Here is a 72,089-nt window from a genome sequence, read left to right as displayed (position 1 = left end):
ACATTTTGTGCCTTCAATTAGTTATTCTCGAGATTTAAGAGGTCGGTAATCATTTGGACATGACTTCAAAACCCCTTGCATTATTAGTATACAAATTTATCGTTTGGAAATTGAAAATTTAAAAGCAATTTTTTCACGAGATTTTTTTCCTTGCAAGATATGGAAATCGGGTATTGAATGATTTTACACGATAATTGTACTATTGGACGTCCTTCACCGATTTTTACCTTACTACAAGTAGATAAGAGGACACATGGTCGGAATCTTTTCCGGCCTTTAACAACACAAACGTTAACCTTCTGTTGTAGCTCATGTGATAGTGGCATGCATCTCTTAGCGAGAGGTCAGGAGTTCGACTCTCGTGGGGTTCAACACAGCACACAAGGTTACCCCTTTACCCCCGAATTCCACCTGAGGGTGCCTTTCGCACATCGCGTTGCGGGAGCAGTGGGGAGGGGGTTTTACCTCTCATGCCCTCGGATTGGGCCGGGTTTCTTCTTAGGCAGCAGTTGGGGCAGGCTATGCAACTGTGAAAGATGAACGCGTGAGTGGTTAAGTCCTCGTGGGTGATCTCGTACTGATGTTAGAAAAAAAAGAAACTCAAACGTCGATTTTTCAGAGTCTGTTGACTACCGGGAGCCGTTTGCTCGACGATTAATCATTATGGTTTTACCAAACACTTCAACGTAGTCTTTTGAGGAGCAATTTTTATCGATTTAAATATACGTGTTTGACTATTTCATTCCTTAAAGGCATTGATAGGGATGATTAAATATATTTAAATATTTCTATTTATAACTTAAAATTTATTTATTAAACTCATTTCTTAACTTTTATACAGAAATTTTAATTACAAATTAAAGTAATTTTGGAAAATTATAATTCATTGATTGTAGTTCTCATGTACTCTTGGAGCATTATGTAGCTTTTCCCATTTAATTATTATCCCATATTTTGGGATGTTATGTTAACTAATAACTATTACAAGTATGGAATTGGTACTACTTTTTTGTTATTGAAATGATCATTTTTCAAATTGAATGAATAACAAGATTAATTGGGTTTTTTGAAAGAAACGGTTAATGATAAGTTGAAAAGGGCGGGATCTAGAGTTTGATTCACTAGTTCGTTTGATTTTGTTCCCGTTTTTATCGTGTAGTTATCGGTTTAGTATTGAGTAGTTTGTTTTAAGGTTTTTCGGGTTGTTAAGAAAGACTCGTTTATAGATAGTTTTCGTTTAGTTGGTTGCTTTTTAGGTACGAGCTTTCCGATCTCTCCCGTTTATTTAGGAAAACGACCTCGTTTCTAAACGAGTTTTCGTTATTTTTGCTATAAAAAAAAAACTTAGCTATCCTCACACTTGTTGTTTAAAGAGCACATTTAATTTTCATTAACACTTATGTGACGCCCCGTACAAAACCATCATGTACGAATCGTCAACAACACGTCCATTATACGGTATAATACTACATGCTGTTTTAAAACGAGTTTTGCATTCATGAAAAGATAACTTCAAATGTTTTAGAAAATATAACGTGACACAAAGGTCGTTACAAAGCCATTATTCAAAAATGACATAAGTTGCGAATCCAAAATAAAAGTTCCATGGTTGAGACATTGATAGTGCTCCAAATGAACATATATTTAGTAGCAATATCCTCCCAATATGTAAATTATTTAGTTATAATTGTCCTATTTTAAGTTGTAATCGTTTATATTAAATAAGTGCGAAGACAAAAGGTGAAAACGACGATTTGAAGACGCAAATGACCAAAAAGATCAAATGTACAAGATACAATCCAAGTGGTTCAATTTATTGATGAGAAACGTTTAAAAATGACAAAAATACAAGTTGCGGAACGCAAAGTACAAGATATTAAATTATACGAAAGGACGTTCGAAAATCCGGAACCGGGACCTGAGCCAACTATCAACGCCCGACGCAACGGACCAAAAATTATGAGTCTACTATGCACAAGAATATAATATAATATTTAAATAATTATATAAATTATTTATTTATTATATATTATATTATTAAATAAAAACGTCCGCAAGCTAGAAAACAAGGCAACTTGGCTGGATCCAGGTGGCCATACGATCGCATGGCCTGGTAGTTATAATCTCATGCGATCGCATGAGCCGAAAAGTCAGGCCACATTCCTATAAATTGTAAGTTTGGGCGACGAGTTTTACACATAATAATAATACTCCTCTATAATAATAATAAATATAATATATATATATATATATATATATATATATATATATATATATATATATATATATATATATATATATATATATATATATATATATATATATATATATATATATATATATATATATATATATATATATATTAGATTAGTTTTGAGTTATGCAAAGGTTATTTTACGGGTTTTAAAGTCGGAGCTCTGTCCGTGTAACACTACGCGATAAATAATCAATGTAAGCTATGTTCTTCTTTTTAAATTAATGTCTCGTACTTAAGTTATTATTATGCTTATTTAAGACGAAGTAACCATGATGTTGGACTAAAAATAATTACTAAAAATGGGTAATTGGGCTTTGTACCATAATTGGGGTTTGGACAAAAGAACGACACTTGTGGAAATTAGACTATGGGCTATTAATGGGCTTTATATTTGTTTAACTAAATGATAGTTTGTTAATTTTAATATAAAGATTTACAATTGGACGTACCTATAAATAACCACATACACTCGATCGGACACGATGGGCGGGATATTTATATGTACGAATAATCGTTCATTTAACCGGACACGGGAATGGATTAATAGTCTCTGAAATTATTAAAACAGGGGTGAAATTATGTACAAGGACACTTGGCATAATTGATAACAAAGTATTAAAACCTTGGGTTACACGCAGTCGATATCCTGGTGTAATTATTAAACATAGTATTAAGACCTTGTTACAGTTTAAGTCCCCAATTAGTTGGAATATTTGACTTCGGATATAAGGATAATTTGATGAGGATACTCGCACTTTAAATTTATGACCGATGGACTGTTATGGACAAAAACCAGACGGACATATTAAATAATCCAGGACAAAGGACAATTAACCCATGGGAATAAACTAAAATTAACACGTCAAACATCATGATTACGGAAGTTTAAATAAGCATAATTCCTTTATTTTCATATTTAATTGCATTTCTAATTATCGCACTTTTATTTATTGTCATTGTATTTAATTGCACTTTTAATTATCGTACTTTTTAATTATCGCACTTTTATTTATCGAAATTTCATTATCGTTATTTACTTTACGCTTTAAATTAAGTCTTTTATTTATTTAATATTTTACATTAAATTTTAACTGCAACTAAAGTTTTTAAAATCGACAAACCGGTCATTAAACGGTAAACCCCCTTTTATATATTATTAATATATATAATATATTTTGTACAAATATAATTGTTTAAAAATATAGTGTAAAATAAGTCGTCTCCCTGTGGAACGAACCGGACTTACTAAAAACTATACTACTCTACGATTAGGTACACTGCCTATAGTGTTGTAGCAAGGTTTAGGTATATCCCATCTGTAAATAAATAAATATATTGTGTAAAATTGTATCGTATTTAATAGTTTTTCCTAGTAAAATATACACTAATTCCTAGTACGCCTCGCATAACATCAAGTTTTTGGCGCCGCTGCCGGGGAACCGGCGAAACGCTATATTTTTAAAATATATTTGTATAAATATATTTGTATATTATTTTTTAGAAAAAGAATATAAAATTCTTTAAAAAAAAAAAAAAAAAAAAAAACTTTAACCCAGGCCCATGCGATCGCATGGCCTGACCTGACACGCCCTACTGAACCTGCCGACAGCATTAATTACGGATTATTATTAATTATTATTAATATTAAACCCTAATTAGGGTTAGTTATTATATTAATTAATTTTAGATATTAATTAATTTGTGTATTTAGTTTATTTAGTTTTAATAAATTATAAAATTATTACTTTTATAAAATAAATAATATAAAAATAATATTTTTATAAAAATTGTACTTTTTACAACTTTAAGATTACTTTTATATTTTGTAACTTTTTATTTGTTTTAGCGTAATATTTGTATTTTATCGCTCGTACTTAGTTTTAAACTTAGTTTTTGCCATAGTTATTTTTATTTCTAGATTTTTAGGCTTTGCCGTAAAATCCCTTAAGTGCTTTTTCTTTAGACTAAGATTTAGGTGCTTTAGAGTTTTGCGACGCCGTTTTTAGTACCTTTTTAAATTATTGCCATTTTGGGATATAGTATTTCCTTTAAGCTTTTATATTTTTTGACGCAACTTTTAATTCTTAGTTTTTAGTTCCTTTTAAGTTTCGACGCGTTACTTTCTTATTTTTGTTTTCCGCCATTTATGTTTCGACGTTTTCCGACGCACTTCTTTTTCTTTCTTATTTCTCGACGATCTAGTTTTTAGGACATAGAATTTTCTATTTCTTCTCTAAAATTTCAAAAACGAAAATTATTTTAAGCGGTTAAATTGATACACATCCAAATTTTCTGCTTCGTAGTAATAGTTGGATTTGTTAGTGGCTGAGTTGTGAGCTTCTGATTTAAAGGGTTCTGGCTCCCTGCTGCATCTATTGGCTATTCGAAACGTGGGCAAAAGCAGAAAAGTTTATTAATTTGATAACTTATATAATTTTTATTTTTATAACTAATAGGATAATTAAGTAAATGCACCACATTGTAGCTAAAATTTGGTAATAAGCGCATTATGGAAAATCTCGAGAATATTTTGGAAACTCTTTATGACATCCGAAATCAATTTAATCAATACTCTCAAACGGATGTTGATGACAATTCATTCGGTCAATCTTGGATCACGAATGACGAAACAATAACTGGTTGTGAAATCTGTGAAGATTATCACTCAACATGGGAATGTTATTTTTACGTTCCTATGGAAAATTACGCACCCACGGAACCTGAATGGAACAATTATGAAGAATACAATTCAAATGGGGATTATTCCCAAGAATATATCCAAACTCAACAACCAGAAGGCGAGGAAAATTATGTGCCTGAAAATTCTTTAGATTATATGAAAATCAAACTCGAAGAACTTGATGCTCAAAATGAACAAATGAGAGAGTTTGTAAATCGGCAAGCTGAAACTCTATCAGATTACGCACCTGTTGATCTGAGGAGTCATGTACAAGAAAATCTCATATCATCGAATTTTGATGAATTCGAGAGCTCCGAAATCACCAATTATCCCGATGATACTTTTTATTCAATTTTACCAATTTCACAACATATCTACACATTAGCCTCTACCGACAAAATCATCGATCGATCCATCAATGAATGAAGAAGAAGTAAGGGTGACAAATTGGTACTCTTGGGAAAACGATAACGTTGAAAATTTTACCCCCGAGACCAAAATGGTGAGACCAATAAGTACCATTAATGAAGAAGAATTTGCTTCGATCCCGAAATTCACCATTCCACAACCTTCCAACCCAATATTCTTAATAGACGAGTCATCTACCAAAGATGAACTGCAAGCTGTAATAGATATTGACACCTTGAATTTCACCCAATTGGGTAATAGAGGTGAAAACTTTAATCCCGAGAATAAACGAAAGGAAATGTTAGGAATTGTCCACCCTATAGAAATATGTATGTCGGTGTATATCGATCCATTTGACCAAGAACCAGAAAAGAGACGTATCCATTTACTAAAAGCTACACTTAAAAAAGAATTAAGTAGTGACAATCGGGTGGTTCTAAACTTTAAACCCATTGATATATTATACACCACCCGAGATGTAAATAACTAGCTCACTATTCTAATTCGTGAAACTTATTCTACCGACTTCACATATCGTCAGCTAAGTGTGGGGAAGTCTAACCCCACTTAACGTTAAATTAGGGGTTCGGGTTAGTGCATAACTCGTTAATAAACATGCATAATAAGTAAGGGTAAAAGACGCATTTTCAAATATTAACAAACAGCTCAGAAAATCAGCCGTTTTTGAAGAAAAAAACATGTGTGATAAAACAAGAAGGGATGAACGATGAGGTGCGCCATCTATCATTCAACAAGCTTTGTAATTACAAACTGGGTATTTTCAATCACTTTTCTACACTAATCACCCTCATGAATTTATAATTAGAGTCTGATTTCATGCAAATGAGGGCATTGCATGATATCAAGTGTGGGGAAGAGTTATAAATTCTCTCGGGTTTATACTTGGTTTATTTTCTAAATTTTGTGAAAATTTTTAAAAAAAATTTCAACTAAATGAATTCAAAATCATGTTTATACATATTTATGAACGATGAAAACTAAGTGTTAATACCGAAATTATCGTTACCTCGGAAAGGACATAAATTGAGAAACAACTAAAACGCTTGAATTTATTTATTAAGATATAAAAAGACGCATGAAAAAAGCCAAGTGTGGGGAGAATGTACCAAGTTATTCAATTAAAAACTATCTATCACATGTTTCTGTAAAGTTTATTGCAGGTGCTTTTGTTTTGGACTAAATTGACTGTTTTACCCGCAATATTATAATAAAAATAAAAGAAAAGATGGATCTACACGATGAATCAATTCCATCATTAAAAGGAAGTAAAGTCTTCCGAAAAAGACACGCGCTTCTTGATTTAGGTCAAGAATTTGTCGTCCAGACCAGCTGTAAGTTGACGAAAAATCTAGAAAAGTCATCTCTAAAATCAGCAGGAAATCCACGGACCTCAGCATCAAACAGGGTCGCCAAGTGGTCAGACTTATCCTAACCATGAAAGGATCTGTCTCGTAAAATGAGGAGGGCGCCGTGCAAATTAGTTTGATAAGACTAATGAATCAGATCCCCATAAAGGATAATCTCCTTAAAGATTAAAAATCAGCTTTTAAGACTGATATTACTCAATCCTAGAGATTGACCTTAAAGATTGAGAATTACAAACTCATGGAATTCGATGATATCTAAACTCGAGTTTGAACGAGAAAATACTTTGATCAAATTAAAACCGATTTGTTTTCTGAAAATCCATTTTTAATGCGTTCATTACCATTGAACGTAAAATCCTAGGAATTCACCTAGAATTCATTAGGTCACCTGAATCAAATCGGGTGTCAACCGTAAGAACGGTGGTTGCATAGCATGGTCAAAGACAGGACCTTGTGCCAGACCGAAAAACTATAGGGTGAGCTTTACTATTGCTCCTACCAAGGATAGTAATTGCATCCGACACGTTATAGACCATAATTAAAAGCATGTCATGGGACATTGCCTTAACAATTGCTTGTTCAACATTTTTCTTTACAACCGGACGGTAGTTTACCAAAAGGTAATATTCGGAGCAAGTATACTGGACGTGTTGCTTTCCCAATACAAGGTTAGCAAGTGGGTGACACAAAACCGCAAGTTTTGAGCTAAAATTTTCAAATCTAAAACCCACCAAACCCACAAAAATGTTTCAAGTTATGTATTGCAAACACCGGTGAAGGGTTATTCCGGAAAACTTATCTAGGGTAAAAGCTAGATTGAATTTTCAAAAGATCAAATGTTTTCATAAAGATCCAATTTTCTTAAAGGATCTAAATTTTCATAGTCATGTGGGACTGTAAACCACGTCGTTACTATCATTTTTATACCACTGTATCAAAATCACTGATGTATAAAGTGTGAAAATAAAAAAAGTGATTCGAGTGAAGTGTGATTTTATTTCAAGTTATGTATTGCTTGAGAACAAGCAACGTTCAAGTGTGGGGATATTTGATAGTGCTCTAAATGAACATATATTTAGTAGCAATATCCTCCCAATATGTAAATTATTTAGTTATAATTGTCCTATTTTAACTTGTAATCGTTTATATTAAATAAGTGCGAAGACAAAAGGCGAAAACGACGATTTGAAGACGCAAATGACCAAAAAGATCAAATGTACAAGATACAATCCAAGTGGTTCAATTTATTGATGAGAAACGTCTAAAAATGACAAAAGTACAAGTTGCGGAACGCAAAGTACAAGATATTAAATTATACGAAAGGACGTTCGAAAATCCGGAACCGGGACCTGAGCCAACTATCAACGCCCGACGCAACGGACCAAAAATTATGAGTCTACTATGCACAAGAATATAATATAATATTTAAATAATTATATAAATTATTTATTTATTATATATTATATTATTAAATAAAAACGTCGGCAAGCTAGAAAAGAAGGCAACTTGGCTGGATCCAGGTGGCCATGCGATCGCATGGCCTGGTAGTTATAATCTCATACGATCGCATGAGCCGAAAAGTCAGGCCACATTCCTATAAATTGCAAGTTTGGGCGACGAGTTTTACACATAATAATAATACTCCTCTGTAATAATATATATATATATATATATATATATATATATATATATATATATATATAGTGTAGTTTTATATTTAGTTTTGGGTTATGCAAAGGTTATTTTACGGGTTTTAAAGTCGGAGCTCTGTCCGTGTAACACTACGCGATAAATAATCAATGTAAGCTATGTTCTTCTTTTTAAATTAATGTCTCGTACTTAAGTTATTATTATGCTTATTTAAGACGAAGTAATCATGATGTTGGACTAAAAATAATTACTAAAAATGGGTAATTGGGCTTTGTATCATAATTGAGGTTTGGACAAAAGAACGACACTTGTGGAAATTAGACTATGGGCTATTAATGGGCTTTATATTTGTTTAACTAAATGATAGTTTGTTAATTTTAATATAAAGATTTACAATTGGACGTACCTATAAATAACCACATACACTCGATCGGACACGATGGGCGGGATATTTATATGTACGAATAATCGTTCATTTAACCGGACACGGGAATGGATTAATAGTCTATGGAATTATTAAAACAGGGGTGAAATTATGTACAAGGACACTTGGCATAATTGATAACAAAGTATTAAAACCTTGGGTTACACGCAGTCGATATCATGGTGTAATTATTAAACATAGTATTAAGACCTTGTTACAGTTTAAGTCCCCAATTAGTTGGAATATTTGACTTCAGAGATAAGGATAATTTGACGAGGATACTCGCACTTTAAATTTATGACCGATGGACTGTTATGGACAAAAACCAGACGGACATATTAAATAATCCAGGACAAAGGACAATATACCCATGGAAATAAACTAAAATCAACACGTCAAACATCATGATTACGAAAGTTTAAATAAGCATAATTCCTTTATTTTCATATTTAATTGCATTTCTAATTATCGCACTTTTATTTATTGTCATTGTATTTAATTACACTTTTAATTATTGTACTTTTTAATTATCGCACTTTTATTTATCGAAATTTCATTATCGTTATTTACTTTACGCTTTAAATTAAGTCTTTTATTTATTTAATATTTTACATTAAATTTTAACTGCAACTAAAGTTTTTAAAATCGACAAACCGGTCATTAAACGGTAAACCCCCTTTTATATATTATTAATATATACAATATATTTTGTACAAATATAATTGTTTAAAAATATAGTGTAAAATAAGTCGTCTCCCTGTGGAACGAACCGGACTTACTAAAAACTATAATACTCTACGATTAGGTACACTGCCTATAGTGTTGTAGCAAGGTTTAGGTATATCCCATCTGTAAATAAATAAATATCTTGTGTAAAATTGTATCGTATTTAATAGTTTTTCCTAGTAAAATATACACTAATTCCTAGTACGCCTCGCATAACATCAGACATCTCTAAATAATGCAGCGGAAGTCTAACACAGCGAGTCTGTAACAGCAAGTCTATAACACCAAGACAGCAAGTCTAACAGCGGAAGCAACAACGTCTAAGCACCTGAGAAATACATGCTTAAAAGGTCAACACGAATGTTGGTGAGTTATAGTTTGTTTGTAATCAGTAGTGTAATGTAGACCAGGAGATTTTGTATTCAAAACAGTATGAAAAGTATATGCTTATCCGTGGGCACCCGGTAACTAACTTAACGTAATATTACCCCCTAAAAGTACACTTGGCGAGTGCGTCTGTTTACGAAGTATTAAACACCCATTGAATGCTAGCGCAACTAACCCGAGTGAGGATGTCAAACCCTATGGATCCATATCTAAGATTCGCGTTCACCGGTTCATAAACCAATGACTAAACGTTACCGAGCTAAGGGGAATCTTTGTGCCGTTATGTCACTCACACATATATAAAGTTTAAGTACTCGTGTCTAGTATGTAAAACATAAAAAGCGCATGTATTCTCAGTCCCAAAAATAGTAAAGTAAAAAAGGGAAGCTATAACTCACAGTGAATAAGCAGTAAAAGTCGATATGAAAAGTATGCAAGTAGTAAGTCGGTCCGAGAGGTCGTCAAACTAAGCCAAAGGTTACTAGGTCAATATATTGTCCCCAAAAGTTTAAAAGTGAATAAATTAAGTCTTAAGTATCATCAACATCATCATCATCATCATTCGTAAAGGCAAAAGTAAGTTTTCAACAAGAATAGAGATCGAAATAAAAGGCTGACTTCGGACAGCTGCTACGACCTCTATACAAACCAAAAAGACGCGTGTTTAGTGGACAAGGCTCCGTATGTGAGTCCTCTAACCGCTATCCAATTTTAAGATCCTAACTCGATGTCGTTTGACCGTGGCGACGGTTCAAGCGATAGTAGGTCAGAATTTTCAGCACGTCGTTACAAAGGCGTAGTGATTTTCGGAAGGCTATAAATCCTAAACCGTATATCGGATTTAGGCGAGTCCTAAACGAAAAGTCATCTACTCGAAACGAACTATCGGAAAATCATTTTTCCAGAAGTCCTAGGAGTCTGATAAGACCCTGAAAAACAGCAAACAAGTGCTCCAGTGGGTTTCTTGGTGCTTGATGCTCATCACGGTTCTCATCCTTGATGCGTATAAACTTCAAGTGTACAACTCTTTGATGTTTTAGCATCACTTTGACCAAGTTTCAACCATCAACACATAACTAAGAGTAAAAGCTAACATTCTACAAGTTTTGAACATCAAGGTTGTCTCTTTATTGCATAAACACAATAAAGCTTCAACCTTTGTCCTTTTGACACAAGTCTATGCATCTTCATCATATGAGATGATGAAGACTTGATTTTTATCACCATAAAAATCATAAGAAGGTTCCAAGCAAGTGAGATCTACAATAATAACTTAGATCCTCAAGTATTAAGAAACCCTAAGCTAGAAAGCTTAGATCTTTACAAGATTAATGAGACCATAAGCTATAAAGCTAAGATCTAGTAAAAGTAATGAGACCATAAGCTAAAAAGCTAAGATCTTTAACAAAATAATGAAACCCTAAGCTAGAAAGCTTGGATCTTTAATGTTCTTGAAGATCCTTAAAGCAAAAGGCTAGATCTTCAAGTTTCATGAAGATCATAAACACAAGTTTTGATCTTTTAACAAAATAAAAGAGATCATAAGTTAGAAAACTTAGATCCAACAAAAGTAATGAAGATTCAAAGCTAGAAAGCTTGAATCTTTCATGTTCTTGAAGGATTCAAATCAAAGTTTGAATCTACAAGATATAACAAGATCAAAACGCTAAAAAGCTTGATCCTTGCATGATGATGATGGTGATGATGTCGATTCTATGAAGGAGAAAAGAAGAAGAAGAAAATTTAAAACTTACACTTTTTAGAGTGAGAAAGACTAGAGAGAAAATTAGGGAGCAAGTGTGTGTAAAATGTGAATGAGATCAAGTGTAAAATGGATGAGATTTGCTTGGTATTTATAGGGGATTTGGTGATGGTTGGACGTGGGTGTATGGGGGGACAGGGGGGACACCTTTTTGCTTTTTGGTTAGTGGTAGTCTAAATGTGGTGCTTATTGTTAGGATCACATGCAACATTTGTGATAATGGTGAACAAAAATGCTAGCATGTTGGCTCTTATAAATGGGTTTTTGTCTTACATTTTAGTGGGTCATAATCCATTTAAAATTGGGCTAATTAAATGGTCCTTTAGCTAGAGTAGGGTGGGATAAAGTCCAACAAGGTAGAAAGTCCAACAAGACTAACTAGTGAGCATAAGTAAATTACTAAGCATAATTAAGCAGCCAAAAATCCAAGTAATTGTTATTAGGAAATAACAATTAGTATTACGTAGTCATAATATTCCAATTACGAGAAAAGTTAAACGTGTACTAAAACACATAGCACGTTCTAAACGTCAAGTGACACTAACGGTCATAAAAGCATTCGGGGATCAAGTTAAGTAACTAAGTACTTAATGGCACGTTGTATGATATTAACAAAAGTAATTAACATGAAATAAGACCCAGAATATAAACCAACACAGTACGCACAAATACACAGTTTCGTAGAAAGTAACAAGCACAAAAGTAAGTCGAAAAAGTCGGGTCGTTACAACTTATATACTAAAAATGGTGGAGATTTCCGTCGTTTCAGTTAAAACGGATTGTCGTTTTGAGCTTCCGTTCACATTACAAACGGTCCCTCCACTTCGACAATATTTACACAACGGCCCCTCAAATTTACACTTTTTCAGGGATAAAAAGTGTAAATATATAACGGGACTAACTATACGCGAAACGAACACTTTTTAAAAAACGTTAAACACAATGACAGCCCGTATCTTTCTGTTCGCCGCGAGTTAAATTTTTCCGACAGCACCGCTACACTCGAAAAAATTTATTGAATAAAACAAAACTAACTATGTTCGAAACGGATACTTTTTAAAAAACGCTTAACACAACGACATCTAAAACGGCGTTTAACACATGAGTCGTGTTCCTCTCTATAAATACACAACGCTATGTTAAATATGAATACGCAGCGCGAAAGTCCCCGCCGCAACGCGCGGGCCGTTCCGGACTAGTTTATAAATAAGTGTGATTACGAAACTAAAAAAATGTGAAGTGTCATCTTGAACAGTAACTTACCCTTTTATATTTGATTATATGTTAAATGTAACATAAGCAAGGACTCGCACATCGTTTATCGTTTTACGGAAGTGGGCTTTCCTTTCGACTTGCTTACAAAGTCGAACATGGATGGTCTTGTGTAGGTGGATTGTTTTGGTTTGGGCAACAGTCGAGATAAGTATGTGACCGGTGATTCCCCCTTGTTTCATGGTTATTCCCCGTAGTTGTTGTTAGAAATCGGGTATGAATTGACTGCCGGATTCGTTCTTGAATCGTGTAATCACTATCTCTATAAAGTATTTCGACCCTACGATTGCCACGGTTGCACGAAATCTTTACAGGGATTAAACAAGAACGCAATCAGTGTTTTGGGCAACGAAATCACTGATCAAATTGTTAGAGAATATGTGTGTGTTTCTGTTAGTTTTATGAATGCAGAATGAATGAACAAAAATGTTCATAACCTGTTAAACCGAAAGGGTGTAACCCTTAAATTTTGGCGGGAAAATCGGTTATACCAAAAGGCATACCTGTTCGCTGGCACTTATTCGAATGCAACTTTTCTAGTTAACGAATAGTGCAATTTCTGTTGAGGTTTTGGGGCACTGCCCCCTCGACCCCTGCCCGCTCACCTGGTATGAAAGCCGATATTGCTAAATATGTAGGAAAGCCGATATTTCTAAATATGTAGGAGAATGTTTGACATGTTCTAAGGTCAAAGCTGAACATCGGAAACCATCAGGTCTACTACAACAACCTGAAATCCCGGAATGGAAATGGGAAAATGTGACGACCCGGGAATTTCCGACTAAATTTAAACTTAATCTTGATATGATTTCGATACGATAAGCAAAGTATGTAATGTTGAGTCTAGAAAATTTTGAAACAATGTTCATATATTCAATTGACTTTCGACTGTTTCCGATGATTCACGAACCATTGCTTGTAAATATGTGGATATATATAAATATGTGTATATATAAATATATGTATAATACATATAATAACATGAACATTAATAAACTATTATATACATTTATTGTTATAAATAAATATGTACAATAAAATACATTGTAATAAAAACTATTATTTTATATGTATATATATTTTAATCATTTAATATATATTTATGTGAATAGTAAATTTTGTTATTTAAAACTGTTTATATATATACATAGTGTATATTAAATATATTTAATTTTGAGCTTAAATGGTAAATGTCTGTAACTTTCGGTTGACGTTTAATTATTTTAAAATAGATCTAATATATATATATAAGAAGTTCTAAAATAAATGTTGTTTCAAAATTTGATTAAAAAGACAATAGTTTTGATAAATATTTTTTTTACCATTTCAATCTAAGTTTTTGTACTCCGTACATATAAATTGGAACAGAAAATAAATATTTTTCGAACCTTTTTTATCAGGTTTCAAACAGGTAATGAGTGAAATAATTAAATATGTTTAATCAAAAAAATTAGGATTTTTATGAACACTTTTATATGTTAACTGTTTAGCAATGGACACAATATAATACTCCGTGAATTAGATATTATTATTAAAGAAACCATTTTTTTTTATCATTAATAATATAATTATCATTTTTTATGATTTTTGTATCATTATTACTTATTATTATTATGGATATAATTATGATTATTATTATTATTATTATTATTATTATTATTATTATTATTATTATTATTATTATTATTATTATTATATTATTATTATTATTATTATTATTATTATTAATATATTTATTAATTATTAATATTAATCTAAAAAAAAAGAAAAAAAAAGTCAAGAACTAGTACCATTCCGTTACCCATTTCAATCCAACTTTTTCAAATTTTGTTTTCTGTCTGTAATCTGTTAGATGTCCATTTCACAACTCAATTATGATCAATGCAATCACTCTATAAAAGAATTATTCTGCAATTCATTAAGTAAAACATAAAAAATCACAAAATAAGCTCGACACTCTGTACATTCATCTTTTTCACCATATTTTGATTTCGAATGAATTTCTAAAATGTAATAATGCAGTCTTGTTAGGAATCGTCTATCTAAACTATCTGTAAGTTTTCAATCTTCAATTCTTTCTATCAATTTCTAATTTGAGAGTCAAAGTTTTAGTTTTTAAAGTCAACTAAGTGTTCTTGAATCAAATTCGAGTTTGTTTTGATATCTCCAGTTAATTTGATGATCCATAAAGTTTATAGGAATGATTTGCAATACAATTCATGTTGTAATCATAACCTATAACACTCTTAATCTAAAAATCAATTTTTGAGTTCTTGAGTTCTTCACAGTAATATACACTAACGTAAATTCGAAACAAATTTCAAAAACTAAAAATTCAGAGTTGTTAGGAATCATTTACTTAAACTTCCTGCAAAATCTCAAGTTCCAATTCTTAATAACGAATTCGAATTTACGAGTCAAAGTTAAATTGTCAAAAGTCAACTGTTTTGTTCTTGGAGAAATTAGAGCTTGTTTTGATGTTTTAAGTTCAATTGCTGATTTCAATAGTTTTTAGGAATGATTTGAACATGTTTCATGTTGTAAAGATTGTCCAAAACGAACTCAAAATTGAAAACAAAATTTTTTTTTTTCTAGCTACGCGCAAGCAGTAGGATTTTTTTTTGTTTTTTTTTTCTCATTTTTTTTTATATCATGAACACATTTTTATTTTTTGTTTCATGTTTGTTTAGAAGTCCTAAAACCATTTTGATGATTGACTATTAAGAATGAAGTTGTTTGATTGTTTAGATTTTGGTGAAGAAGATGAAGTGGGTTGAAACATGTAATAGATAAGTATTTGGGTTTGTATTATAAATCAGAAAAACTGAAATGGAGGAATGGTTAAGGGTGTTGATGAGTGAGCGAGAGGTCTCGGGTTCGAGCCCGGCTTGGTGCAATCTTTTTAAAACTGACTCCTAAGGTAGTTTTATACTTTTAAAAATTATTATTATTATTATTATTATTATTATCCTTAGTCAGGTATTTCTACAATTATTAATTTTGCAAAACAAAAGATATATATGTAAATATATTATTACATAAAATATACTAATGTTATATAAAATTATGTTTCAACTAATATTATTGATATAACATTAATTAAATATCAAATAAGTATCATAATATATTATAAGAATAATTAATACATAACAAATATATAAACTTAATTGATTTATACTATAATGTGTTAATACTTGATATAGGTTCGTGAATCCGAGGCCAACCATGCATTGTTCAATGTCGTCATATGTATTTTTACTACAAAATACAGTATTATGAGTTTCATTTGCTCCCTTTTACTCATTACATTTTTGGGCTGAGAATACATGCAATGTTTTAATAACTGTTTTGCAATATTTATATGCGTGAGTTTCATTTACCTTTTTTACCCTTTATATTTTTGGGCTGAGAATACATGCGCAACTTTTATAACTGTTTTACGAAATAGACACAAGTAATCGAAATTACGTTCTATGGTTGAATGATCGAAACTGAATATGCCCCTTTTTATTAAGTCTGGTAATCTAAGAATTAGGGAACAGACACCCTAATTGACGCGAACTCTAAAGATAGATCTATCGGGCCCAACAAGCCCCATCCAAAGTACCGGATGCTTTAGTACTTCGAAATTTATATCATGTTCGAAGGAGGATCCTGGAATGATGGGGATATTCTAATATGTATATTGTGAATGTCAGTTACCAGGTGTTCAATCCATATGAATGATATTTTTGTCTCTATGCATGGGACGTATGTTTATGAGAAATGAAAATATGAAATCTTGTGGTCTATTAAAATTATGAAATGATTATTTATGTTAAGCTAATTAACTCACCAACCTTTTGGTTGACACTTTAAAGCATGTTTATTCTCAGGTACGAAAGAAATCTTCCGCTGTGTATTTGCTCATTTTATAGATATTACTTGGAGTCATTCATGGCATATTTCAAAAGATGTTGCATTCGAGTCGTCGAGTTCATCAAGATTATTATTAAGTCAATTATAGTTGAATATATTATGAAATGGTATGCAAGCCTGTCAACTTTCGATGAAATGAAAGTTTGTCTTTTCAAAAACGAATGCAATGTTTGTAAAATGTATCATATAGAGGTCAAGTACCTCGCGATGTAATCAACTGTTGTGAATCGTTTATAATCGATATGGACTTTGTCCGGATGGATTAGGAAGGGACGATAAAGTTGGTATCAGAGCGGTGGTCTTAGCGAACCAGGTTTGCATTAGTGTGTCTAACTGATAAGTCATTAGGATGCATTAGTGAGTCTGGACTTCGACCGTGTCTGCATGTCAAAAGTTTTGCTTATCATTTAGTGTCGAAAATTATTTGCTTATCATCCTTAAAGTCTAGACACGTCTTACTGCCTATAAGTTCATATCTTAGCGTATATGTTATTGTTACCTTTGCCTGACAGCTTCCGTAGATTCCTCCATAATTTATGGGATTTTAGTATTATATATGCATATGTAAATTATGTATTGCAGGGTACTAATCTACATCCTATAATCTATTTCTTATCGAAAATCCTTCATCTGATCGTACGAGATAATTCCTCAAGCAGTTCGAATTCCTCGGATTCCGATGGCTATTCCGATATGGAGTTTCACCTATCAGCGTTACCAGAATGAATCAATCAATCAGTCATCCCCAATTCATCTGATGGGTTTGTAGTCGACTTAATCAATGGAGACGCGAAGAAGGCGATCCCTTCCATCAAACGAATTCACCTATTGACAATGAACCTGAAGCGTTTACCGGCGAACCTGTTCGAGACACCATTTTCTCTCTCAATTCCAGAGTGTCTCGTCACGATCATATACTATCTCAGATTCTAAACCTCATTCATCCGCTCGTTCGAACCGACAATCATCTTAGTATAATAGAAGGAGTCAACGAGCTTCACGCCCGAGTTGTAGCCTTGGAAAAGATAGTGCAAAATTTACCAGCTTCAGCAACATCACCGGCATCAACAGTACCATCAATAACAGTACCAGTACCATCAACAATCCATGCCTCAACATCTCACTCTGTACCTCAAGTATAATCATCATTCTACGTATCGTTCTACATCATTTATCTTCGTTCGACATGGCGATTATGTAATCTCTAATGTTTTAGAGATTATATATTCTTGTTCCAACGGTAAATCAAATGAGTTTAATATCATATTGACTCATTAAATCCATGATTACATCTGAAGAAAATATATATGTATATATATTTTCATAAAGATTGTAATTAAAAATTCTTGTGTACAAACTGTTAATGGTGAAAATATTTTAACGGGTAGGTAATACCCGAGGAGTATTTAGATTTCACATTAATAAGTTACACTGTACATTCTTCGAATATAATTCAACAGTCGTTTACTATCCTACTTACGTCCACCGATATACAAATCCGTTCACCACAGAATAACCATATTCATCCAATTTCATATTTGGATTTTGATTTATCAAAAATCAAGTGGCATAATGAAGGAAACATTTGACAAAATAAAATTTGTTAGAAATAAACAAATTAACTATGAGAAATTTTGTTAAGAATCCACGCTAACTGTTCCTAACTAATTGTTCCCTGCTAACTGATTACACTTTATTTATCGCAATTTAATTATCGCAATTTACATTCTCGCAATTTTATTTATCGTCATTTAATTTCTGTTATTTACTTTACGCACTTTATTTATCGTCATTTAATTTCTGTTATTTATTTTTACGCACTTTAAATATCGGGACACGTATACAAGGTTTTGACATATCATATTGATGATGTAGCATGAGGGTACGAAATAATATTATTTTTACTAGGAAATACTACAAAATATGACACAAGTTTTATTAATTTACGGATGGGATATACCTAAACCTTGCTACAACACTATAGGCAGTGTACCTAATCGTAGAGTAGTGTAGTTTTTAGTAAGTCCGGTTCGTTCCACAGGGAGCTAGTGATTACGTACTATATTTTTATAAAACTATATTTATATAAATATATATATATATAAGTAGTAATATTATTATAAAAGGGGGGTTTTTACCGTTTAATGACCGGTTTGTCGATTTTATATTTTTAAGTGTAAAGATAAATGTCAATAATTAAAGTGCGTAAAATAAATAAATGGCGATAAATAAAATAACAATAAATAAAATTGCGATAGAATATGAAATAAAAGGATTATGCTTATTTAAACTTTCGTAATCATGATGTTTGACGTTTTGATTTTAATTAATTGTTACTCGGGTTAATTGTCCTTTGTCCTGGTTTATTTGATACCTATCTGGTTTTTGTCCATAATAGTCCATCGGTCATAAATATAAAGTGCGAGTGTCCTCGTCAAATTACCCTTATACCCGAAGTCAAATATTCCAACTAATTAAGGATTTAAACTGTGATGCAGTTATCACTTCTGTCAACAATTACACCAGTTATCACTGTATGTAATCCACCCCTGTTTTGATTAGATATGAATATTAATTTACCCACTTGATCAGTTTGAATAATCAATTACCCAACCCGAATAATTAATTAAATGATTATAATAGATTCCATATGAACGTCACTAAATAGGACAACCATAATCATTATTAATTATTAGGATAATTAATTTGAAGATAGGTTTGACAGACTCCAATGAGTTGTCACTCAATTAGACAATACCCCCCATTTATTAATAGTCAATAGTCCAATTTCCACAAGTGTCGGTCTTTTGCCCAAACCTTAATTATGGTACAAAATCCAATAACCCCATCTTAATATTTTAGCCTAACATCACGATTACTTCGGCTCAAATAAGCATAATAATAACTTAGTTACGAGACATTAAATTAAAAGGGAAGAACATAGCTTACAGTGGTGATTAATCGTGTAGCGTTACACGGACAGAGTTCCGACTTAAAACCCGTTAAACATTTGTTACACTACCCCAAAATTATTATTAAACTTAAAATTAAAATTAATATTATAAATATAAATATATATGTTACAAAGAAAGAGAATTGAAAAGGTGTATCTAAATCATCGATTTAGATGGCCTTTTATAGGCAAATGATAAATTGAAATTTTCACTTATGACCCCTGAACTATGCTCAATTAACAACTTTTTAATATTTAATATTATTCTTATTATGAATTATTTAAATATTATATTTTATTCTTGTGCATAGTTGACTCGTAATTTTTACACTGTTGCGTCGAGCGTTGAGAGTTGGTTCATGTGTCGGTTTCGGATTTTCGAACGTCCTTTCGCACAATTTTATATCGTGTACTTTGCGTTTTGTAACTTGTACTCTTGTCGTTTTTAGACGTTCCTCATCAATAATTTGAACCTTTTTAATTGTATGTTGTACTTTTGAGCTTTTTGGACCTTTGTGTCTTCAATTCGTCGTTTTCGCCTTTTGTCTTCGCACTTATTTAATATAAACGAATATTACTTGAAAATGGAACAATTGCAACTAAAATCTTGTCTTTCTTGAGGAATAATGCTATGAAATATATGTTCCTTTTTAGCCTTATCACATATCAACCCATCTATATATATTATTTGGAATAACCATAGACACTCTATATGCAGTAATGCGGGAGTTAGCTATACAGGGTTGAGGTTGATTCTATAATAATATATATACTTTGAGTTGTGATCGAGTCTGAGATGTATACGGGTCACGACACGTATTAATTAATTCGAATATTATATAGTAAACTATATATGAATTATTATTTGTACACTGCTAACTGTGGACTATCAACATTGGACAATTAAAATGAATTAAAATATTGATTATAACATATGAAACTAAACATTTCTTCAAGTTTGCCACTTAGTCTCATCTTAAACCTCATTTGTATCTTGACGATTACAGTCTGCGTTCAAACCTTTCATGATTCTTGAAAACACCTCAATCGAGAGGATGAACCAACCACAGTTCATCTACGGAAGAAAAGATTTATGCATATAGTTATGCACCTAAGAAACTCTCGGCAATTGAGTAAAAGTTTAACACGTAGCCGCGTCAGATCCTTTGGCATTTATTAGCAAAAATAACTTTGCGATCCCTTTTCAAAGTAGCCAATTTTGTCACAGCTCCAGCAGGTCAACTTCGACTTTTTATTCGAAGTAACCTTACTATAAATCCTGATATATACAATTACCCTTTTGATACCGGAGAATTCTTTTATATTCCACCATATTACCAGCAGACGTACCAGCAACCTTGTTGCTTCTTGGCTTAAATCTCTCTGACAAATCATTATATTTATTCATTGAAACCCTATCATATACTCATTCGCATCTTGTAACGAGAACTGCCATACCAATTACCGGGAATCAGCCATCAGTACTTTGAAAACTCACAGCATATCTACATCAACAGTTTTATGTATGACATTTATCTCTTAGAATTATGATCTCTCATTCTGAAATTCTGAAAAGCACTCAGTCACAAATCAATACTCTGAATGTTGAAAAAAAGCTGAATGAAGCAGCAGAAACCATAGACAACCATAAATGCCCTTAATCATCGAAAGTTTGATGATAAAGAATAGTATGTTGGAAAAGCTCAGAAAAGTTAGAACTGGAAAACTGATTGAGCAAACTACGAAGGAGTCTTTGAACAAATCACAAGAACTAAGCTTGTACATTAAGAATCCTGATGATTCTGTTTCTGATGAAATCTTTAGCGAATACCTTGCTTCTGACTCCAAACTCTTGCGGATAAATTTTCTTCACCACCCTTCGATATTAGAAATTCCAAGATATCATCGTATCTTTCATTATAAATATCCTCTATATTTCTGAAGATATTTTCATAACTATTCTAATCTGAAATCATTAATCTCTTCGTGCTATCAGTGTTACATCATATAGAAACTGTTAGTTTCTATATTCTGTAAACTTTTGAGCTTAAAATATGAATGTTATTGAAGTAATGTTCGGAACCGAAGCATGAGTTAGTATAATATAATGACACTTGATCAACGTGATTATATTACAATAAGTCATGCTGAGTTTCTAAATGGAACATGATGATTCACAGATCATAACGTCATCATGTGCCATGTTACACGACTCTTACGTTCTGTCTAATCTATAAACATATTAAGAACATATTTTTCTTGATAGTCCTATCTTTCCTTGAATTCTGGTAATTTAACAAATCAAATTGTGCTATTACCGTTTCTTTCTTAGGACACTAACAATGTTCATTCTGAAACTTATATCTGCGAATTCTGGACCATTACCAGAGATGCACAATCACAAGAAGAAGAAAAAACGAAGGGACAAAGCTCTGAAATATAAATTGGAGTATAAATCGCAGCAAATAAGGGGGGAAGTATTAACTGTAGATGACAGTGATTATAGGAGACAGGAATAGGGACATTGAAATATAAGGAAGAATATAAAGCCCAACAACAACACCGAAATTACAAACTGTGGATATCAGTGCGTATAGCAATATAAAGACACGGGAGGATTATAAATACAATAATTCCTAGAGCATAGTAGAAATAAACAGATTCATTCTGTGGAAGTTGGAAAAGGAGAATGATTGTTACTACAGTTAGGATAAGGACAAGGATTAGAATTGGATTAAGCATTTTCACAATCTTCTGGATTTGGGAATTGAGTATAGAAGTGGTGAAAACTAATGGAACGGAAAAGGTAAATTTATAATGGAAATATCAGATGTAGTAATCGGGACAAATCGTCGCATTTAATTATAGAGATCTTAATTTCCTTATTCGCCAAATAATCAAATCTTTTAGATTTCGAAGATTTTCTTTATATCCCTTGAATTCCGGAATTTAATCAAGACGACGTCAAAAGTTAAGACACACTTTATTTTCTAAATTCAACCCTGACTCTATCAAAAGTTAAGATGAATCTTTACTTTCCTATTTCACTCTTTGGTGATAGCTTCATTCGTGCTCTTCGAATAATCGAATTATTTTATCTGTATTATGCAATAATGATAAAGCTCTATTTATCAGCTCATATTCATCAGGAAAACATATTTATCGTTAGCCATGACGACCTCACTCAAATTTCGGGACGAAATTTCTTTAACGGGTAGGTACTGTGACGACCCGGGAATTTCCGACTAAATTTAAACTTAATCTTGATATGATTTCGATACGATAAGCAAAGTATGTAATGTTGAGTCTAAAAAATTTTGAAACAATGTTCATATATTCAATTGACTTTCGACTGTTTCCGATGATTCACGAACCATTGCTTGTAAATATGTGGATATATATAAATATGTGTATATATAAATATATGTATAATATATATAATAACATGAACATTAATAAACTATTATATACATTTATTGTTATAAATAAATATGTACAATAAAATACATTGTAATAAAAACTATTATTTTATATGTATATATATTTTAATCATTTAATATATATTTATGTGAATAGTAAATTTTGTTATTTAAAACTGTTTATATATATACATAGTGTATATTAAATATATTTAATTTTGAGCTTAAATGGTAAATGTCTGTAACTTTCGGTTGACGTTTAATTATTTTAAAATAGATCTAATATATATATATATATATAAGAAGGTCTAAAATAAATGTTGTTTCAAAATTTGATTAAAAAGACAATAGTTTTGATAAATATTTTTTTTACCATTTCAATCTAAGTTTTTGTACTCCGTACATATAAATTGGAACAGAAAATAAATATTTTTCGAACCTTTTTGATCAGGTTTCAAACAGGTAATGAGTGAAATAATTAAATATGTTTAATCAAAAAAATTGGAATTTTTAGAAACACTTTTATATGTTAACTGTTTAGCAATGGACACAATATAATACTCCGTGAATTAGATATTATTATTAAAGAAACCATTTTTTTTAATCATTAATAATATTATTATCATTTTTTATGATTTTTGTATCATTATTACTTATTATTATTATGGATATAATGATGATTATTATTATTATTATTATTATTATTATTATTATTATTATTATTATTATTATATTTATTAATTATTAATATTAATCTAAAAAAAAAAAGTCAAGAACTAGTACCATTCCGTTACCCATTTCAATCCAACTTTTTCAAATTTTGTTTTCTGTCTGTAATCTGTTAGATGTCCATTTCACAACTCAATTAGGATCAATGCAATCACTCTATAAAAGAATTATTCTGCAATTCATTAAGTAAAACATAAAAAATCACAAAATAAGCTCGACACTCTGTACATTCATCTTTTTCACCATATTTTGATTTCGAATGAATTTCCAAAATGTAATAATGCAGTCTTGTTAGGAATCGTCTATCTAAACTATCTGTAAGTTTTCAATCTTCAATTCTTTCTATCAATTTCTAATTTGAGAGTCAAAGTTTTGGTTTTCAAAGTCAACTAAGTGTTCTTGAATCAAATTCGAGTTTGTTTTGATATCTCCAGTTAATTTGATGATCCATAAAGTTTATAGGAATGATTTGCAACACAATTCATGTTGTAATCATAACCTATAACACTCTTAATCTAAAAATCAATTTTTGAGTTCTTGAGTTCTTCACAGTAATATACACTAACGTAAATTCGAAACAAATTTCAAAAACTAAAAATTCAGAGTTGTTAGGAATCATTTACTTAAACTTCCTGCAAAATCTCAAGTTCCAATTCTTAATAACGAATTCGAATTTGCGAGTCAAAGTTAAATTGTCAAAAGTCAACTGTTTTGTTCTTGGAGAAATTAGAGCTTGTTTTGATGTTTTAAGTTCAATTGACGATTTCAATAGTTTTTAGGAATGATTTGAAACATGTTTCATGTTGTAAAGATTGTCCAAAACGAACTCAAAATTGAAAACAAATTTTTTTTTTTCTAGCTACAAGCAAGCAGTAGGATTTTTTTGTTTTTTTTTTCTCGTTTTTTTTATATCATGAACACATTTTTATTTTTTGTTTCATGTTTGTTTAGAAGTCCTAAAACCATTTTGATGATTGACTATTAAGAATGAAGTTGTTTGATTGTTTAGATTTTGGTGAAGAAGATGAAGTGGGTTGAAACATGTAATAGATAAGTATTTGGGTTTGTATTATAAATCAGAAAAATTGAAATGGAGGAATGGTTAAGGGTGTTGATGAGTGAGCGAGAGGTCTCGGGTTCGAGCCCGACTTGGTGCAATCTTTTTAAAACTGACTCCTAAGGTAGTTTTATACTTTTAAAAATTATTATTATTATTAATATTATTATTATTATCCTTAGTCTGGTATTTCTACAATTATTAATTTTGCAAAACAAAAGATATATATGTAAATATATTATTACATAAAATATACTAATATTATATAAAATTATGTTTCAACTAATATTATTGATATAACATTAATTAAATATCAAATAAGTATCATAATATATTATAAGAATAATTAATACATAATAAATATATAAACTTAATTGATTTATACTATAATGTGTTAATACTTGATATAGGTTCGTGAATCCGAGGCCAACCATGCATTGTTCAATGTCGTCATATGTATTTTTACTACAAAATACAGTATTGTGAGTTTCATTTGCTCCCTTTTACTCATTACATTTTTGGGCTGAGAATACATGCAATGTTTTAATAACTGTTTTGCAATATTTATATGCGTGAGTTTCATTTACCTTTTTACCCTTTATATTTTTGGGCTGAGAATACATGCGCAACTTTTATAACTGTTTTACGAAATAGACACAAGTAATCGAAATTACGTTCTATGGTTGAATGATCGAAACTGAATATGCCCCTTTTTATTAAGTCTGGTAATCTAAGAATTAGGGAACAGACACCCTAATTGACGCGAACTCTAAAGATAGATCTATCGGGCCCAACAAGCCCCATCCAAAGTACCGGATGCTTTAGTACTTCGAAATTTATATCATGTCCGAAGGAGGATCCCGGAATGATGGGGATATTCTAATATGTATATTGTGAATGTCGGTTACCAGGTGTTCAATCCATATGAATGATATTTTTGTCTCTATGCATGGGACGTATGTTTATGAGAAATGGAAATATGAAATCTTGTGGTCTATTAAAATTATGGAATGATTATTTATGTTAAACTAATGAACTCACCAACCTTTTGGTTGACACTTTAAAGCATGTTTATTCTCAGGTATGAAAGAAATCTTCCGCTGTGTATTTGCTCATTTTATAGATATTACTTGGAGTCATTCATGGTATATTTCAAAAGATGTTGCATTCGAATCGTCGAGTTCATCAAGATTATTATCAAGTCAATTATAGTTGGATATATTATGAAATGGTATGCAAGCCTGTCAACTTTCGATGAAATGAAAGTTTGTCTTTTCAAAAACGAATGCAATGTTTGTAAAATGTATCATATAGAGGTCAAGTACCTCGCGATGTAATCAACTGTTGTGAATCGTTTATAATCGATATGGACTTCGTCCGGATGGATTAAGACGGGGCGTTAAAGAAAACATTACCATGGATTTCATCACTAAATTGCCAAGGACTGCAAGTGATTTTGATACTATTTGGGTAATAGTTGATCGTCTCACCAAATCAGAACACTTCCTGCCAATAAAAGAAGATGACAAGATGGAGAAGTTAGCACGACTGTATTTGAAGGAAGTCGTCTCCAGACATGGAATACCAATCTCTATTATCTCTGATTGGGATGACAGATTTATTTCAAGATTCTGGCAGACATTACAGCAAGCATTAGGAACTCGTCTAGACATGAGTACTGCCTATCATCCACAAACTAATGGGCAGAGCGAAAGGACGATACAAACGCTTGAAGACATGCTACGAGCATGTGTTATTAATTTTGGAAACAGTTAGGATCGACATCTACCGTTAGCAGAATTTTTCTACAACAACAGCTATCATTCAAGCATTGAGATGGCGCCGTTTGAAGCACTTTATGGTAGAAAGTGCAGGACTCCGATTTGTTGGAATGAAGTGGGGGATAGACAGATTACGGGTCCGGAGATAATACAAGAAACTACCGAGAAGATCATCCAAATTCAACAACGGTTGAAAACCGCCCAAGGTCGACAAAAGAGCTACGCCGACATTAAAAGAAAAGATATAGAATTTGAAATTGGAGAGATGGTCATGCTTAAGGTTGCACCTTGGAAAGGTGTTGTTCGATTTGGTAAACGAGGGAAATTAAATCCAAGGTATATTGGACCATTCAAGATTATTGATCGTGTCGGACCAGTAGCTTACCAACTTGAGTTACCTCAACAACTCGCGGCTGTACATAACACTTTCCACGTCTCGAATTTGAAGAAATGTTTTGCTAAAGAAGATCTCACTATTCCGTTAGATGAAATCCAAATCAACGAAAAACTTCAATTCATCGAAGAACCTGTCGAAATAATGGATCGTGAGGTTAAAAGACTTAAGCAAAACAAGATACCAATTATTAAGGTTTGATGGAATGCTCGTAGAGGACCCGAGTTCACCTGGGAACGAGAAGATCAGATGAAGAATAAATACCCGCATTTATTTCCAGAAGATACGTCAACACCTCCAACTGCTTAAAATTTCGGGACGAAATTTATTTAACGGGTAGGTACTGTAGTGACCCGAACTTTTCCATGTTTATATATATATTAAATGAAATTGTTATTTACATGATTAAGTGTTTCTAACATGTTAAGCAATCAAACTTGTTAAGACTTGATTAATTGAAATAGGTTTCATATAGACAATTGACCACCCAAGTTGACCGGCGATTCACGAACGTTAAAACTTGTAAAAACTATATGATGACATATATATGGATATATATATATATAGTTAACATGATATTATGATAAGTAAACATATCATTAAGTATATTAGCAATGAACTACATATGTAAAAACAAGACTACTAACTTAATGATTTTGAAACGAGACATATATGTAGCGATTATCGTTGTAACGACATTTAATGTATATATATCATATTAAGATATATTAATAAATCATGATATCATGATAATTTAATAATTTAAAATCTCATTTGATTTAATAAACAATGGGTTAACAACATTTAACAAGATCGTTAACCTAAAGGTTTCAAAACAACACTTACATGTAATGACTAACGATGACTTAACGACTCAGTTAAAATGTATATACATGTAGTGTTTTAATATGTATTCATACACTTTTGAAAGACTTCAAGACACTTATCAAAATACTTCTACTTAACAAAAATGCTTACAATTACATCCTCGTTCAGTTTCATCAACAATTCTACTCGTATGCACCCGTATTCGTACTCGTACAATACACAGCTTTTAGTTGTATGTACTATTGGTATATACACTCCAATTATCAGCTCTTAGCAGCCTATTTGAGTTACCTAACACATGTGGGAACCATCATTTGGCAACTAGCATGAAATATCTCATAAAATTACAAAAATATGAGTAATCATTCATGACTTATTTACATGAAAACAAAATTACACATCCTTTATATCTAATCCATACACCAACGACCAAAAACACCTACAAACACTTTCATTCTTCAATTTTCTTCATCTAATTGATCTCTCTCAAGTTCTATCTTCAAGTTCTAAATGTTCTTCATAAGTTCTACAAGTTCTAGTTTCATAAAATCAAGAATACTTCCAAGTTTGCTAGCTTACTTCCAATCTTGTAGAGTGATCATCCAACCTCAAGAAATCTTTCTTATTTACAGTAAGATATCTTTCTATTACAAGGTAATACTCATATTCAAACTTTGATTCAATTTCTATAACTATAACAATCTTATTTCGAGTGGAAATCTTACTTGAACTTGTTTTCGTGTCATGATTCTGCTTCAAGAACTTTCAAGCCATCCAAGGATCCTTTGAAGCTAGATCCATTTTTCTCATTTCCAGTAGCTTTATCCAGAAAACTTGAGGTAGTAATGATGTTCATAACATCATTCGATTCATACATATAAAGCTATCTTATTCGAAGGTTTAAACTTGTAATCACTAGAACATAGTTTAGTTAATTCTAAACTTGTTCGCAAATAAAAGTTAATCCTTCTAACTTGACTTTTAAAATCAACTAAACACATGTTGTATATCTATATGATATGCTAACTTAATGATTTAAAACCTGGAAACACGAAGAACACTGTAAAACAGGACATACGCCGTCGTAGTAACACCGCGGGCTGTTTTGGGTTAGTTAATTAAAAACTATGATAAACTTTGATTTAAAAGTTGTTCTTCTGGGAAAATGATTTTTCATATGAACATGAAACTATATCCAAAAATACGGTTAAACTCAAAGTGAAAGTATGTTTTCTAAAATGGTCATCTAGACGTCGTTCTTTCGACTGAAATGACTACCTTTACAAAAATGACTTGTAACTTATATTTTTGACTATAAACCTATACTTTTTCTGTTTAGATTCATAAAATCGAGTTCAATATGAAACCATAGCAATTTGATTCACTCAAAACGGATTTAAAATGAAGAAGTTATGGGTAAAACAAGATTGGATAATTTTTCTTGTTGTAGCAACGTGAAAATTGGTAACAAATCTATATTAATCATATCCTAGCTAACTTATATTGTATTATACATGTATTCTAATATATTATGTAATCTTAGGATACCATAGACACGTATGCAAATGTTTTGACATATCATATCGACCCATGTGTATATATTATTTGGAACAACCATAGACACTCTATATGCAGTAATGTGGGAGTTAGCTATACAGGGTTGAGGTTGATTCCAAAAATATATATACTTTGAGTTGTGATCTAGCCTGAGACGTGTATACACTGGGTCGTGGATTGATTCAAGATAATATATATCAATTTTTTTTCTGTACATCTAACGTTGGACAACTAGTTGTAGGTTACTAACGAGGACAGCTGACTTAATAAACTTAAAACATCAAATCAAAATGTATTAAAAGTGTTGTAAATATATTTTGAATATACTTTGATATATATGTACATATTTGTTATAGGTTCGTGAATCGACCAGTGGCCAAGTCTTACTTCCCGACGAAGTAAAAATCTGTGAAAGTGAATTATAGTCCCACTTTTAAAATCTAATATTTTTGGGATGAGGATACATGCAGGTTTTATAAATGATTTTAGACACAAGTACGTGAAACTACATTCTATGGTTGAATTATCGAAATCGAATATGCCCCTTTTTATTAAGTCTGGTAATCTAAGAATTAGGGAACAGACACCCTAATTGACGCGAATCCTAAAGATAGATCTATTGGGCCTAACAAACCCCATCCAAAGTACCGGATGCTTTAGTACTTCGAAATTTATATCATATCCGAAGGGTGTCCCGGAATGATGGGGATATTCTTATATATGCATCTTGTTAATGTCGGTTACCAGGTGTTCACCATATGAATGATTTTTATCTCTATGTATGGGATGTGTATTGAAATATGAAATCTTGTGGTCTATTGTTACGATTTGATATATATAGGTTAAACCTATAACTCACCAACATTTTTGTTGACGTTTAAAGCATGTTTATTCTCAGGTGAATACTAAGAGCTTCCGCTGTTGCATACTAAAATAAGGACAAGATTTGGAGTCCATGTTTGTATGATATTGTGTAAAAACTGCATTTAAGAAACATATGTCGATATAATATATTTCTATTGTAAACCATTATGTAATGGTCGTGTGTAAACAGTATATTTTAGATTATCATTATTTGATAATCTACGTAATGCTTTTGAAACCTTTATTGATAAAATAAAGGTTATGGTTGTTTTAAAAATGAATGCAGTCTTTGTAAAACGTCTCATATAGAGGTCAAAACCTCGCAACGAAATCAATTAATATGGAACGTTTATAATCAATATGAACGGGACATTTCATTATAAGCCATGTGTCCCAATCCTTCAGTGAACATATTGGCAGCTAAGTCCAAGGCTCCATTGAAGCGGCAAAACTTCATGCTCACATAGGTAGTCCTTTTACATCTTGCACCTGTATATGCAATTTTTCAAAAGAACTATTAAGAATAATAACTTCAACCTAACTCAACTTGAAGGTCTAAACACATACTTTGGGATCAGAATTTTATGTGTTTCAATCTTCAGAAAGTAAGCTTACCTCATTGAATTCAGCTTTTAGCGTTGTACTAGAAGGGAATTGGGCGTCTCACTTTGGAAGATTTATGTGGACTTCAATCCCACTCCAATAGCCGACTTGTGCACTAAGTCTCGGGCTAATGCTTTAGTCAAGTGATCCGCTAAATTTTGTTGTGATCTAACGAAACTTACGGATATCACTCCATGTGAAATCAACTCGCGAACCATACTGTGTCTAACACCTAAGTGTCTAGACTTTCCATTGTACATTTGGCTATAAGCCTTAGCCAAAGTAGCTTCACTGTCACAACGGATGAAAATAGGAGATATTGGCTTCGGCCACAATGGAATTTCATGAATTAGATTCCTTAACCAATCAGCTTCCTTACCAGCTGCAGCTAAAGCTACAAATTCAGACTCCATGGTTGAATTTGTAATGCATGTTTGCTTCTTAGAAGCACACGAAATAGCACCTCCTCCAAGTAGGAATATCCAACCAGTCGTAGATGAATGATCTTCGACGTTGGTTATCCAACTTGCATCCGAATATCCTTCTAAAACTGAAGGGAACCCAGTATAAGTGATACCATAATCCATAGTACCCTTCAAATACTTGAATACTCTAACCACAGCACGCCAGTGAGTAGTATTTGGATTACTAGTAAACCTACTAAGTTTTTCCACTATGAAAGCAATATCAAGGCGTGTGCTTGTCATAGCATACATCAAGCATCCAATTGCTCGAGAGTATTCAAGCTGTGACACAGCTTTACCCGAATGGGGCATAAGCTTCACAGTTGTATCAACGGGAGTATTCAAGGGAGAACATTGATCACACTTAAACCGTTTCAGAATCTTCTCAATGTAATGAGATTGTGTGATCGTGATACCTCTATCATCCCTTTTAATCCTTATGCCTAGGATTACATCCGCCACTCCCATGTCCTTCATGGAGAACTTCGAAGATAAAAACTCCTTTGTTCTATCAACTTGATCCTGGTCAGTACCAAAGATCAACATGTCATCCACGTATAAGCAAATGATCACACCTTTTCCGGATTGATCGAATTTTCTATATACACACTTGTCAGATTGATTTAGTACAAAACCATTAGACAACACCACATCATCAAACTTCTGATGCCACTGCTTGGGAGCTTGTTTCAGCCCGTACAATGATTTAACCAACTTGCACACCTTATGCTCTTGACCTGGCATAACAAACCCTTCTGGTTGTCTCATATACACTTCCTCTTCCAAATCACCATTCAAGAATGCTGTTTTGACATCCATTTGATGGATCACTAGATCATACGTAGCAGCAAGTGCTATTAACAATCTAATAGTAGTGATACGAGCAACAGGAGCATATGTATCGAAATAATCAATACCCTCCTTTTGTTTAAAGCCTTGGATAACCAATCTAGCTTTAAACTTATCAATTGTGCCATCGAATTTCATCTTCTTCTTGAAGATCCACTTGTTTCCCAAAGGTTTGCATCCTGGTGGTAAATCTGTTAATACCCAAGTATTATTCTCCAAAATAGAACTCATCTCGTCGTCAATTGCTTCTTTCCAAAAGGCAACGTCACGAGATTTCATGGCCTCATCAAAGGTTCTAGGATCATCATCTATACTGTAACAGTAAGAATATTGTGACTTAACACAATCTCTCGATCCTTCAACTAGGTAAAGTTGAAAATCAGAACCATACGACTTGGGTGTCCTAGTTCTAGAGCCCCTACGAGGTTCTAGTGACTCACTTGGAATTTCTTCCAGGTTAACTCCTTGTGTAGTCTCATTTGAATGAGAAATCACGTCCCTTGGTCTAGGTATTGATGTAAAACGGGATTCATCAAATATTGCATCTCTTGATTCTATAACGGTGTTAATCGAAATAAAATCATTAGGTTCTATCACATAAAACCTATAGGCTTTGGAATGTTCAGCATATCCAATAAAGATTCAATCAACACCTCTTTCACCCAAAGTTTTCCTTTTGGGTTCGGTTAATCTTACGATTGCCCGACAACCCCAAACTCGCAAATAATGCAAGTTTGGTTGTTTCTTGTACCAAAGTTCGTAAGGAGTCATAGTTCCTCTTTTATTAGGAACTCTATTCAAAATGTGACAAGCCGTTAACATGGCTTCTCCCCAAAATCCGTATCATGGAATTAACCATTTCCTTGAGAGACCTATTTTTCCTCTCCGCTACACCATTTTGTTGTGGTGTATATGGAGCTGTAGTTTGATGAATAATCCCTACAGATTGGAAATACATTGGATCATAATACTCACCACCTCTATCGGTGCGCAACGTTTTAATTAAACCATTTTGTTGTAATTCCACTTCAGTCCTATAGATTTTAAATTTGTCTAAGGCCTCATCTTTAGAATGCAAAAGATAAACATAGCAAAACCTAGACGCATCATCTATAAATGTGATTACATACTTCTTATTTCCTAAGGAAGGTGTAGCATGAAAATCACAAAGGTCACTATGAATTAGTTCTAAATTCAAAGACGTCCTGTTTATGGTCTTAAAAGGTTGTCTCGTGATTTTATTCAACATACAGGTATTGCATTTTTCAGAACATTTTTCAAATGTAGGAATCAAATCAACTTTAGACATTTCATACATTCTTTTATAATGTACATGTCCTAGACGCGCATGCCATAAACTTGACTCATTTGAACTAGAACTAATCATGCAAGCAGAATTATCAACAACAGGAACATTCTTAAGATTCAACATAAACATACCATTATTATAGTATCCAAATCCAATAAACATGCCACCCTTCGACAAGATATACTTGTTGGATTCAAATACTTGTTTATAACCACACTTATTTAATATAGGATTGGAAATCAGATTCTTTCTCAACCCAGGTACATACACAACATTATTTAAAGTAATTGTCTTATCAGAACTAAATTGTAAAACAACATCTCCACGACCAAGGACAGGAGTGACTGATTCGTTCCCCATGTGAAGCACATCATCATCAGGTTGAAATGTCTTAAACCAACAGCGATCTTTACATGCATGACATGTGGCCCCGGAATCAATCCACCACGCTATGTTATCATCCTGCACATAAAATGCTTCAGAAATATGTGATACATAATTCTGAACAGAATTTATAATACAATCAAAATTCTGACCTTGGTTAGGAACTTGGTCCTTAGACCCGTTTCCTGAACCCGAACCGCTTGCTCCATCCTTGTTCTTTCCAACACGACATTCTTTCTTAAAGTGACCAGGTTTGCCACAAATCCAACAAGATAGAGATTTCTTATCCTTCTTGTTGGAACCATCGTTGTTCCCTTGAAACTTACGTTTCTTTCCATTGAACTTTTTGTTGTTTTTGTTCCCACGTTTACCATCCTCAATCATGTTAACAGAGGATGATGCAACGTCCTTTTCTTTAGTCTTACCACCCTCTTGATCACGTATTGATTCCTTAATACGTAGGGTGCCTCCCAATTCAGTCAAAGACAATTCTTCTTTCTTATGTTTTAGCATGTGTTTGAAAGTCTGCCATGATGGTGGCAGTTTGTCTATAATTGAAGACACTGAAATGGATTCATCCATTTTCAGATTGTGTTGTGTAAACTGTCCCAAAATTCGAAGAATTTCGTGGAACTGTTCCATAACAGGCCTTGAATCCACCATTTTGTAATTATTGAAATTACTCACAAGAAACTTCTTACTCGAAGCATCTTCGGCCATGTATTTGGATTCAAGCGAATCCCATAGTTCCTTAGCAGTTTCTACAGATTGGTAAACATCAAAAAGAGCATCAGACATACCATTTAGAATGTGGCCACGACATATGAAATCATCGTTATCCCACTTGTTTCTTCTCCTGATTTGATCCAAAGTTGCATCCTCAGGAAGTTCTGGCATGGGGGTGGATAGAACATGAACAATCTTCAACGTTGTTAACAGAAATCGCATCTTCTGTTGCCATCTTCGAAAATTAACTCCTTCAAATTTCTCCAGTTTTGCAAACTGCCTTGTCATCTCTTTCACCGTTTCCCCAGACATGATTACAGACTAAATACTTTATAGATTTGTTAGAAATCGGGTATGAATTGACTGCCGGATTCGTTCTTGAATCGTGTAATCACTATCTCTATAAAGTATTTCGACCCTACGATTGCCACGGTTGCACGAAATATTTACAGGGATCAAACAAGAACGCAATCAGTGTTTTGGGCAACGAAATCACTGATCAAATTGTTAGAGAATATGTGTGTGTTTCTGTTGGTTTTATGAATGCAGAATGAATGAACAAAAACGTTCATAAACTGTTAAACCGAAAGGGTGTAACCCTTCAATTTTGGCGAGAAAATCGGTTATACCAAAAGGCATACCTGTTCGCTGGCACTTATTCGAATGCAACTTTTCTAGTTAACGAATAGTGCAATTTCTGTTGAGGTTTCGGGGCGCTGCCCCCTCGACCCCTGCCCGCTCACCTGGGAGCGGGACCCCAGCCAGGGGCGCTGCCCCTTGGACCCCGCAAGGGGGCGCAGCCCCCTTGACCCCCGCATTTTACGCGACAGTTAGTAGCCAACTCTTACGGGCGTGTACTCCACACTCTCCGAACTCGTTGGTAAGTATAGCTAGCTAACACCTGCATTCAAGTAAATCGCAAATAACTAAAATGTACGTTGGATGACACTAAAATCACCAACAGTTGTCATCTATTAAAATTGCGTTATGCAACGCTGGTTCCGTTCACCTGCTTGTCCTTTTGTCGGAGGATGATTAACCTTTTGTTTCAGCTGTATCTTTGGTTCATGATTTGGACCAGGATGCTCAAGACTTTCCTAGCCCTTTGGTCGAGGTCATTCCTCTTGAGCAACATTGTATTGGTGGCTTTTGTGGGTCCTCTTGTAACAAGCATATGGATCAAAAAAACTTTGAGATGCTTTTCAACAATAAAAATTGATATAAGATCAACAATAAAACAATGATGTGCTTTAAAGTTGAAACCATTAACAAGGAAGAAAGCATGCTACAATAACTTTTATTTAAGGGCACCAATAAGCAAACAAATAGAGCTTTTAGTTATAAAGTACAACATACTATCGTCTTTTGATCTCAGCTTTTAAATTTACATAAGTGATCATAGAACATGAAGGTTTTAAAAAATCGTCTTGGCTGTCGTTTAGAGCATAAATTGAATTGCATGCATGTTTTAAATCCATGGAAATTCGATTCTACCATTTTCATGGCGTCTCAATTTTATTTTACTTTAAAAAAAAAAAATTCTACTTTCTGGTCAGAGATCCACTCGGAAACAATCTCTTTATCCTTCGAATAGAGAGATGACTTTTGCTAATTTTGAGAGTGTTTCACTCTCCGTGAAGAAATGACTTGTTTTTTTATTCTCAGATAGAGGAAGGATTGTCTACATCTCACCTCCCCCATACACCATTCATGTGGTATTGGATTTTGTTGTTGTTGTACAACATGAAGTTTTAGAGGAATTGCATTCACCTATGAGACAAGATCCAATTTCACTTCAAACCTATGACACTCATAATGATAAGTAATGAAGTGAATAGAGCTACACATACCATTATATAAAAATTACACATATACATATCTTGTTGCTAAATTTGAGAATGAAGCTACATAATTATCGATTTGTGAGTAACTTATGATAATAGATGATTACATAGAAAACTGAAACAAGGTCAAGTAGTTGGTGGTTTAGAGCATTCAGGGCAAGGAAAGTGTCCTCTTGATCGGCATTTGTTGCATGACATTGTATTCGTCTTTGACTTTCCCAAAGCAGAGATTTCATCTAACGGACCAAAACTAAAAACGCCACCTTGTCTTAGAGATCCAGAACCTTTGCAGTTTGAGCATGCGATTAACTTTAAATCGCCACATCTTTTGCACATACCTAATGAGCTGATTATCCGAACATATGTTAGAAACCTCCAGTATAAGGGTGGTAGAGTTTTCAACCCTTTATACGCGACTTCTCATTGCAAGCAAGCCATCACTAATATATACGAAGTACTTAGATTTTGATGCAAGAAGACGACATTTCAAATTTTTAAAATGAGCGATTATGGACAATTAATGGAAACGTATCTTGCCGGTTGACACTATATATGTACAATCATTGATCCATGTACAACGCAATATGTTTTTTTCTCTACGATACTTAAGGTGAGAGGTTCGTTATTCAAAATAAACCAACTATAGAAAGAAAAAATATATGATAAAAATACATGTATATCTGTGTAACATCAACTCGGAACCTATAGCTACTTGGATCATAATATGGGATTTGTGACCCAACCTGCTCACCTTTACCCTTAACATTTAAGGTTCAAAGATGACTTGCAAAGACTTAGACCCCCAAACCTAGCATAACCAAGGAACACTGGTGCATCGTGTCCGTAGATACGCTAAATTGGATAGTACAATTATTTTTTTTTTTCAGTTACTAAGAAACGTAGGGAACACACATACCATTTGTTACGAACTTGAGAGATTCGGCGTAAAAATTAGTAAAAGTTTTAGGCATGTTAGTGAATGTATGCATGAATGAGATACTCTGTGTTTCTATCTTCCTATGCTCCATCTCTTCCTTTATTTAATCTACCATATCGCATTCTTATTTATTTATTTATTTATTTTTTTGAACGGCAGTATCGGGATCAGTGAGAGGGGTCCTAACCACCTTTGCGATCATTTGCCACCCACACACGCGTTAGGAGGAAACCCAAATCGCAACAACCCTGGCAGTACGGTTGAAGGTTGGGAAAACCCCACGAGAAGCTAATTGTTGGCAGTATCAATTAGTTCTCGGCCCTAGGATCCGAGCCTGTGCACCTACAAGCAGAGGACAAACAGGCAGACACCCCGGATACCACTCGAGCAATGCTTCGGTGGTCATATCTCATTCTTATACCTTTTTATCATATATACTTCTTGATTGTTGAAACACTGTGTTGCAATTTGGATTGTGCTAATTTACAACAAATATTCAAGATGGAAAGTTACTAACAAATCCATGAAAAAGATTTAAGGTTCCATCCGAAAGATGCTAAAAGACAAACCCATGAAAAAGATTTAAGGTTCCATCCGAAAGATGCTAAAAGGCATCACTCTAGAGGAAATTTGTTATTTCACCTTGTCAACTTTGCTTACAAAGGAACTTTTTTTTCTTCCATTATCTAAGAGCAAAGTTAACTAAAATCCAGTAAATAAACTTAAAAATCGGATCAAGATGAAATCTCAAACCTTACACACTCTCCCTTATTCGCTGTAATGCAAGATTTTCCTTTTTCTAATACCTAAGATGACAATTATTTTGACCCATATTGTGCACCATGTCACTCAAGTTTAGGAACAGACTAAAAGCAATAGGTTCAAGATTGAATCCACATCATGATGAAAATGCTACTAATATTTAAAGGTAAACCAAACTTTTTCTTCTGATGTCAATTTTAGAGCAAATTAAAATATAACTCATCAATCTCAAATCACTATAAAATTGAGTGCATCAACCCTACTTTAAAATGGTAGTTTATATCTACCTAACTCAGCCAACAGTCAAATTCCACCTTCAGTTATTAAAATTAAAACTTGTCAAATATACCCACAAGAAAGATTCAAACTTTCATCCAAAAGATTGATTAAAAGCACCTAATTAGACGAAATTGACTACCCTTTACAGATGATTTAGAATAAAAGGAAGCCATTAATAAAAGGGGTTACCTGCGTTGGGAGGCAGAGATGAAAGAATCAATCTTTGGGGCGGAAATTGTGGCACATAAAAGAAGAGCACCGACTCCATAACCAGCTACTTCACTTGCTGTTATGTGTTCCAACATTACTTCTTGTTTCCAACTTTCAAATTCAGCAATTGCTAAAGATAGATTATATTCACCTTATCACAATTCACAACTGTGGACAGATACATTAAGTGTCAAGAAAAGGTCCCACAAGTATGATACTTTTACTTAAAAGTCCCTAAACTAATAAACATTCGTTTTCTCAAGTTGGATAGATGTAAAAATACATATGACTTGACGTGTGAGGGAAAATTTAAATTTTAGAGATTTTAACACATATATATATATATATATATATATATATATATATATATATATATATATATATATATATATATATATATTGTTATAATTCAGTAGGCTTATAACTAATTTTGACCTAAGCCTATACAATCCTTAAATATGAGAGAGTAGTAATGGAAGAGAGAGAGAGAGAGTATATTTCTTATATGTAAGAAAATGGTGTGTATATGTGTGTTCATTATCCACATATATATAGTACAAATTTTACTATCCATATTTGACTAATTACCATCCATATTTTACTACTAAATTTACAACACTCCCCCTTGGATGGTAATTTTTTTTTTAAAGAGCAATTAATACTGCCTCGTTAAAAACCTTGCTAAAGAAAACCCAGTGGGATAAAACTTTAGCTAAGGAAAAAAGAGTGCAGCATAGAGTTGACTCCCCCTCAAGTAGACAACGCTGAGTCGTCACATCTTTTGAACTTGCCTCATGCCAATATTGTGAATGTATGTTTTGAAAAACAGCGATTGACAGTGCTTTGGTATAAAGATCAACAGAGTTGTTGATTGAACGTATCTCATTTTAATCTGGTTGTCTTTTACGAGATCTTGAGTATATGAGAAGAATCTGAGGTTTTCATCTAAAACTGTATCATCTAAATCTTTTATGTACAAGTTTGGTCCACGTGATTTGTCTACAGTCTCCTTCATGGTTTGTTCAAACTGTTGTTTCAATTCCTATTCCCTTTCAGTCTTTTTCTGAGCCTTACTAATATACCATTCTTTTCCATCAAACTTATGACCGTTGAGACTGTTTATAACTTTAGCGCCTCGTCAGCATTTATGTTTTGTTCTGTCATTTTTTGATACTCTTCTTTCATTTGTACTATGTAAGCTGTATTATCTTCATAGATAGTTGTTAGGCTTTTATAGCGTTCTAGTCCACAAGAATCAATAATGATTTGTATCATTGATCTTAACTAAAATCATTCCCGAGTAGCTTCATGTAATGCAATCACTTCGGCATGATTTGATGATGTTGCAACAAGTGTTTGTTTTGAGAACGTCATGATATTGCGGTGCCTCCATTTAGGAATACATATCCAGTTTGAGATTTAGCTTTATGTAGATCGGATAAATAATCTGCATCTGTATAACCAAACAAATCTTGTTTCGAGTTGTTAGAATAAAATAATTATAAATCAGTAGTTCCCCGAAGGTATCAAACTATTTGTTTGATCCCATTCCAATGTCTTTTGGTAGGGGCTGAGCTGAACCTTGTCAACAAATTAACTGCAAAAGAAATGTCAGATCTTGTATAATCTATAAGATACATAAGAACCTCAATTGCACTAAAATATAGAACTTCCGATCTGTTAAAATTTTCATGATCTTCGCAGGGATGAAATAGATCAGTGTCAATATTGAGTGATCTAACAACAATGAGTTTGTCTTTAAAAAAAATGTTTTAAAATCTTTTCGGTATAAGTTGTTTGATGTACAAGTAAACCATTAGGCATATGCTCAATTTGCAATCCAAGGTAATACTTGGTTTTTTCAAGATCTTTCATTTCAAAATAATTCTTTAGAAGTTGAATGATTTCATAGATCTCTTTATTTGTTCATATGATGTTAAGAACATTGACATAAACAACTACGATCTCATATCCGAACATTGTTTTTATAAAACATACGTGCAAAATAAGTTTATATTTATACCCTTTTTTTTATCAAGTAGTCATTTAATCGGTTATACCACATACGTCCCGTTTGTATAAACCCACTTAGAAATCTTTGTGATTTAATGGAATATATTCCCTTGGGTTTTACATTAGATGCTTATGATACCTTAACCCTTTAGGTATATTCATATATATCACTATTAAGTGATCCATACAGATAAGTAGTAACAACATTCATGAGATGCATTTAAATAACTACCAGGTTGATTAAGTATCTAATAAGTAATTGTATCCATTACAGGAGGATAATTTTTCCTCCTAATTCATTTCTGGTCTTTGTGGGAAATATTGAGTTACAAGTCTAGTTTTGCCTTGTAACTTCATTTGCACATTTCTTTTCGGATAAAAATTCATTTGTATCCCATACGTTTCACATCTTTAAAAGTGATAACGATTGATCCGAAAATTTTTCTTTTATCGAGCGATTCTAATTCAGCTCTTATTGCTCCTTTCCATTGAGCTCAATCATGTCCATTTTGTATATTCAATGACAGATTTTAGTTCCAGATCATCATCTTTATTCATGATGTCATTGTAACATTATATGAAAATATCTCATAGAGATTTTAGTTTCATTTCGGTTCCATAATATTGCATAATTTATCGCAATTTTAGTATTTACATTTATCAATATCCTCTGCAGAAGGAATATTGATTTGTGGTTCTTCTTGAACACTTTCTCTTACCTCATTATCAGCTGATTTTCTTTTTCGAGGATTTTTTATCTTCGGAACCAATTGATCTTCCACGTTTGATGCGTGGCAAAGACTCAACAGTGACATTATTGCCAGCTTTTGGAATTTCAGTTCGAGCTGGAGCATTTATCGCTGGTATATATGATTTAGTCACTTTTTATATCTGTAAATGCATAAAGTAATTAATTTGCAAGTTCTTGCATATGCATTATTTTTGAACTTTCGTTTCACATTCTTTTGTGCGAGTTCAATATACCTTAATTGATGTTCGCATCATGAAGCATCATTTTATTTTTTATTTTTATTTCTCCCCCTAATCTAGGGAACAATGTTTTATTAAAATGACAATCAGCAAAACGTGCTGTAAAAACATCACCCATCATGGGTTCAATATATCTTATGATTGAAGATGTTTTATATCCAAAATATATTATCATCTTTCTTTGAAGAACCATTTTATTGTGTTGTGGTGATACAATTGGAACATACACTGCACAACCAATGTTTTAAGGTAGAAAATATTTGGCTCTTGGCCAAAATCAAGTATTAAGTGAAAATATTTACGACTTCCACATGGTATAATGCGAATTAATGTCGCAGCATGTAAATTTACATGTCCACATATAAATATTGAGAGATTTGTACTCATTATCAATTGTCTAGTTATTAGCTGTAAGCGTTTATCTATTGATTCAGCTAAACCAATTTTGTGTATGCACATGAGCAACTGGATGTTCAACAACAATCCCTGTAGATATATAATGATCATTAAATGCTTGAGATGTTAACTCACCAGCATTATCAAGTCTCATCCTTTTAATGGTGTAATCAGAATAATGTGTTCTCAATTTAATAATTTGTGCAAGAAACTTTGCAAATGCCATATTACGGCTTGATAACATACAAATATGAGACCATCCGCTAGATGCGTCTATTAGAACCATGAAATATCAAAATGGTTCACATGATGGATGAATTGGTTCATATATCTTACCTTGAATTCTTTCAAGAAACATTTGTGATTCTTTTTCACAATATACTTTTCATTAATCACCATATGTGCTTTCCATTAATCACCATATGTGTTTGTTTTTTTTTTTTTTTTATAAATCACCATATGTGTTTTTTTTTTATCATATATCCTTTTCACCATATACGCTTTTAATCATATGCGCTGTGTTTTTCACCATATGCGCTTTTAATCATATGCGATTTTCATCATATGCGTTGTGCTTTTCATCATATTCGCTTTTTATCATATGCGCTTATCATATGCGATGCGCTTTTTATCATATGCGTTTTTTTATGTGAATAGTAAATTAATTAATTTCGTTTTACTATTCATATGAATTAATTTAGATTTACTATTTTGTTAATTGAGTAATATATATATACATCATATACTTGTGACTCCGAAGGCTCAAATGAATTTGACCATATAGTTATACGTTGTACCTTGCACATTAATTTTCAGTAGAAGCTTTAGATGCATATTATTTTCAGTAGAAGCTTTAGATGCACTTTTTTTTTAATCACCAAATACCACAAACACTTTGTTTGCGTTTGTTCATAGTCATCAATGAAAACCATTTTCTTTAATTTTATTTTATACAATAAAATTAACGCATCATTATTCTTTTCAAAAATAATAATCTATTGTTATTGTTCACTTGTGCCATGTTTAGCAACAAAAGTCAACAACCTCTGTCTTGTTTGTTGTGGCAACCAAAAACAACCTTTGCTTTTGTTACCGAGAATCCAAGACCAAAAAAAAAATTAATTTTTAATTAATCTTTTATCAAAACCATAAATGATTTTATTGATCTACGTTGATATGGCCATAAAGAATTGACGGCTGACCTACTTTTGTAAGTGTATTTCGGCTATCATCCCGAAAACGCACAACGACTTTTTTTTTTTTTTTTATGAACTATTTATTTCATATCTAGCTTAGGCAATTATTGTGAACATTTGGTCCCTATAAGAGCATTTATTTTTTAGACTTTTAGTTGATTTGTACTTGTCACAATTAGGGATAGCACCCGCGGGTCGTGGATGCGGATCCATTGGATCCATCACCCGTACCCGCGGATTTTTTTTTAAGAGACATCCAATTGAACCCTTGTTCGTTGAAACAATTTGACTATATTTTTACTCCGCATTATTAAACGGGCCATTTTGATGCACACTCTTAAAAAAAATAATTTGTTTTTTAAGTTTTATTATTCAACCTCCTTTTTTCAACGGTCACGTTTTTAACAAAACATTTGACAAGTTTGGAAAAAAGTTTTTTATTGATTATCATCAAAAGTTTTCTATTGTCACTCTACTGGATGGAATTATGGCATACAACCAAAATTGCAACCCAACACTACATAAGAACAAAAAGGTTGTTTTTAATTAACATATGTATATGTGTTAAACTCGGAATAATAATAACTTATTTTAGAAAATTAACATAAGACATGTTGAAACATTTTTGTCACATTTAGCTCATCAAGTCTAATACTTATCATTGATAGATTTTATCACGTCTAGGAGATGTTTACTTTTTTCTTGTATTAAGTCCTACTTTCATTTACCTTTGTTTGGAAAAAAAAAATTTTTTACTTTGCTTTCCCCCTTTCTGTAAAACTCATTTAAACACTTTCTTTGTTTTTTTTTTTTTTAAAAAAAAAAACTTCCTTTTTTTTTACGTTACCCGTAAATTATAAATATATAAAAAAAACTTTTTGTTTAATTTTTTTTTTCTAGTTTTTAAAAGGCCACTTGACCAATTTTTTAATTCTTTCACAACACCTGATATCGTGATCGTGACCTTTCACCAAAGCAAGAGATATTCTTGATAAACTAAACACGGACTCGTGTTTGAAATTGTCGGCCACAAAAAAATTCATTTGATAAAAGTATATATATTTTTTTTAGTTATAGAAGGAGACCACTTCATTTTCAATACTTCATTTTTGACAAAAAAACTATTCCATTTTACCATCCCTTTTTTTTTCTTACTTTAACTTTTAAGATATACTTTTAATAAAAATACAAACTACTTTTTCTTATTTTAACTTTTAAGATTTACTTTTAATAAAAATACAAACTACTTTTTGTATTTTAACTTTTAAGATTTACTTTTAATAAAAGTGCAAACTACTTTTTCTTATTTTAACTTTTAAGATTTACTTTTAATAAAAATACAAACTATTTTTTTATTTTAACTTTTAAAATTATAAATTTAAGAATAAACATTAGTATGCATGAAATAAATAATGATTAATTGCATAAGTAATCATAAATGTTAGATAACATATAAAGACCCCGTCGTATTCGTATTGATCGGAATTAATCTCGACCCATGGTACCGTGTTGTCAAATGACGTGTTGCGTACATAAAGTACCGTGTTGTCAAATGACATGTTGCGTACAATCATGAGGTCTTATTAACATAAATATAAATGTTAGTGAAGTTAATAAGAGTTAGATTACAGAAAATATAATTCAGGCGGTATAACCGGCCATATATAACTTAAATAACATAAATATAAATGTTAGTGAAGTTAATAAGAGTTAGATTACAGAAAATATAATTCAGGCGGTATAACCGGCCATATATAACTTAAATAACATAAATATAAATGTTAGTGAAGTTAATAAAAGTTAGTAAACATAAATAATAGTTAGGCGACAGTGTCGACCATATATAATTTAGGTGGCAGAGCCAACCATATAATAAGAACAATACAAATGCACTAAGAACTTAATAAAAATTAGTAGTTCAAAATGTTAGTAGTCCAAAATTTGATATGTCCGAGTCTGAAAAACCTTAATAATTTCATACCTTGATTAGTGACTCGTGATCGTTTGAGATATCCTTTGATTACACTAAGCTCTTCGTGCTGATAACGTGTTATAATTCAGTAGGCTTATAACTAATTTTGACCTAAGCCTATACAATCCTTAAATATGAGAGAGTAGTAATGGAAGAGAGAGAGAGAGTATATTTCTTATATGTAAGAAAATGGTGTGTATATGTGTGTTCATTATCCACATATATATAGTACAAATTTTATTATCCATATTTGACTAATTACCATCCATATTTTACTACTAAATTTACAACATATATATATATATATATATATATATATATATATATATATATATATATATATATATATATATATATATATACCTTTCCTAAACTTTGAAATAACATATATACCCACTTAAATAAATTAATATCATATATGCCCATTACTAACCTTTAAAATAACATATTTGCCTACCTAAAAATAATAATATCATAAATATTCATTTTAAACACCTAAATACATCATATATACCTATTTATTTCATTGAATCATTAAAAACTATTTATTTTAATTAAAACACTTAAATTAAGAACACGTTGAATTGCTTTTCAATGTAACGAGCAGTGTTAATTTTAGATTTTGAATGCTTTTGTTACAACCTACAAACACATGAACTATGATATTTTAATGCTTTTGTTACAACCTACAAACACATGAACTATGATATTTTCATAAAACAATTAGTAATAATCAGATGTCAACATTGCTCTGCAACTAGTCAAGATTCTAATTTTAATATGTTAATATTTAGTATTTTAGTTATCTAGTCTTGTGTGATACGAAGTAGCTAATATGTATCTTGAACATCTGTACAGTTGAAATTATGATCGATGATGTTACTACTTGTCATTTAATTGAGTGTTTAATTAGAATAAATGGGTTATATTAATGATTTAATGAAATAAATGGTATATATGATGTATTTAAGTGTTTAAAATGAATATTTATGATATATATTTTCTTAAATGGGTAAATATGTTTATTTAAAGGTTAGTAATGGACATATATGATATTATATATGTGATTTAAAATGTTAGGACTTAGGAAGGGTATATATTTTAAAAACTCTAAATTTTATTACTTTAACACCTAGTATTTTAATTATGATTTATAGTTTTTGGTAAAAGTTTTAGTTCTGGTATTTAACTAAAACAATATGACTAAAGATATGGGTAATGCATAACTTTGACTTAGGATTTAAGTTTCTTTAACTTAAATCGACGTGAGCCGAGTTGTTATGATTTACATTAGAACTAAAGTTTTAACTAGCCTTTATTTTTAACACATGACTCTATTATTTGAACTAACAGTAAGCGTCGATATATTGACGATTTAACTGTCGTTTAAAATTTAAATTAAACTTCATGCATGTTTAAAACCCATGGAAATATGATTATACCATTCGAAAACAATCTCTCTATCCAAAAATATTGAGAGGGAGTACTTGTTGGTGATTTAATCATCTAATCAAGGATTATGGTGTAATTGAATTTGCCAAGTAGAGAAGGAGTAATCTATCGATACTCTAAAACGGATTTGGTGAGTGTGGAGTACACGTTCGTAAAGAGTGAAATAGATTGCGTTGATTGGAACATGAACTTGGTGTTGTTTAACTGGACATAATGAAAGTGGACCGTCGGTCTACTTTGGCCCGCCGATCCACATATGGTGTCTTGATTGACAGAAGGTAAGTGGACCGCCGGTCCACATATGGTGTCTTGATTGACAGAAGGTAAGTGGATCGCCAGTCCACTTTGGACCCCCGGTCCACTGACGGTTTTCTGCCAGTTTTCGGGTATTAACTTATCATTCCACCATTTGTTTCATACAGTTTTTTATACGAATTTTCTCGGCAAAACACACATAAAAACACTCTCTACATTCATTTGATTAATTCTCTTTTAGCTAAGAAGATTAATCGCTCCTTGTTTTATCCCAAACGAGATTTCGTGTAACCCGTGACTAGTTAGGTCAAAATACTTGATTCAGAAAGTGAATCACGATTCAAGGATCAATCCGGTTATTCATATTCTGGAAACCCAAACCCCATTTATATAACAACACTTTCTCTTCTCTTATGGTGTTTTCATTCTAGGTGAATGGAGAAATGACTTTTCTTTATTATAGGATAGAAGAAGGATTATTTACATCTATTTCTTCCATACATAGTTATGTGAGATTTTTATTGTTGTTGTTTATTATATTTATCATGTGTTCATTAAATATATCTTCACGTACACGTTTAAAGTACATATACTCCGTGTCATTTAAGCTGAAATCATACAATTCTTAAGTTATTCATCTTATTTAACAAAATTCAATCATGTATATTTAGATCCTTGTATATTTCATTAATTATTAACGATGTAATATCTATAATTCATTACAAAATATACCCTATTAAACACATGATAATCAAAATTAGCACTTTGCAATTAAAAAAAGTCGATGCTAAAACAAAATATTTATACATTGTAAACGTATTATTTTATCATAGTAAAGGACGTGATCCTCACACACTACTTTTTGATTATGTACACTTTTATCTCATAAAGTCATAATTATGCCTCTAGATTAATCTAGAGAATTGAACTTATATTATTATTGTAAGTATAAATGATTAAGGGTAAAATAGGTAATTAGGTGTACATGGGTCAAAAAATGATGTGTGAAGATAACCTAGTTGATTTAAATTAATAAAAATATAATTATTATAATAAATATATAAAAATTACTTCATATAAATTCATCCAGCTAATTTTTTCTATTATTGGAACCGAACTTGATCAAAAATAGGGTTTTGTGTTTCGAGTCTAAAAGCAGGTTATAAACTGCCCTAGTTACATACATGTACTTGTATCTATAACCCAATCACTTGTAAGTCTATAACAATTGCTTTGCAGATACTCGGACAGACATATTCTAAAAACTACCACTACCACTACCACCACCACCAGTTTGCTTTTTCTTCCGCCGCCACCGATATCTCCGGCCACCGTACAAGAATATGGGGGACTCTGTAGAGACAAAAACAGGGGAGGAAGATAAACAGAAACCATTTGATCTTAATGATTACATCATAATCAAAGAGGGTGAAGCTGAAATTTTGATGCATTCTAAGAATGAAGTCTTTTACAATAAAACCCAGGTCAATATTCGTTTTCATCTTACTGTATTTATGTTGTTTATGCTATTTTAAGCTTAAAGTTGAGTACTTTATATGTAAATATCATATTTTATGAATTGTTATATCTTTTTCTTTGGTGTGGGGTTGTAAAAATCCAAACTTTCTGTTATAATATTCCGTAAGATTAAAAATTCTCATAAATATGGATTCTTATAACCAGGAATGATTAGGACATATTTGTGTGTAATTGTTTTAAAGGTTATTGAACTTAGAATGTTAACTCAAGATTAAGAATCTTGAAAAAAATGTAGTATGTAGAAGATATTTTGTAACAGATTCAAGTTATTTACACTGTAGAAATAAGAACAATGAAATATGTTCAAGATTGAAGTTCTATGAATGGCAGGTTAACAATAGGGATATGTCTATAGCTGTTTTGAGGACGTTTATTTCAAAACGTAAAGAAGAACACGAAGCGCGATTGTGTAAAAGAAATAAGAAGGCGTTGAAGGTATCAGAAGATTGTGATTCTGGACTTGAAACACCGAATGAGTCTCCTATGCCTAATGGAAAATCTAATGGCGAATGTCAAGAAACTCGGGCAGATGAACCATGTGGTACCTCTAAAGAAGCAGAGAAAATACCAGAGGCTAATGGCCGAGGGGAATTAAAGCCACCTCGAGTGCTTGAGGTTTAAAATCTTCTTGCTTTTTTTTCAAATGTCAAATCTGAATATTCTGCAAGAAACATTATTTAATTGTTTTGTTTAAATTAATAGGCGCTATCAGCTTCTGGGTTAAGAGCTCTAAGATATGCTCGAGAAGTAGAAGGGATTGGACAAGTTGTGGCACTTGACAACGATAAAGGTTGGTGATGGTGTGAATTGGTGTACCGTAAGATCATATAATCGAACAAAAGTATCGTTTAATGCTGTGCTAGTTTACATTTTGTAATTTTTGGTTGTTGTGTTTTTTGTGTAGCATCTGTTGAAGCTTGCAGGAGAAATATTAAGTTTAATGGTTCAGTAGCAAGTGAAAAGGTGGAATCAAACTTCGTTGATGCTCGAGTATATATGCTTACTCATCCAAAGGAATTTGATATGGTATGATTTAAATTTTATAAGTTTCTATCTAATGACACTTGATTTAGCGGTTACATGATAATTGACTTGTAATCTTGTGGTTATAACTAGACTTTGATGTTCTTCAGGTCGATCTTGATCCTTATGGTTCACCATCTGTGTTCCTGGACTCTGCGGTTCAGTCAATTGCCGATGGAGGGATGCTGATGTGTACAGCAACAGATATGGCAGTGTTATGTGGAGGCAATGGGGAAGTCTGTTATTCCAAGTAACTTCTATATTCTATTTTCTTCGCAGTATATTTAGATGCGTATAATTGGGCGGGTCGGGTAACTTGGCCAAAAGTAGTTGTTTTTGGCAAGGGTCATAACAAGGCTGGTGGAGTCAGGTTGAGCAAAAAATAGTGAATGTGCTTACTATGCAAACAAAGGCTTTGTTATAACAAGAATTTTGTGACCTGTACTGTATTTAGTTTTTGACATGGCCCATTTGATTGTTTGGTGATAAACTGTGACCCATTTTGACCCATTCATAAGTAATGTGTAGAAATTGCCTCCTCTAATAACAACAATATAATTACGGAGTAATATATAGCCGATATTCATTGGTGAAGACATGTCTAATAATTCTTTTTGCGATCTCAATGAATATGAAAAGAGCAATTAATTGTTGAAAAAACAATATGAACTTGTTCTTTTACCATGATATTTACTAGATATGGTTCCTACCCACTGAAGGCAAAATATTGCCATGAAATGGCTTTGCGTATTCTTCTTGCTTGCATCGAGGTACTTTTTCTTCTAATTTTCTAGTATATTTCTAATCTTATTCTTTACTCTGTTACAGTTTTAATTTTCACGTTCTAGCAGGGTATTCTTTGAATCTCTCTTTTTTTCCTTTCTGAAATACAGAGTCATGCAAATAGGTATAAGCGGTATATTGTTCCGGTGTTATCTGTTCAGATGGACTTTTATGTCCGGGTGTTTGTTCGCATATATACGTGAGTATCATCCTTTCATATCAAGCTTTGAACTTCATGATAGCTTAAAAGGTGCTGAAATGTCGAATTATGGAATGATTGCAGGTCAGCAAGTGCAATGAAGAATACTCCTCTCAAGCTTTCGTATGTTTATCAGTGTATTGGTTGTGATTCTTTTCATCTCCAGCCACTCGGTAGAACCACTTCTAAGGTGCGTATTTAACTGTCTGTACCATTAATTGTACGAGTAATAATCTATTTTTGTAAAAACCAGTTGATGTTGGCAAACAGAGATACTGAAATTTCTTGTAACGGGTTTATTTCTTTTCTTAGAATACAAGTGTGAGATATCTCCCAGGATTTGGTCCTGCTGTTTCCCAAGAGTGCAGCGATTGCGGTAAGAAATATAACATGGGAGGACCGATATGGTCGGCTCCTATTCATGATCAAGATTGGGTGACATCGATATTAGCAGACGTCAAGTCTATGAAAGAACGCTATCCTGCTTTTAATCGAATATCAGCTGTTCTGACAACCATATCAGAGGTACACTAATTACGCTTTAACTAAAAGATTATAATCCATATATTTTCTTTTACCAAAAGCCTAACGATGTAGTCATGGTAAAAATTTTTATAGAAAATTAATTGTTAGTGTTTATTTTTTTGTCTCTTTTGTTCAGGAATTGCCAGATGTTCCCCTATTCTTGAGTCTGCACAATCTTTGTGCAACCCTTAAGTGCACTTCTCCTTCTGCGGTGATTTTTAGGTCTGCTGTGATTAACGCTGGATATCGTATCTCGGGAACCCATGTGAACCCGTTAGGGCTAAAATCTGATGCACCTATGGACGTCATATGGGATATCATGCGCTGTTGGGTAAGCTAATTTTGTACTTCGTACATTGTATCTACATTCAAGTAAAATTAGAATCAGAATCATGCATCTACATATTGCCTATGCTTGAGAACTCGATTTCTCTCTTTTTTTTAATAATTTTTATATTTATATGCTTTTTTTTTGGGATGTCAAGATTAAAAACCATCCTGTAAAGGCCCAACAACCAGAACATTCCGGAAGTGTGATATTAGCCAAGGAACCTGTGCTTCAGGTATGTACATTATTACCAAATAAATGTAAATGAAAATACCTTTGCTGTATGTGGTAACAACAGATAATTATTTTGTAAGAATTATTTTATTAATGAATGGAGAATTTATTTGTGTTTGTGTTGTCCAACAGGCTAATTTTGCTCGAGCTGTTGCATCACTTAGCAAAGCACAAGCTAAGAAGGTTGCACGTTTTCTTCCAAATCCTGAAAGCCATTGGGGACCAAAGCTAAGGGCTGGTCGAACCATCACTAGCAAACATGCCTCTCTTTTGGGCCCAGAAACAGTTAATGAGATTCTTAACAACAATACTGAAGAACAAGGTGAAGAGCCCGCAGCAAAGCGTAAGAAGACACAAGACACTAGTTCCATTTCATGATTAGACTAAAAACGGGAGCTTTTCTTTACACCACGTCTCTCCTGATCTTATTCTGCATTTCTGTGCAGAGATCGAATCCACCTAGTAATTTCAACGCTGAAATACCCTTTTCAAATAATTATGGAAAAAGAAAGAATATAATTAATTTGAAAGAGGGTATATCTGTTCTGTATGGATGTTTGGAAGTCCTGAAGTTGCTGTCTGAAGTCTGGTTGTTCTAATGTTTTTTCCCCTTTTATTTTTGTTTTTTTACGTTCTTTATAAATCATATTCCTCTGTATTGTTTTAAATTGAATTTATGTGATTAGCTATACATTTCGATTAGCTGCGGAGTTGCTATTTGTCCACATAACAATGGCGTAAGCAAGCTTCACAGATTAAGGGTCTATCTTTACCGTTTATCCTTAACCTGCTTAGCCAATTCGTTGTAGAACGATTGAACTGTGTCCGTAGTGCACTCTTTAGGGACTTGTGGCTTGGAAGAATGAACGGGGAGAAGATGGAGACGAGGAAGGGGACGGGGAGAAGATGATGTTCGAACACATGGACATTCTGAAATATGCTGAGAATCGAGGATGGTTTATTGTAGCGACAATATATGGGTTATAAAGTCCGTGTGCGAGGTTTTACTGTCCCGTACGCATGAATTCGACCTGATCCACATGTGCGTATGGATTGATAGATCAGGCCCTTGTTATGCGGTTCGGCCTATAAATGCGTGTGTGATCAAGTGGATGGTTTTTATCTTCATCACTGATCTTAAACTCAACTCTTCAAAAAAAATATGGGTTATAACCAACACCATTATCTGTTATATGTAACCGAAAATAATGATAAAAATTAACTCAAACTTCCTACTATCTTTAATTTGGTCACATGGGTAAATTTTGTTACTTCGTACGTAGTAATAAGTTAGAACTTTGAACTCTCCATTTAAACTTTAATTAAATCATTAATTTTAAAAAAAAAAAAAAAAATTAAATTATTGCTAAACATATCTTTTTTTTAAGGCAAAGAAATTTTTTCATAAATAGAAAAATATAAACCTTCATTGAAACAATGAAGGCACTTACAGCATGGAACAAAATGGGGAAATTGTTCAAAATACACTTTTTTTTAAGGCTTCAAACAAAATACACGTTTTTAAAAAAAATTGCCTTTTTACACCATTCGGTAGACGGGATTTCTGTCTACCACCTTTATATGTCGTCTACTACCATTTTTACAAAGTAGTAGACAGTAACAACAAGGTAGTAGACAGTGAGAATAAAGCAGTAGACAGCCAATTACAAGGTAGCTGGCCGTCTACTACCTTGTTGTTATTGTCTACTACCTTATTGTAGGTGTCGACACCAATAATACATATCAGTCGACACCTACAACAAGGTAGTAGACAGTAACAACAAGACAGTAGACGGTCAGCTACCTTGTAATTGGCTGTCTACTGCTTTGTTCTCACTGTCTACTACCTTGTTGTTATTGTCTACTACTTTGTAAAAATGGTAGTAGACGACATATAAAGGTGGTAGACAGAAATCCCGTCTACCAAATGGTGTAAAAAGGCAATTTTTTTTAAAAAAGTGTATTTTGTTTGAAGCCTTAAAAAAAAGTGTATTTTCATCAATTTCCCAACAAAATGATTGCAAGCCCAAAAATAAAAGTGGCATATACAAGCCAAACAAAAGGAAATATGACACGGAATGCAAAATGCATGAGACCTAATACAGTAACAATAAAGTAATGATTCCCACACATAGGCGTTGAAAGAGTATCCGTGAAAAAAATCTTCGAGATAAAACGTCTCGAACGAGAATACTTTTTTCTTTATTGCTAAACATATCACTTATATATATAGAAAATTAACGAAAATAAATATAAAAACAATATAATATTAATATAAATATAAATATTAATGATAGTGAAGAAAATTATTGTTCATTTCATGTTGCATGGTGTCGCGGGCAAAATTAGTCTCGTTTGACCGTGTATTTTGCTTAATTAGTGTTGTTATGTGTATCATTGTAGCCAAGTCTATCTCAATCATTGTAACAATCAGATCTTAGTACGGGGTCATCAGTGCTCAAAAGTAATAGATGAGGATCAACGACGTTAAATAAACAGATAAAGGTTATCTATGGTATATGCAAAGTTGCAGAAATCTCCAAAACGAGAACTCGGTAGGGTCTCCAAAACGAGAACTCGGAGAACTCGGGGAGTTATCGGTGGTTGACTTTCGTTGACTTTTGGGATTTTATCGAGTTTTTTCCGAGATTTTACCGGTTTTACCGAGATTTGACAGATTTTTTTGAGATTTGACCGATTTTTCCGAGAATTGACCGATTTTTCCGAGATTTGACCGATTTTTTGGAGATTTGACCGATTTTTGGTCGTTGACCGATTTTTTGACCGATTTCAAAACGAGTTCTCACCAGGAATGAAATTCCGAGTTCTCGCCGAGTTCTTCCGATTTTTGCAACCATGGGTATATGATAAAAAGATGAGGGACTAATGGCACAATTTTGTCAAAAAGAAAAGAAAAACTCGTTACTTATTCATTCTTTAAAAGGCTTATCGGATTTTATTGCACTACAAATTACTTTTACTAAACAACCGGATCCATCATGTTTTGCAGGTTAAGGCCTCACTCATATTATTATATATGACGTAGGGTTTTAAAATTAACCATAGATTAGATTAGATAGATAATAGATACTCGTATATATCATGCCAACCGGTGATCCTTGCTTGGCCGCTGAGAAAGTAGGTTCCAGTGAAGACAATGTGACTGAAATTCTATTAAGATTACCGGTAAGATCTTTGATTCTGTTTAAGTCTGTATCCAAACAATGGTACTCCCTAATTACAAACAACCCTTGTTTCAAAAACCCTAATAAGCCACCAGACCCTCCTTCGGGTTTGTTTGTCCAAACTTCGACGGGATATGCATTTGTCCCATTCGACATCCATATTCCAGTTAAATTCCCAACCCTCTGCTGCACTGTTTCACATATAGAATTTAAAAGTTCTTGTAATGGTTTGATTCTTTGTGGTAACTTCATAATATCTTTATCTGATGATATAGTAGTTACTGACGAGAATTACGTATATAATCCTACCACCAATCAATCCATCAGGCTTCCCATCCCTTATAATGGAAAACATGTATGGGGTATGAGCATAGCTTTTGATCCTTTAAAATCCCCTCATTACAAAGTCGTATCCGTTTTTGATGATTTTGATAGAGTATCAAGGGCCGTCCATAAATATCAGATACACGTTTATTCCTCAAAAACTCGCACTTGCAAGCTTTCATATAATCTTACCATAACTAGATACTCCCAAATGATGTTTGAAACGGGTGTTTATTGGAACAACGCCATTCATTGGATCGACAAGGTTGGGTTTATTGTTTATTTTGATTTGGATCAAGAGATGACTCACGAAATAAAAGCCCCTTTTGCACGCCGTGGGTTGGATTACGAGAACTATGTATGTTATATATTCGAGTCTCGGAATCAGTTGCTTCTTGTTGAATTTTATTGTCCTCTCATTACTAAGTTTAAAGTACATGGACTGAAAAGAGATTATTCAGATTGGTCAGTGAAATACCTTGTTGATTTTGAAGAATTTGGTGGATTATCGTTCCCTAAAAGCCTGAACTTGCTTCCTAATCAATATTATTACTTGTTTGAGCTTTATGCATTATCTCTTGTGTTGGGTAGTGGTGATGATGATGATGATGAATCGTTCTTGCTGGTGGAAATATCCGGGAATATTGTGAGGTTGAATTTGGAATCAAAGACATACCACGAGTTTGGTAAAATTTCTGATCGCCGGAGCTACGACCGGCCTGAATTGTATCAATCGCCGAATGTTTATAAGTTTGCAGCGTCTCTCTACAACTTAACATATGATAAGGTATCCATGATAGTACGTGTAATAGTCAATAGTCAATATATTAATATTATAAAATATATGGCTGATTAATATTGTATAGCTGGCGATTATGTAGCATTCAAGATATAATAGTAGTTTTCTAATTAGTATGTGGTTAGGCCCTCATGTACTGTGTATATATTCAGTCGTTTTTAGGAGAAATGTGAGGACATGATAGTCTAAAAGACATTCCGGTTTGTGAGAAAAATATTTTAAATGAATTATCGGTGGTGTATTCCGTGTTATTATCGCATTGAAAACATTTGTTGCTTCGTTCAACTTGAGTTATAACTCAAAACTCCGGTCTCTTTACCCTGATGATCAAAACTTGTTTGCATCTTAAATGTGACATGTAGTAGATATTGACGCTTCTGATAGGAGCATGAAGCTGACCTGGAAAACAGTCATATGACACGGAGTATAATATAACTTGAAGTTAAAGTATATATTTACATACATCGTGACCATGATTTGTTCGCAGAAAATTGAGAAAACATTTTTGTTGAGATGACTTATGTTATGTGTTTACTGTTGATCATGTCTTATACATTTTCCTTTTTATATGGTTCATCTTTATTCTACGTATATATTTAGTCACTTTTTATAGTCTTAAAACATATGCTAACTCTACCGATGCTTATAGTCCCTGCTTACAGTCCAAGTTCCAAGAAAAAAATAAAACATCATATATATAATTACCAGGGAAACGATCAATGCACATTAGCATGTGATTGTTCATGGATTCGAGAGGCTAACGGGCGATTTGGTAGCATTCTTATTCTATCCTACAACTTTGTGATTGATCACGAACTCAATCTAAACAACGTACTGACATCCATATTGCATGAAGGCTCTTAAGGGTGTTTGAACTGGAATCTTGATTCGGATAATTGCTAGCTACGTCATGTATTTAGATTATACCTGGCAAACGGGTTAGGTTGGGTCGGTTTGGGTAACGGGTCAATACGGTTTTGGGTTGAAATAGGTCATGGGTCAAATGGGTAAAAAATTTAAACATGTCCAAACGGGTTATGTTGGGTCGGTTTGGGTAACATGTACAAACGGGTAATGGGTCAAATAGTTCAAACGGGTCATATACTTTTACATTTGATTTTTTACATTTATTATATTGTTTTAGTTATTATTAATAGTTATAGTTATTTTATATAAAATAATATTAATATACTTAGTAATTAATATAACCATTAATGCTTTCATAAATGATTAACGGATGAAAGTTCTTATGATGGACCCATTTGACCCATTCACAAGACCTATTAGACATGCCTCAATTTATTGTACTTTAGGATTTGATACCCTTTTGACCCGTTCTTTTATATGTTGTATAAGACCCAATAGGTTGGAGAAAAACTCATTGGACCTTTTTCTAAGTTTTGGTGTACATTGTTAGGCCTAATTTTTTCAAGACTCAATTGACCCGAAAACTTGACCCATTTGACCCAAATTTGAAAGTATGGGTCTCAATTGACATGGTATAATTTAGATGTGTAATATTGGGTGGTTCAGGTAACTTGGCCAAAAGTGGTTGTTTTTAGTAAGGGTTCATAACAAGGCTGGTGGAGTAAGGTTGCCAAAAAAAAGTATAGTCTATGCTTACTATATATGCCAAAAAAAGCTTTTTTTTAACAAGAATATTGTAACTTCAACATAAATTTTACTGGGAGGCTGTAAGCATTAAAACCTATTGGACCTAACTGACCTGTATTGTATTTAGTTTTTGACTTGGCCCATTTGACTGGTTGGTGATAAACCATAACCCATTTTGACCTTATAATAACAACAATAATTAATAATTAATAGATAGCCGATATTCATTGATGAAAAATTTTCTAATAATTTATTTTGCAATCTTAATGAAATGAAGAGAGCACTTCCACTTTTTACAGAAAAATAAGCCTCAACTTTTAATGCATATTCATGGTGGATGTACAGCAAAAAATTGTAGTGGATATATCACTACCAGTTATGAATGTAGAGAATTCATGTGTGTTTGTGCTGACCAACAGGCTAATTTTGCACGACCTGTTGCATCACTTATCAAAGCTCAAGCTATAAAGGTTGCACGTTTTCTTCCAAATCCTGAAAGCTATCGTGGACCAAAGCTAAGGGCTGGTAGTATGGGTCGAAAAAAAAAAAAAAAGATGTATTTTCGTTAGTAGTTTGTTGTGATTTACACTTCTGCATTTGACAGTTTCTACTAACAAAAAGAATTGCAATCCGATATTTGTTATTGTTTGATTGATTGATAAATTCTGAAGTAGCATGATTGAAGGACATTATAATTTCAGGGTTTATGTAATAATCTCTCTTAATAAACTATTATAAGAAAAGTGATATTAGCAAAACAAATTTATAAAAAGCTCACATGGCAAAGTAACGACCTTTGGATTAAAGAGTAAAATTAAAAAGGACCGTTAGATCTAATTGGCGTGATTAATTTGCAAATAAATCAAAAGCCTCTGTATCTTAATTACTAACGAGGAACCGGTTCCAAACGTCAACTACATAGAACTTGCTCCCAAATCATTCATGAATCATGGGATTGATTTCATAAGTTGAACTCGGGAATTAGGCATGTGAAATCACCTAAATTCGATCTACTTTTCAATGCTAGAACTTCCAATTCAAGAACGGTTTGTTAGATAAGAGATTAAAAGTAAAATCGGTTAGGGCTTTTTGCGAACGAATAATTGATTTTATGTGATTAACATAACTGATTGTCTTATTATTGTGTATTCATCCGTTTAGATATAATGAGGTTTATATATCTATATTTATATTCATGTTTTTTTATTGCATGATCAACATAACTTTAAGGTTATACGTTCTTCATTCTTGCTTAGGTTTATTCTATACCTTTTAACATTCTAATAACTGGTTATTGTATTTGATTGAATTTGACAAATCAAATTAGTATTGGGTTTGTTAAACTGAGCGTATCATCATCGATCTTTGATTTGTGGACTTATTATATCCAATTGTTTTCCTTATGTAGTCAAAGTGATGTGAGATACATATTTTCAGGCATCTATCGTGTCGAGAGGCGTCACAAATTTACATAATCCAAGGTACCGTTCTAACGATGCCAATCGTTTTGCATAAAACCACCGATTTTTTATATTTAAAGCAAGAGCAAAGTTCATGAAAGATGAATTCTTCAACGTTTGGGTAGTGGAGTGGATGTGTGATACGTATTTCATATCATACATGCACTAATGAATACATTTTCTACTGGTTGCTAAAAACAAATTATCAAGAGTCAAAAATTTAGGTAGTCTTTACTTTGTTAAAATCAAAACATGTAAAGTGACAATTTTGACCCATGTAGTCATTAATGGTTTACAGTAAATATATTAGCTAAGACGGAACGGTTCAAATGGGTCAAATGTGTTGAAAGTCACCAAATGGGTCAAACGGGTCAAATGAGTCAAACCTACTATGATGGCATTCACTTCAAATTATCTATTTATTGTCAAGTACCCATGTTGTTAGGTTTTGTAACGTTTCGAGACTGATGGCATTATAGTTAGAAACTGAACTCTATCTTGTTAGATGATCTTTTTGTTAGTTGCAATCGAATTTATAAAAAACAATTTATGCGAAACATGGAAGATGTTGAGTTTGTAGTACAGAGTACTTGTTTTCCTATTTATTTAATAATTTAATTTTAATTGGCTCTGAGGCAAAGGGAAATTAGTATATTAGTATATCACTATAATAATGGGAGTGATTTGTACACCATTAGAAATTATCTATACACCATTAAATATGTTTTAAAGAGTTATATATATATATATATATATATATATATATATATATATATATATATATATATATATATATATATTTTTGGCAAAAAACAAAATTTGTTATAATTTAGGAGTTTATAAATACTTTTAGTGACTTGATTATTGACTATAGACTACTAATATTTAGAGAAGAAAGGAATATGAAATATTTATTGAAGTAATTCATGTGTATCCTTACAACCCAATTGCTTATTTATACTACTGGATGATTAGATGAAACAGTAATAATAATATAAAATAATGTCATCCAATATTGACTTTAATATTACAACACTCCCCATTGGATGACAATTTTATTAAGAGAGCAACTAGTACTGCCTCATTAAAAACCTTGCTAAAGAAAAACCCAGTGGGATAAAAACTTTAGCTAAGGGAAAAAGAGTGCAGTATAAGGTTGACTCCCCCTCAAGTAGACATCGTTGAGTCGTCACATCTTTTGAACTTGACTCATGCCAATATTGTGAACGTGTGTTCTGAAAATAGCAGTTGACAGTGCTTTGGTATAAAGATCAGCAGAGTTGTTGATTGAACGTATCTCATTTCAATCTGGTTGGCCTTTATGAGATCTTGAGTATATGAGAAAAATCTGAGGTTTTCATCTGAAACTGTATCATTTAAATCTTTTATGTACAAGTTTAGCCCGTGTGATTTGTCTACAGTCTCCTTCATGGTTAGTTGAACGTTGTTTAAATTCCTATTCCCTTTCAATCTTTTTCTAAGCTTTACCTACCTACCGTTCTTTCCCATCAAACTTATGACCGCTAAGACCGTCTATGGCTTTAGCATCTTGTCTGCATTTATGTTTTGTTCTGTCACTTTTGATACTCTTTTTTCATTTGTACTATGCAAGCTGCATTATCTTCATACATAATTGTTAGACTTTTATCGTGTTCTAGTCCACAAGAATCAGTAATGAGTTGTGTCGACCAAAAACATTCCCGAGTAGCTTCATGTAATGCAATCACTTCGGCATGATTTGATGATCTTGCAACAAGTGTTTGTTTTTTAGAACGCCATGATATTGCAGTACCTCCATTTAGGAATACATATCCATTTTGAGATTTAGCTTTATGTAGATCAGATAAATAACCTGCATCTGCATAACCAACCAAATCTTATTTTGATTTGTTAAAATAAAATAATCCTAAATCAGTAGTTCCTCGAAGGTATCGAAATATGTGTTTGATCCCATTCCATTGTATTTTGGTAGGAGCTGAGCTGAACCTTGCCAACAAATTAACTGCAAAAGAAATGTCAGGTCCTGTACAATTTGTAAGATACATAAGAGCTCCAATTGCACTAAGATATGGTACTTCTGGTCCCAGGATATTTTCATGATCTTCACATGGACGAAATGGATCAGCTTCAACATTGAGAGATCTAACAACCATAGGAGTACTTAATGGTTTTTCCTTGTCCATATTGAAACGTTTCAAAATCTTTTCAGTATATGTTGTTTGATGTACAAGTAAACCATCAGGCATATGCTCAATTTGTAAACCAAGGCAATACTTGGTTTTTTCGAGATCTTTTTATTTTAATTTCTTTCTTTTAGTAGTTGAATGGTTTATGGATCTCTTTATTTGTCCTTATGATGTTAAGATCACCAACATAAACAAATATGATCACATATCCGATTGTTGTTTTCTTAACGAAAACACATGGGCAAATAGGATTATTTGCATACCATTTGCTTATCATGTAATCACTTAATCAGTTATACCACATACGACTCGATTGTTTCAACCCATATAAAGATCTTTGTAATTTAACCAAATACATTTCATTGGGTTTTGCATTTGATGCTTCTAATACCTTAATCCTTCATGTATATTTATGTATATATCACTATCAAGTGATTCATTTAAATAAGTAGTAATAACATCCATGAGATGCATTTCTAAATTTTTAGAAACTGCCAGGCTGATTAAGTAATTTCATCCATAACAGGAGACTAAGTTTCCTCATAATCAATTTCTGGTCTTTGGGAGAAATCTTGAGTTACAAATCTAGCTTTACCTTGTAACTTCATTTTTATCATTTCCTTTTGGGATAAAAATTTATTTGTATTCCATACGTTTCACATCTTTAGGTGTGAGAACGATAGATCCGAAAACTTTTCTTTTATTGAGCGATTCAAATTCAGCTCGTATTGCTCTTTTTCAATTGAGTCCAATCATGTCTATTTTGACATGCAATGGCAGATTTTGGTTCCAGATCATCATCTTTATTTATGATGTCATTGTAAGATTATATGAAAATTCAATATTTGTCATTTTGTTTCGGTTCCATAATATTGCATAATTTATTGCAATTTATGTATTTACATCGTCAATATCCTCTGAAGAAGGAATATTAATTTGTGGTTCTTCTTGAACACCTTTTTTTTACCTCATTATCAGCTCAGTTGATTTTCCTTTTCGAGAATTTTTATTTTTGGAACTAATTTGTCTTCCACGTTTCAGACGTAACAAAAGACTCACGAGTGACATTATTGCCAGCTTTTGGAATTTCAATTCTTGCTAGAGCATTTACTGCTGATATATATGATTTAGTCACTCTTTTTGCATCTGTAAATGCATCGGTCAATTTATTCGCAAGTTCTTGCATATGCATTATATTTTTATTTTTTTTGAATTTTTTTGTTTCGCATTTTTTTGTGCGAGTATCAAGATACCTTAATTGATGTTCACATCATGAAACATCATTTTTTTTTTTCATTTCTCCCCCTAATCTAGGGAACAATTTTTCATTAAAATGACAATCAGCAAAAACGTGCTGTAAAAACATCACCCGTCATGGATTCAATATATCTTATGATTGAAGATGTTTCATATCCAACATATATTTCAATCCTTCTTTGAGGAACCATTTGTTGTGGTGGTGCAATTAAAAATACACTGCACAACCAAATGTTCTAAGATGGAAAATATTTGGCTCTCGACCAAAATTAAGTTGGTAATGGAGAATATTTATGACTTGCACTTGTTTTAATGCGAATTAATGTCGCATCATGTAAATTTACATGTCCCCATATAAATATTGAGAGTTTTGTACTCATTACCAATTGTCTAGTTATTAGCTGTAAGCATTTATCTATTGATTCAGCTAAACCAATTTTGTGTATGCACATGAGCAACTGGATGTTCAACAACAATCCCTGTAGACATATAATAATCATTAAATGCTTGAGATGTTAACTCACCAGCATTATCAAGTCTCATCCTTTTAATGGTGTAATCAGAATAATGTGTTCTCAATTTAATAATTTGTGCAAGAAACTTTGCAAATGCCATATTACGGCTTGATAACACACAAACATGAGACCATCCGCTAGATGCGTCTATTAGAACCATGAAATATCAAAATGGTCCACATGATGGATGAATTGGTCCATATATATAACCTTGAATTCTTTCAAGAAACATTGGTGATTCTTTCTCAATATTCTTTTCATTAATCACTATATGTGCCTTTCATTTGTGACGACCCGGAAATTTCTGACCAAATTTAAACTAAATCTTCATACGAATTCGACACGATAAAAAAAGTCTGTAATATTGAAGTCTCAAAAACTTTGAACTGTGTTCATGTAATCATTTGACCTTTTGACTATTTCCGACGATTCACGAACCAATTGTTGTTAATAAATATGTATATATATATATATATATATATATATATATATATATATATATATATATATATATATATATATATATATATAAAAGTGTATATAGACATGTGTATATAATATATAGTTATATTAGTTGAAAACGTTAATAGAGTATTGGATGAATAATACTTTACATGAACGTAATTGTTTCAATATATGTTTAATATATTTACCAACGGAATTAAAAGATAATATCGAATGATTGAATCATCAAATACATTATGATATGATTACAAGTCTCTGTTATGAGGTCCACGTTGATTTGAGAATCTTTCTCTTTTAACGGTATTCGGAATAATTGGTAAAGAAATCTACAAGTGAGAACAATGTGTCATTTAACGGTAACTAGACAAAAGTTAATGGAGATTCCTGTACATGCTTTACAATAATTTACTTGTGACTTTTGATAAGATAACTATTTAATTTTCATATTACTTAATGTAAAGGTAAAATTATAAAATATAATTTAAACATTAGAATTAAATATGTAAAATAAGATACGAAATAATTAAGTGTAATTTAAAATGAATCCATATATAAATATATATGATTTCTATGTATAATTATTATTATATGTATATTGTATTATATATAAAATTTGTAAATAATAAATATTCAATAAAAGTTATTATATAATATATTATATGATTATTAAATATTACATAATTAAAATATAATACAAGTTAGAATATAGTTATTATATTAATATTACTAATTTAATAAACATTAATATTAATATTAATATCAGTATTATTAATATTATTTTATATATATATATATATATATATATATATATATATATATATATATATATATATATATATATATGAAATTTGATACATTTGATTAGTTATATTGTTATTAATATTATTATCATTGTTAATATCATTATAACTAGTAGTTAAATTATAATTTTAGTTATTATGATTAATATTAGTATTATTATTATTATCAAGAACTATTATTATTATTATAAATTATTATTATTATTTCTATTATTGTTATTATTAGCATTTTTTTAATTGTCACCAATAATATTAATAGTGTTATTAATATTAACATATTATTATATTTAGTATATTTATTTATTAATATTAAAAAAATATGCATATAAGAAACAGATTATTACGCGTATTATAACAGATAAAGTTTTCTTTTTTTGTTTTATTCATTCTTTATCTGTTCTGTTATTCTTCTGCCCATGAACCTGTCAAATTCCATAACCCTACAAATAATTTGAGTTGATTATTATTACAGTAAAAATCGATCACTCCTTACAATATCATTCTAAACTACGAATTATAATTGTCAAAGAACAAAAACAGATACATTTTTTTCTCTTCTCCCCTATACGTATCACTTTTTATCAATAGATCAAATTAGGATCAATTTTAAAAATCTAGAATTGCAGAGTTGTTAGGAATCCCTTTTGAAAACTTTCTGTAAAATTTCAAGCCTCAATTCATCAAATTGATGATTAATTTCGAAGTCAAAGTTGTTTTTTTCAAAAAGTCAACAGAATCGTTCTTGAGGAAATTCGAACTCGTTTTGAATTCCATTAGTTTCTATAAACAATTTACAAACTATTTCATGTTACAATCTTTGTCCAAAACGAGCTCAAAAGTGAAATCATATTTTTTTTTCTTTTTTCTTGAACCGTCGCACAGCAACAGCAGGTTCCAAGTTTTTTTTTTATTTTTTTCTCGTTTTTTAATAATATAAACACTAATTATTGATGATTCTAATTAGTTTGAATAACCTAAAATTGTTTTGTAAATGATTCATTGTTTGGAATGATGCTCTGGTCGATTTCTAAATTGAAGAAAGAGAACAAAATCTCACGGTTTAAATAAATTGGGATCGGGTTAATTTCAGAAAAAACGGGAAATAGATGGATGGTTGAGGGGTTTTGGGTTAAACGATAGGTCTCGGGTTCGAGTCCCGTCTCTTGCAGTCTACTTCTTTTTAATGCTACTAAGGTATAATTTAATATTATTATTATTTTTATTATTATGATTATTATTATTATCACTATTATTATTATTATTATTAGTATTATAGTAATTATTATTACGAATATCATAGATACAAGTATTATAAAGGTTAGTATTATTAATTATTATTATCATTAACATAACTTAGGATATTATCATTTTTGTTACTAATATTATCATTCCAAAATTATTAGTATTAACATTACTAAAATTATTATTATTATTATTATTATTATTATCATTGTATTAGTATTGCTAGTATTATTATAGCTAAAAGGAGATTTAATATGTTGATAACGTAATATATAATAAAAGATGACATAATAGAGATTATAAAAAGTGATTATAAGAATTCATGTAAAGGTTATGATTTTGATTATGAAATAATGTTATAAGAAACTATAATCATTAGTTTAGAAATTAAATACGAAGATTATGATTACTATGACCATGAATATAAAAGTTTTAATAATATTGTTAAACTTATGAATATAAAAAAAATCGAGTATAAATGTTATTATGAAAATGATTAAAATTTTAATTGAATTATGATTTAAAAGAATTAATACAATTATCATAATTATTGTTGCCATTGTTATAAAGCTTAGTATTACTATCATTATTAATATCATTATTTTTATTAACATTATTATCATCACTATCATTATTATTATTATATAATATCATTATTATTATTACTAATATAAATATTATCATAATTATTAAATTCTCAAACAAAAGCTATTTGTATAAAAATATATTTAACACAAACTTAACTATATTAATATTGTGATTTATTTAAAATATATAAAATGAATATAATAAAGTATATAAGTTATTGATATAAACATTATATCACCAACAATAATATATATATATGTTCGACTACAAATATATGTTTTAATATATATATATATATATATATATATATATATATATATATACACACACACAAATGATATAGGTTCATGAATCCAAGGCCAACCCTGCATTGTTCAGTATCGTCGTATGAATATTTTTACTACAAAATATTGTATGGTGAGTTTCATTTGCTCCCTTTTTAAATGCTTTTGCAATATATATTTTTGGGACTGAGAATACATGCGCTACTTTTATAACTGTTTTACGAAATAGACACAAGTAATCGAAACTACATTCTATGCTTGAATTATAAAAATCGAATATGCCTTTTTATCATGTCCGAAGTTGTCCCGGAATGATGGCGAATTTATCATGTCCGAAGTTGTCCCGGAATGATGGCGAATTTATCATGTCCGAAGTTGTCCCGAAATGATGGCGAATTTATCATGTCCGAAGTTGTCCCGGAATGATGGAGATATTCTATATGCAACTTGTTAAGGTCGATTACCAGGTGTTCAATCTATATGAATGAATTTTATGCATGATGTTTATGGGAAATGGGAATATTAAATCTTGTGGTCTATTAAAATGATGAATTTTATTGTTTACGATAAACCTATGAACTCACCAACCTTTTGGTTGACACTTTAAAGCATGTTTATTCTTAGGTATGAAAGAAATCTTCCGCTGTGCATTTGCTCATTTAAGAGATATTACTTGGAGTCATTCATGGCATATTTCAAAAGACGTTGCATTCGAGTCATTGAGTTCATCAAGAATATTATTAAGTCATTTATAGTGGGATATGTTATGAAATGGTATGCATGCCGTCAACTTCCGATGTGATGAAAGTTTGTCTTTTAAAAACGAATGCAATGTTTGTAAATCGTATCATATAGAGCAAAGAAATCAACTATTGTGAATCGTTTATAATGTATATGAACGGGTCCTTTCAGTTGGTATTAGAGCGGTGGTCTTAGCGAACCGGTCTTGCATTAGTGTGTCTAACTGATAGTTGTTTAGATGCATTAGTGAGTCTGGACTTCGACCGTGTCTGCATGTCAAAAGTTTTGCTTATCATTTCGTGTCAAAAATTACCTGCTTATCATTCTTAGTCTAGACACGTCTTACTGCATTTAGTGCATCAATAGTGTATAGACAAAATTCATATCTTAGCGTATCTGATAATTCATATCTTAGCGTATCTGTTACTGAAGACTTGCTTGACATATTCCGTAAATTCCTCCGTAATCTACAGAAATCTTTTGTTCTATATATATAGATATTCCATGTAAATAGAATACCATCCGATAGCCGAAAATCATTTCATATCCTTTATTCAATCGTACAAAATGGAACTCGTCATTAGTTAAAACTCCTCGGATTCCGATATGGATGTTCACATAAGCTCCGAAAGCAGCGTCACCAGAATGAATCAATCAATCAGCCATCCCCAATTCATTTTATGGGTTCGTAGCTGACTTAATCAATGGAGATGCGAAGAAGGCGATCCCTTCCACCAACCGAATACACCTCTTGGTGAAGAACCTGAAGCACTTACCGGCGAACCTATCCGAAACACCATTTTCAGCCTCATTTCTAGAGTAGCTCGACACGATTATATTCTATCCATAATTCTAAACCTTATTCATTCACTCGTCCCGACTGACAATCATCCCGGAATAATGGAAGAAGTCAACGAGCTTCGCGCCCGAGTTGTAGCCTTGGAAAATATGGTGCAAAACGTACCAGCTTCAGCAACATCACCGGCACCAACAGTACCACCAACATCAATACCAGTACCACCAACAACCCAAGTTTCAGCATCACACGTCTCAACATCTCATTATGTACCTCGATCATAATCATCGTTCTACGAATCGATCTACATCATTTATCTCCGTTCGACATGATGATTATGTAATCTCTAATGTTTTAGAGATTATGTACTCAAGATTTAACCGTAAATCAAATGAGTTTAATATCATATTGACTCATTAAATCCACGATTACATCTGAAGAAAATATATATATGTAAGTATATTTTCATAAAGATTGTAATTAAAAATTCTTTTGTACAAACCGTTAATGGTGAAAATATTTTAACGGGTAGGTAATACCCGAGAAATATTTAGATTTCACATTAATAAGTTACACTGTACAATCTTCCAATCTGATTCAACAGTCATTTACTATCCTACTTACATCCACAGATATACGTATCCGTTCACCGTAGAATAACTAGTTTCATTCAATTTCATATTTGGATTTTAACCTATCAGAATCCAACAAGTGGCATAATGAAGAAAACATTGGACAAAATAAAATTTGTTAGAAACAAACAAATTAACTATTAGAAATTTTGTTAAGAATCCACGCTAACAAAATCCTAGCTAACTGTTCTTAGCTAACTGTTAATTCCTTATTGCATTTATTTATCGCAATTTATTATCGTAATTTTAATTCTCGCAAGTTTATTTATCGTCATTTATTTTCTGTTATTTATTTTACGCACTTTATTTATCATCATTTAAATACTGTTATTTACGCATTTTGAATATCGGGACACGTACACAAGGTTTTGACATATCATATCGACGCATCTATATATATTATTTGGAATAACCATAGATACTCTATATGCAGTAATGTTTGAGTTAGCTATACAGGGTTGAGGTTGATTTTAAAATAATATATATACTTTGAGTTGTGATCGAGTCTGAGACATGTATACAATGGGTCACGATACGTATTAATTAATTCGAATATTATATATTAAACTATATATGAAATTATTGAATTACTAACTGTGGACTATCAACATTGGACAATTGAAATGAATTAAAATATTGATTATAACATATGAAACTAAACATCTCTTCAAGTTTGCCACTTGATTTCATATTAAACCTCGTTTGTATCTTGACGATTACAAACTGCGTTCAAACCTTTCTTGATTCTTGAAAACACCTCAATCGAGAAGATGAACCAGCCGTACTTCATCTACGGAAGAAAAGATTGATGCATATAGTTATGCACCTGAAAAACTCTCTGAACCTGAGTAAACCTTTAACACGTATATGTACTAGCTCCTTTGACGTTGTTATTACCAAAAATGACTTTGCAATCCTTTTCCAAAGTAGCCAATTTTGTCACAGCTTCAGCAAATCAATTTTGACTTTTCATTCGAATAAACTTTATTATAACCTTGATATATAAAGATTACCCCTTCATCATCATTACAGGAGAACCGTTTATATTCTACCACATTAGCAGTAAACTTACCAGCAACTTCATTGATCTTTGACTTTCTGAAAAGTTATTATATTCATTGAAACCCTATCACCTACTCATCTGCATCTTGTAACGATAGTTGCCATACCAAATACCAAGAAGCATTAATCATTAATTCCCGAATTTTGCAGTGTTCCTACGTCAATAGTTATACATATATATAACGTATATCTCCTGGACTGATGAATTTCAATTCGGAATCTCTCCTGAAAAGTACTCTAGCTTACAAATCAGATCTTCAAATTCTGAAAAAGCTAATGAAGCAGCAAAAACTTAAGACTGTCTTAACAGTCAAAAGTTCGATGATAAAGAATGGAGTGTTGAAAAAGCTCAAAAATTTTGATACTGAAAAACGAATTGAGCAAACCATGAATGAGACTCTGAACAAATCACAAGGACTAAACTTGTACATAAATAATCCTGATGATTCTGATTCTGATAAAATTTTTAGCAAATACCTTACTCCTTAATTACTCTAAATCATAGTGAATGAATTTCTTCATCGCACTATGATTCTAAAATTCTAAGATATTATCATATCTTTCGTTATGAAAATCTTCAATATTTCTGGAGAAATATTCATAACTATTCTGATCCGATATTAATTACCTCTCCACATTATCTGTATTACATCAGAAAGGAAACTGTTTTAGTTCTAAATTCTGAAAGATTCGAACTTAAAATAGGAATGTTATTGAAGTAGTATTGGGAACTGAAGCATGAGTTAGTATAATATAATGACACTTGATCAACATGATTATATTACAGTAAGTCATGCTGATTTTCTAATGGGACGTGACGATTCACAAATCATAACGTCATCATGTGCCATGTTACGTAACTCTTTCATTCTGCTTAACTTCTGAACATATCAAGAAAGTGTATTCTTGATAGTTCTATTCTCAGTGATTCAGGTAATTTGACAAATCAAATCGTGCGATTACGTTCTTTCTTGTTTAGAACATTAAGTTCATTCGAAGTTCCATAATTACGAATTCTGGACCGTTACCGGCTTTGCTAGAGACCGAGAAGATAATAAAAAGGCAAAGAGCTCCAAAATATAAGAGAAAATATAAAGCCCAATAACAACACGGAAATTACAAACCGTGAATATTAATACGAATAGCAATATAAAGATACGGTAGAATTAAGAATAGTATCACCCCAATGTAATAGTAGAAGTAAACAGATTTTTCTGGTGGAAGATTGAAAAGAAGGATGACAGAAATGATAATTAGAAAAATATCAAGGATTAGAAATGGATTAAGCATTTTCACAATCTTTTGGATGTATGAGTTAAGAAGTAAGGTATAGGAATGGTGAGAATATGGAACAAAAGAGTCTAATTTATAATGGAAATATCAGACTGAGTAATCGAGGCAGATCACCGTATTTAATATTAGAGATCTTAATTTCCTTACTCGCCGAAGAATCAAATCTTTTAGATTTCGAAGATTTCCTCTAAATCCCTTAAATTTCGAAAATCAACCGTGACTATGTCACCGGTTAAGACGAACTTGCATTTACTCATTTCTTTCTTTTGTGATAACTTCACTTATACTCTTCTTATAATTGAATTGTTTTATCCATATTACTCAATGATGATAAAACTCTATTTATCAACTCATATTCGTCATGAAAACATTTTTATTGTTAGCCATGACCACCTCACTCAAATTTCGGGACGAAATTTCTTTAACGGGTAGGTACTGTGACGACCCGGAAATTTCTGACCAAATTTAAACTAAATCTTCATACGAATTTGACACGATAAGCAAAGTCTGTAATATTGAAGTCTCAAAAACTTTGAACTGTGTTCATGTAATCATTTGACCTTTTGACTATTTCCGACGATTCACGAACCAATTGTTGTTAATAAATATGTATATATATATATATATATATATATATATATATATATATATATATATATATATATATATATATATATATATATATATATATATAAAAGTGTATATAGACATGTGTATATAATATATAGTTATATTAGTTGAAAATGTTAATAGAGTATTGGATGAATAATACTTTACATGAACGTAATTGTTTCAATATATGTTTAATATATTTACCAACGGAATTAAAAGATAATATCAAATGATTGAATCATCAGATACATTATGATATGATTACAAGTCTCTGTTATGAGGTCCACGTTGATTTGAGAATCTTTCTCTTTTAATGGTATTCGGAATAATTGGTAAAGTAATCTACAAGTGAGAACAATATGTCATTTAACAGTAACTAGACAAAAGTTAATGGAGATTCCTGTACATGCTTTACAATAATTTACTTCTGACTTTTGATAAGATAACTATTTATTTTTCATATTACTTAATGTAAAGGTGAAATTATAAAATATAATTTAAATAATAG

At 31.8% G+C, this 72,089-nt stretch overlaps 3 protein-coding genes across 3 annotated transcripts; 2 read left to right on the top strand and 1 right to left on the bottom strand.

The window, feature by feature from the left end:
- Nucleotides 1–36,615: 36,615 nt before the first annotated feature.
- On the bottom strand, nucleotides 36,616–38,979 carry LOC139896374 (uncharacterized). Its single transcript, XM_071879008.1, has 2 exons — nucleotides 38,801–38,979; nucleotides 36,616–36,979 (listed from the first exon to the last, which is right to left on the bottom strand). The coding sequence occupies exons 1-2, from the start codon at nucleotides 38,914–38,916 to the stop codon at nucleotides 36,760–36,762; spliced, it is 336 nt and encodes a 111-aa protein (XP_071735109.1). The 5' UTR covers nucleotides 38,917–38,979; the 3' UTR covers nucleotides 36,616–36,759.
- A 9,243-nt stretch (nucleotides 38,980–48,222) lies between these two features.
- LOC139896373 (tRNA (guanine(26)-N(2))-dimethyltransferase 2-like) lies at nucleotides 48,223–52,446 on the top strand. The gene is made up of 12 exons (XM_071879007.1): nucleotides 48,223–48,579; nucleotides 48,965–49,249; nucleotides 49,337–49,424; nucleotides 49,539–49,660; nucleotides 49,768–49,907; nucleotides 50,355–50,427; nucleotides 50,551–50,639; nucleotides 50,724–50,829; nucleotides 50,952–51,164; nucleotides 51,301–51,495; nucleotides 51,650–51,727; nucleotides 51,859–52,446. The coding sequence occupies exons 1-12, from the start codon at nucleotides 48,439–48,441 to the stop codon at nucleotides 52,102–52,104; spliced, it is 1,776 nt and encodes a 591-aa protein (XP_071735108.1). The 5' UTR covers nucleotides 48,223–48,438; the 3' UTR covers nucleotides 52,105–52,446.
- A 2,352-nt stretch (nucleotides 52,447–54,798) lies between these two features.
- Nucleotides 54,799–58,217, top strand: LOC139900111 (F-box protein At5g07610-like). The gene is made up of 2 exons (XM_071882912.1): nucleotides 54,799–56,022; nucleotides 57,948–58,217. The coding sequence occupies exons 1-2, from the start codon at nucleotides 54,829–54,831 to the stop codon at nucleotides 58,215–58,217; spliced, it is 1,464 nt and encodes a 487-aa protein (XP_071739013.1). The 5' UTR covers nucleotides 54,799–54,828.
- Nucleotides 58,218–72,089: the final 13,872 nt, after the last annotated feature.

The sequence above is a fragment of the Rutidosis leptorrhynchoides genome, chromosome 3 (assembly GCF_046630445.1).
Source record: "Rutidosis leptorrhynchoides isolate AG116_Rl617_1_P2 chromosome 3, CSIRO_AGI_Rlap_v1, whole genome shotgun sequence".
Classification (NCBI taxonomy): Eukaryota; Viridiplantae; Streptophyta; class Magnoliopsida; order Asterales; family Asteraceae; genus Rutidosis; species Rutidosis leptorrhynchoides.
Note: the sequence above shows the minus strand (reverse complement) of the source record. Positions and strands in the feature narration are given on the sequence as shown.

Excerpts from the sequence above, each read along its gene's own strand:
- LOC139900111 (XM_071882912.1), top strand. The coding sequence starts at position 54,829 with ATGCCAACCGGTGATCCTTGCTTGGCCGCTGAGAAAGTAGGTTCCAGT. Across the intron at positions 56,023-57,947 it reads ACAACTTAACATATGATAAG|AAAAATAAGCCTCAACTTTT; the intron begins GTATCCATGATA and ends CACTTTTTACAG.
- LOC139896373 (XM_071879007.1), top strand. The coding sequence starts at position 48,439 with ATGGGGGACTCTGTAGAGACAAAAACAGGGGAGGAAGATAAACAGAAA. Across the intron at positions 49,250-49,336 it reads AGCCACCTCGAGTGCTTGAG|GCGCTATCAGCTTCTGGGTT; the intron begins GTTTAAAATCTT and ends TTAAATTAATAG. Across the intron at positions 49,661-49,767 it reads ATCCAAAGGAATTTGATATG|GTCGATCTTGATCCTTATGG; the intron begins GTATGATTTAAA and ends GATGTTCTTCAG.
- LOC139896374 (XM_071879008.1), bottom strand. The coding sequence starts at position 38,916 with ATGTTGGAACACATAACAGCAAGTGAAGTAGCTGGTTATGGAGTCGGT. Across the intron at positions 36,980-38,800 it reads ATCTCTGCCTCCCAACGCAG|CTCATTAGGTATGTGCAAAA; the intron begins GTAACCCCTTTT and ends TCGGATAATCAG.